The sequence below is a fragment of the Canis lupus genome, chromosome 30 (genome assembly GCF_003254725.2).
Source record: "Canis lupus dingo isolate Sandy chromosome 30, ASM325472v2, whole genome shotgun sequence".
In the NCBI taxonomy this organism is placed as follows: Eukaryota; Metazoa; Chordata; class Mammalia; order Carnivora; family Canidae; genus Canis; species Canis lupus.
The window spans coordinates 7,768,274-7,827,597 of NC_064272.1; the positions used below are offsets into that span (position 1 = coordinate 7,768,274).

Consider the following 59,324-nt stretch of genomic DNA (forward strand, 5'->3'; position numbering starts at 1 on the left):
CATCAGCCCACAAGGCCGACTAGGACAGCGAGAAGGGACATTTTGGGAGGGGGGGATAGGACTGGCCTGGTGGTGGCAGGGGAACTGCTAGGAATCTTTGTCCTGGGAGGCTCAGGGAGGGGAGGAACCTTTTAGTGTCCTACTTTTATAGGTTTGGGGAATTTGCTTTCCCTAAGGGTGGGAGGTAGGAGAAGTAAGGGCACTTGTCTTAGGAGAAGCTGGCCCTTTGAGAAGTTTCCATGCCACACGGTCTTAGCTTTCAGCTTTCATTCACACACTTCCCCTGTGGGGTGACCAGGTTCTTTAAACGTGTTTCCAAACACAGCTTGGACTGTCTGGGCCCCCTTGACAGCTCTGGAGGCAGATGGGGAAACCATCTTTTAGAGTTCTATTTCCCCTCCGCCGCAGAGGCTAGCAGCCCTGATAGTCTTAAAGGCTGCCTTTCTGAGTGCTGGAGTCTCAAGGTCCAGGAACGGCTAGGCAGCATGTGTGGTGCAGGAGGAGCCCCTCAGCCACACCGGGAGGCTGGCTTTCTCTACCCGCTCAAACAGCCTCAGCACTCAGGGTGCTTCTCTCTGCCAGAGGCAGTCCTCGGCCCAGCCCCTCCCCGGGCTGCTCCCAGCGCTCTGGTGACTTGACACTACCCTTTTTGCTGCTGCTCCTTTTACCTCCCAAAGCTCCCCTCCCCCGCCTGAATTGGGAATGAGGCTTTGTTCTGGGGTGGACTCAGCATTTCTCAAGAACCTACTATGTGCACAGCCAGTGCTTATTGAAGTGAAGCCCTCTGCCGACTGAGGCGACACAAGCTGCCCAAGACGCGGCCCCTTCCCGCACCTCCCAGGGACCTCCCACACCTCCGTGTGACCTCAGCCCGTTGTGCCCACCCACCCCGCTGACCCCGCGAGCGTGCTTGGGCTTGGAAAGGCACGTCTGTGGGTGTGAGACGGAGCCACAGCATTCGGTGACTCGGAGGAAGCCAGGTAAGTGTCCACGCTTGGTCCCATCCTGGCTTGGGGACGCCAGGGAGGGAGTCCAGCCGGGGCTGTCAGGCTGCCCGCCCCTTCCCCCCTCCCCCGGAGAGCTCAGATGTTGCCCGCGGTGGTGGAAGAGGGTGTGTGGGTGTCAAGGACTCACAGACCAGGCTCTGCTGTCAGCTGGGAATGGATGAGGGTTCCACACTCTGCTTCGGAGAAAGGTGAATTAGGAGCTGGAGTGGGGGGCGGTAGGTGAAGGGGAGAAAGAGGAAAAAGAGATGCGGGTGAGGGGTTACCGAGCTAGGACCGACCTTGCTTGAAAGGAAAGGAGACGTGGCAGGCAGGGAAGTCGGAAAGATGAGGCAAGGGCGGGAGGGGCTTCTCAGCAGTCGGGGCCCTTTCGCTGGAGTCTGGGGCCCTTTCTGCAGGAAAGGGGGGTTGTCCTCGCTTGATTTTTTTCGGCTGGTCTTCCCGAGGCTTTGCCCTGGAGGCAGCAGCCGCTGGCGAGGGTGGGGTGTTTCTCGGCCCGCAGTTTTCTACAGTGGGTGCTAAGGAGAAGGGGGTAAGGGGATGTAGAGGGGTGACGGCCAGGGCGGGGGCGATATAAAATTTCTCGGGGGGGGGTAGCAGCTGGGGGATAGGGGCTCCAGGGTCGGGTCACCATGGGATATCGGCTCGGGCTCTGCAACCGAAGAGAAAATCCAAGAAGCCGGCAAAGAAAACCACCCCCCGCCACCACCCTTGGCACCGTACCCCTCCCCCCAGGCCCCACCACTCCCCGCACCGCCTCCCCCGGCCGCCTCGTGCTGCCCCCTGCGTTGGGACGACCGACCCACGGTTCTGATTGGTCGGAGACCGGGAGGGGGAGCCGAGGGCCGGATTGGCTGGCGGGGCCAGCGCAGGGCGGGGCGGCTGATTGGCGGAGCTGGCCGAGGGGCGCGCCGCTGATTGGCTGGGGACGAGGAAGCAGGAAGGAGGGCGGCGGAGGCTCCGCTCTCGGGGAGTTTGTGGGGGAACCGCGAGCGGCGTAGCGGATCCCGGAGCCCGGCCCCCGCCGCCCGCCCGTCCGGCTGCCTGCCCCGCCCGTCCGGCCCCCGCCGTCCGCCCGCCCCGGCCAGGCGCTCCCGCCCCCCCGACGGCCCCGCCCGGCCGCGGCCCCCGCTCCGCCCGCCCGGCCCCGGCCCCCAGGAGGAGGCGCTGACGCAGCAGCGTGGAGCCCGGGAATTGAGCGCCCCCGGGGGGTTCCAGCCGCCGGATTCCAGCCCGGCCGGGGCCTGCGGGCGCCCAGAGCCGCGCCGTCCGCGCCGCTGTCCGGGTGAGCTAGGGGCCGGGGTCGAGGAGGGGGGGCGGAAAGGGACAAGCAGGCGCGAGGGAGCGAGCAAGGGAGGCAGACGAGTGGAGGGGAGAGGACCGGCCGCCCGTCAGCGCGCCCCACCGAGCGCGCCGCGCCGCCGCCCCCGCCAGCCCGGGAAGGGACGGACGGACGGACGACGCGAAGCAGGTGCGGCCGCTCGCTTGCTCGCGCCGCCTCCCTCCCCCGGGTCCGGCGCCACGGTCCCGCCATCGGGGAGCGCCGCGCGCCTCGAGGTGACAGCCCCCGGGGGCCGCTCGCCTCTTAGGCTGGGGGCGGGGTGGGTGGCGGCCGCAGGGTGGCAGCTCGGCCGGGCGGCGGCGGCGCGGGCGTCCCGGGCCGCGGAGGGCGGGAGGACGCCGGTCGTTTCCTCGCCGCGGTGGAGCGGGCTCGCCTCCGAATGCGCGGGCGGCAAGGCCCCCGCCCCCCCTCCCGCCGCGCCCCCTCCCCCATCGCGGTCCCCGAGGCAAGGGGCCGCGGCCGGGGGCGGCGCCGCGGGATCGCCCGCCCAGGGTGGGGGGCGCCCTCCCGCGCTGGGAGCTGACCGGTGATTGCTGATGGGGGGCTGGGGCCGGGGGCCACACTGGGGCCGGGGGTAGTGTAGACCCGACCCTGTCGGCCTGGGAGGAAGGGAGGCGCGGAAGACGGAAGGTAACCGGTTCGAGAAGCGAGTGTGGGCCGCGGGAGGCCCGGCGGAGACCGTGCGGAGCGGCGGCCGAGTCCGAGGTGGGGCGGGGGGATCGAAGTTGTCAGACCGCCTCCAAGTGACAGCGGGACCCCGTGTTCGCGGCCCGGCCTGGCCTGGCCCTGCCCGCCTCTCCGCCTCTCCGCCGGGGCCGGGGGCCAGGTCAGGTCGGGCCCGAGGGGCCCGCTCCGCGGTGAAGCGCCGGACAAAGGCGGCGCCTGAGCGGGCGCAGGTGGTGGCGTCGGGGAGGGGAGCAGGTCCGAGCCACCCACCCCGAGGGGCGGGCGGCAGGGCCGGACTCTGCCCCAGGGATTGCGGGGGCCAGGGTGCCCGCCGGGAGAAGCTGCGGCAGTGGTTCACGGCTCCAGCCGCGCATCGCCTGCGGGTTCTGGGAAGAGTGGGGTCGACCCGGCTGGAGCAGAGGGGCAGAGGTGGGGTTGTGCACGCGGTGGGCCTGGCCGGTGGCGACCCGGTTAGGCAACAGTCTGGTGAGACACTCTAGAGCCTGCTAGGAATGAGGGGTTTCAGCAAGCAGAGTGTGCCCATGGGCAGAGGATTAGTCCCACCTGGGACATCTAGTCGCCCATTGTCGACAGTCTCAAGAGGGCAGAAGACTGGTGGGATTTGGCTGACTGGTAGAAGATGCCCCCCTAAAACGTGCCCCAGCAACCCATCCACAACTGTTTTCAGCACTTTTCTTTAGCCAAGAAGGTACTCACAAAGGGTAATGAGAAGCTGGAGTTTATAAACCCAGGCAGGAATTTAATGATTAAATGAAAAGGTTCTTGGTCTTTTCCCTTTGTGCCATCTGAGATACTTTTTCCTACCACCCTCTCTACTCCCATGTCTTCTGAAAAAAAGGAGGAAAGGGCCCTAGAGGGAGCACATGTCCTGGAGGGACACAACTGTCCTTGGCTAGCTAGAGGACACTTGGGAACCGGTGGCGTAAGCTCTTGAGTGCCTGTCCCCACCAGTGATCGGTTCTAAGCTGGATGCTGTTTTCCATTTGTCAGAACCCACTCAGAACTAACTCTCTGGGCGCCTCATGGGACTGTATACGTATTTGAAGAGTTGGGATCGCAAAGACGGTGGGGGGGGGGGGGGGAGACAGACTGTTTCCAATGTTGACTTTTGCCAAGATTCTGGGTTCAAGTCCCACCTCCGGTAGCTGTTTGGTTGGTTAGGAGCTGCTCCTGGCTAGGGTTGGCTGTAATCCCACCCTGGGAAAGCTACATATTAGCCTTGCTTAGTAAGGGCGTGGAGTTAATTCACGGCCACACACATCCCCGACCCCATCCTCAGAAGGGTCTAGACCCCAGCCTGGGTGGAGTTGAGGCTTGTGGGAAAGGGAGGTATTATCTCATGCAGGAGACTAACGTTTGTTCTGAGAGGATTTAATTGTATGTCTAAGATTCAGAGAATGATGAAGAATTTCAGGGCCTTCTTGCCTCCTTTAGGGCTACACAGTATGTGATTTCTTTTGGAGGCAGTCAGAAGGAGGTGACCTGGTGAGCACTGGAGTATAAGGGGGAATTGCCAGAACAGTGTTGCCCACCTTGACAGGCTCTTCGTCTGTTCAGGTGCTTGGGAGGGTTTGCTCTGGAGAGTTTACTTCATTGAAGAGTTGGTCTGGTTTTCCTATCTCCTTCCTTTCTGTTGCTCTGCTGTCCCCAAGGCAGGCCTGTGTTGTCCTGGCCGCCTTTTCCCTCCTGCTTCCTCTGGCCCTTCTGATCTAGTCTGTACACAGCTGCTGGATCATTCTTCCTAAAGCACTCCGTCTCCTATGTCATTCCCTTGTCCACACACTTTCTGTGGTTCTTTTCTTCCTGCAGTCTGACCCTAGACAGATCCCCCATGGTTCTCCTCTAGCCATGCAGGCTTTCCCCCAGCCACCCCAGGCACAATTACCTCCCCGCATCTTTGCTTTTGCTGGTTTCTCCCATTGTCCCTAGTGAGGTGCCTCTTGCCTTCCTCTCTTCCCACCTGAATCCTAGTTGTCATTGTTTTGCTGTCACTCAGGCTACTCCAGGGCAACACTGCTTGCCTCTGAAATTGTGAGTCTGTACTTTTTAACATGATGTCTTCTTTTTTTCTTTTTCTTTTTTTTTCGGATTTTATTTATTTGACAGAGAGTAAGCACGAGCAGGGTGAGCAGTGGTCAGAGAGAGAGGGAGAAACAGGTCCCCCGCTCAGTGAGATGCGGGGCTCCATCCCAAGACCCTAGAATCATGACCTGAACTGAAGGCAGATGCTTAACTAACAGTTTCCCAGGCACCTCAACATGGTGTCTTCTTGAGTGGTTTTATAGGTTGGAAGTTTCTTAAAGGCAGGGACAGTATGAGTGTTAAACCTGTGTGTTGGGTGGCGGGGGGAGAATATTTTAGGACTTCTGGTATATTGCTCTGCATGTTGTTTTTGTTGAATGAATAAATGCAGTTGGCTGATTGGGAACAGGGGAAACCTTCCCTTCTTCCAAAGAAATGCTCAATATGGAGTCCTTGGTGGTTTCCAACCTTTTCTGTCAAAGGCATATAGATAGGGCATGTTTGGGGTGCCTTAGTGTGGGGAACAAATAAAACTTAGCTGTTGTTTCTGACACTCCGGCTGGTGGAGAGTCTGTCCTGTGGATTGCTCATATGACACCATATAGACGTGAATTGGAAAAGGGCTGTAATCCTGTTTTCTTCCTACCCCACCAGGCCATTCTCTCCACCCGGCTTTGCTGCTCTTATGCAATTTTCCTTGTTGTCCATGCTAAATGAATCCATATGTTTGATCTCTTCTCAATCCTGGGTGTAAATGAGGGAGAAAACACGGTTTTGAGAACAGAAAAAAAAGATTCCTGGGTCTGGCCCTTGGACCGGACTTTTCCGACTGGCGTTGGAAGAGGTGTTTATCGCTGACATCAGAGGCACTATCAGCCCCACGCCGGACCCATCAGAAGGGAAAGTCATGATCCCAGCTCTCTTGGAACTTCCGTTTTTGTTTACCATCAAACCTTGGACCATGAGGGAAATGGGAAAGAACTGGTGACTGGTTTGAGTCTAGACAGTGAAAAAAATAAATTCTGCATCCATCCCCTTTCCCCCAAACCTCCCTTTTGTGCCCCAGTTTGATGATTAATGGGCCAGCATTTCCCTTCCAAGCGGGAAGGCCACCCCTCACAGTTGCCATGGCAATGCAGACCGCTCCCGTCAATTAAAAAAAATCCCTACTACTTCTCCCTCCTTGCTTCTACCGAAGCAGGAGACTGGCTACCTCCGAATGCATCTCCTGGGCTCTCCTGGGCTCTCTCCTCAACTGCGCAGGCTGTTTTGCTGTGCGTCCTAGAACACAGTCCTTCAACACAGTTCTTCCTCTTTTCCGGGGTTTGCCTGAGTTTCATTACCCTGAGCCAGTCGTGCTCTTCTTGGATCCAACAGGCCCTGGAAGCCATCTGTGAAGCAGCAGAGAAAATGACTGTTTTATTCATCTGTAATGTAGAAGGAGCCCTCATCTTTTTTTTGGGGGGGGGGGTGTTAAAAAATCCCCTCCATACCTCTTCTCTCTGTGGTACGCAGAGGTTTAAGTTGGGGATGGTTTTGACATCCACAAAGAAAGTTTCGGTAACCCTGGAAGGAATTCAGCCTCCCAGTACACGTACTTCACATTGAAGTTGTATGGAGATTTTCAGTTTATTGATTTTCATCTCTCCCCACCTCTCTCCCAGAATTCGGGTGGCCTTGTGTGTTTTCATTTTATCTGTCCTTATTCCTCTTGGCCTTGCTTCAGCAACATCTGGCCTCAGCGCCCTGTCGCAAGGTGAGTCATTAAAGAAAAAAAAATCTTAAGGGAAAAAAAGTCTCTGGAGTTGAGAGGTAGTCTGTGTTGAACTAAGGCTGCCAGCTGAAGCTGCTGGGTTTATGGAGCATTATATGAACAGCCCCAACATTAAAGGGCCTCCTTTTTATGAATGGGTTGTGAAGAATGTAAATAAAGCAGCATCTCTCAATGGGGAAGCATTTTACATAAGCAGTGCTACCCTGGCCCAAGTATTTATGGGAATTTGCTAGCACAGTCTGGCAAGACTCACTTCCTTTGTGAACTTGCCATTATACTGGAGACTTTGGAGGGACAAGAGAGTGCTTCCACAATTGAGGGCAGCCCCATCACTCCTGCTCTGGGGGGTCCATGCCCTTGACTCGATGAGCCGGCTCATGGCTAGAGTGCTTGTTAACTTTGAAAAAGACAGAAGATCCAGAGATGGTTCAAGAGCTCATGAAAATTAGAAACCCAACCTCCTGATGCCCTGGGCCCTGACATTCTGCAGCTCCTCACCCTCTGGGCTGTGTCGACCTCCCCAGGTCAGGGGTCCAGGGAGATCCTGGTGGATGAAATCCTGCCTGGTTTTATGGGAGGCACCTAACTGGAATAAAATGGGCCGGTTTGAATTTCAGCTCCTTTATGTTTCCCCCTGCTCATGTCCTGGTACTACCACTAATGAGCAGTAAACTGGCTAATGGGTGGAGGAGGCCTGCTCCGAGTCAGCTGGCTGGACAAGCCCCCTCAGCTGCACTGAGGGCTCCAGTCTCCCCCTCGGCTTTGCCCAGCTGAGCTGAGCTCTGCAGCAGCAGGCACTGGGCTTCCAGTGGGGAGGGTGGGGGATTGGTGCCTTGTGCCTTGCCCTAGGTGATGTGCTATAGAAGCTCAGGACCAGAGGACTGTGGGTTTGGTGAGCAGGCCTCGGGATGGAGTCATATCCAGGACTTTGTATTGTGTCCTGGGAAGGATTTTCGTCCAGATTCCATTTTTCCCAGTGGGAAACACCTGCAGAGGATGGTTGGTTATCCACCTGACTCCGGGTCCTACAAAAACACAAAAACGTTGTCCTTGAGATCCTTGGCAGGCCTGATCCAACAGGAATAAAAGAATGGGTTTGTGTCGGAGGTTTTCTGAGATTTGAAATGGGAATTTTTTCCAAGGCACTGTGACCAAGTTACCTGAACGGAAAAATAAGTGACTCCTCTTAGTAAACAGGATCAATGCCAGGCAGGAACTTGGCGTCTACTTCTTTTTTTCTCATTTCCTTTTCTTTTCCAGTGGATTTGGGGGTGGCAAGGTGCTTTGACCTCCCTGCCCTTGGTTATGGTGGTAGGTAGGACCTTAAGGTATGCTTCGCTTTTTGTGACCCCAGGATCTCACCTGGAGTGGTGGGGGCCGCTCCTCCTTCCTTTCCATCTCTGCTGCCTGTTTGCTGTCCCCCCACACCATGGGGCTCTCAGTTTCCTGCCTTCAGAGGAGAGGAGTGGTGCCCACTTGGGCCCTTCTTCCAGCAGAAACCTCCCTAAGATGGGGTAGGGGGAGGGAGGGAGATTCAGTTTGTTAATCACATTCCCACCTGGCCACAGGTGAATTATTAGGGTTTGGAGGATTTTTGCAGAAATCACGGGAAAGGTGTTAGGGTGCTGTTTCATGCCAGAAGGGAAGATGGAGTCACATTCCTACCAGAGTCAGAGCTGGCAGGCCCTCCTCAAGCGAGGGGTGTCTCCTGCCCTGTGCCCAGAGGGCTTCACACAGATTGGACAAAATGTAGAAAAGAATTATAAAGTGGGTTAAATGATTAAAAGAGATGATCTTCAGAGAAAACTGAAAGGACTTAGATTTACTCAGCCCGAAGAGAGGTAGCCATGGGGCAGTTAATACATCTTTGAATGTTAAGGTGGCTGTTCAGAGTGTGCTGACCAAATTTTAATCTTTATTGCAGTTTCGGGCAGGAGGAAGATTTCATCTGGTTCAAGAGATGTGGTGAGATGCGGGGTAGTGGAGTCTATAGCCTTCTCTTTTGGATTTATTGTAAAAACCAAGACAACATATCTTCGAAGCCTTTACCCCTTTCCAGGATATGAAATGGGTTTTTCTCCAAAGCACATGTGCAAGTTGATTGGGGCCTTGGGCAGACTTTGCTGTAGGAACAATTTGTAAAATTATATGTATGTTCTCTGGCCGGCCCACCAATGCCATTTAATTGGAGTACAGCTTCAGTTCCTTTGTGGCAAAAAAATCAGGAAAAATGAATAAGATGTTAATACCAATAATTAAAACAACACAGAAAAGCGAAATGGTCTGTGCAAGTTGATCTGGAATGTTAGTCTGTGAGCCGGCAGCTGTCCCGTGTTGCAGAGGGGGTGTGGGCTTTGGGACTGACACCAGATGCCCTGCCTCTGCTGTCCACAGCACAGGAGGGTGGCCAAGTTCTTTTACCTCTCGGTACCTGTTTCTCCTCGTTGGGAGGAGATGGTAACAACCCCCTGGTGAGGCTATTGCGAGGATAAATGAGAGTGAATGTTATGTGTTCAGGGTGGTGCTGGGCACGCAGTGAGTGCTTGACAAACATTAGCCATCCTGTTAGACTAGAAGCCTCTGTGGTGAATCAGGAATTCCCTACCCTGCACACTTAAGAGATTCGGAGACTGATAATGCTAACTCTGGTTCTTTGCTGCTGAGTTCGCCTGAATATCCCTGACGTTCGTCTTGATACCAGGGTGCCTCTAAGTACCGCCCTTGCTTGCTTAATGCTTTGGGTTAAGAAGTGGAATATTTTCCTGAGATACAGCTGGGCAAGTTGGGGGAGAGAGAGAAGAGGATGGTAGTGGAAGAGGGTTGTGTTATGTAAATAGGAGAGATTTCCCCAAAGTAGCCCTATTGAACTGTTGATTACACTGAAGAGGCCACGTGGGCTCCTGGGAGTAGGGGAGCATTGGTGGTGGTGGGGGTCAGAGTTCCCAAGTGATGCCATCAGTCCAGAGTAGAAATGTTAAATGGGGTGGAGCAGGTGGGCAACCAGATCTTTGTTCATTCAACAAGCTCTTATTAAGCCCTGCGGGTGAGATTTCGTGGTAAGGCCAGCAGAGCCCACCTGTCCCCATGGAGTTTGCATCCTAATGAAGGTGGCACTAATCACTTAGTTAATTAGTTACCTATAAGGTATTTGTGTTAGGTCTCAGGAACTCTTGGAGGGTTTGCCTTGTGGTTCTGCTAGCATTGGGAAGGGCTGGTCTTGGGTCTTGTTCCTTGTAGCTGGCTCATTCAGGAGGTTAGCACTCTGTTGGGGAGTAGGAGGGCAGGGCTCCCAGGTTGGCCCAGCCAGCCAGTTACCTCTGTTCAGGACGAGAGATAGCACGTCCAGTCTTGGTGGACCATCTTAGAAATCCAAGTTGTTGGTTCCCGGAGTGTCCCAGTGGTTGAACGAACACCTGTGCTTTGCCCTTCTGAGTAGGTGCCTGGGGCAGGCTGGGGAGCTGTTGTCTTTTTTGAAAATTGTATATCAAAAGCATGACATTTTCTCTTGGTTTGCTGAGGGCCTGTTGCTGGGCTTTGGGGTGCCCCGGCTCAATTGCTGTGTTATTTCTCCCACACCGTTAACTGCCCAGAGCAGATGAGTCCTGCTTCAGGTATAGATCTGCTTCTCGCCCAATCTGGGCGCTGTAGGGTCTGGGTGGGGTAGGTCTCAGGGAGACCTAGCCTGGAATCCTCTTGTCCCTCCGGCTGGAGTGAGCCTCCACAGAGCCAAGGAAGGAGAGTCTGGGAACGGTTGTACTTATCTCCTGCCTCAGGACTTGGACTTTTTTTTTTAAAGATTTTATTTATTCATGAGAGACACAGAGAGAGAGAGGCAGAGACATAAGCAAAGGGAGAAGCAGGCTCCTCACAGGGAGCTGGATGTGGGACTCGATCCCGGGATGCCTTGAGCCAAAGACATGCTCAACCGCTGAACCACCCAGGTGTCCCAGGACTTGGACTCTTTGTTCCTTCTTCCTACATCTAAACATTTATGAAGCAAAGTTCTTGGCCCTCAGTATGTGTCCGAGAGAAGAGCTGGCTCACGTCTGCCCTCTGAAGTTGCTGTGGAGCCGCAGTGCTCCATACCAGGCTCTGGACAGGACACCCTGTTAGAGTCTGTGTCACATTGTCTCGGCTTCCTTCCTACCCATCCAAGCTCCAGTTTCCTAGTCTGTCTTAAGTTTTTTTTTCAGCATTTGGCCTAATACTTGACATATTGGAGGAGGGAGGAGAATGAGCTCCTATTGAACACCTCTTGTTACCCCGGGTATTCTGCTAGGCACTTAGGCACTTTGCACACGTTCTCGTTTAACTTGATCCTCACGACAACCCAGCTGTGTAGACGAGGATACCAAGGCTCAGAGCAGTTCAAGCTGTTAACCAAGCCCACTTAGGATTAGCAGTAGCACCAAGTGGCTTCTAGCCCCAGCAGGTCTCACATCTGCTGTGTCAGGCTGTGGTGAGAGGGCAGCAAATGTTGGCTGAATGAGCAAGGTCACAGGAGATGCTGTGTGCCTGGCAGTGAGCAGCAGGTGCTCTGGCTTAGCCGACCACCACCGGTAGATTCAGGTCTCCCTGGTGCACCAGGGCTGGGTGGGAGGACAAGGCCGGGGAAGGCAGATGACCCGGGGTAGCCACATGTGCCTTAAAGGAAACCCTCCAGAGACTAGTTTTGCATTGCATGCGATTCCCTTCTAATTTCTCAGGTTAGAGTTTCTCAAAGCAGAGCACCATGATGTGAGTAACACAGTGCCTCTGCCCGCTGTCCTAGCTCAGTGGTCCACATGTGTATGCTGACTTCTAGATCGTAGGGGTACACCTCTCTGTCAGCCCCTACCTGCAGGGGCACTGGCAGTTTCTAGGGAAGAGATTCCACTAGCTCTACTGTTACCTATATTCCTGTACTTAATTGCAATTCTCATATAAAATTGGAGAGTCCGTTCATAGTTGGACTCAAAACTCTCCTACCTCCCCCCTGAGATTTGTATTCTTTTACTGTTACAAGAGGCAGGGTGTTTGGCTTTGTGTCTGAAGCCAGAAGTAAGTGGGGGTTCTGGATATTTGGGTGCAGCTCTGGGCCTGTGTGGCCCTCCTGCCAGGATGGTCAAAGTAGACAGGTATAGCCAGGACGGGGTCCGGGTGCCGGGCTGGGTTGGCCAAGGTCCCAGACCCAACGTGAGGTGGGTGTGAACCTTCGCTGCACAGCTGCTGTGGGCTCCTGGGAGCCTTTGGTGTGAAGTGTGAGTAGCAGGTGGTCTGACAGGCCATTGATAGGCTTGGTGCCTTCCAGGGTGGACCCAGCTCCTCAGATGGCCACCAGACCCGAAGGCAATCTATATAACAAGCTGTTTCCAGATGGATCAAGCCAGTTCCCTCTGGTGGGGTGGGTGTTTCCTGCCCAAGTGTCCCAGGATCCCAGCCTGACTGCACAGTGAGTCGGGTGCCCGCAGCAGATGGGGCTGAACAGGCATGGGCGGGGGGGCACGGTGGGGCCAGCGGCCCAGGCCACCGCTTTCTCTTCGGGTCAGCACCTGGGGGGCTTGGGTGCTCTGCTCTCTCTGGGTGCTCGTATGAAGCAGCAGTCAGATGGCAGGAGCTGGCAAAACTTGCCACCTGGCCGCATCCCCTGGGCCTTTCACCATCCAGTTGAGTATTTCCCAGAGGCCTGGAGCCTTGTTTAGGGTTTGCTGGGACAGTTTCTGCCCCTGTCTCCTCACTGCTGTAAGGAGGAGCTCCCCCCACCCAGTGTCTCCATCTTTCACTGGGGTTGACACTTGGGTGTCTTTGGCAGAATAGAAGCAGAGCAGAGTTCAGGTGCAGGCTGGGTTTTCAGATTTCTCACGGCCTCGATAGCTTCGGCTCCTGGTGTGGGGAACTCCCCAAGCCAAGGGCAGACTGCTCTCTGTCCGTGGGTCTGGAAGGCGGGGTTGGGGGATACGCTGGCCTGCCTGCTTCCTACCCCACTGGGCTCCTGCACAGAGACTAATGTCATCCTCACCACTACCCTTAAGGTTCCTTCTGATGTATCCATTTTATTATTTATTTATTTTTAAAAAAGATTTTATTCAATTATTCATGAGAGAGACAGAGAGAGAGGCAGAGACACAAGCAGAGGGAGAAGCAGGCTCCATGCAGGGAGCTCGACATAGGACTCGATCCCGGGTCTCCAGGATCACACCCTAGGCTGAAGGCGGTGCTAAACCGCTGAACCAGCTCGGCACCCCTGATGTATCCATTTTAGATGAGGAATCTGAAGTTCAGGGAAGTAAAGTAAGTTGCTTACCAGGGGCAGAGCTGGCATGCAAATCGAGGTCTGCCTCCCTCGAAGGTTTGCTCCTTTCCAGTTTACCAGCCATAGGGGATTCAAGAGATACCAGCGTGACTGAACCTGGATTTATCCTGAGTTTTGGCAGCTTCACTTGTTTCTTCGTGAAGTAATACCAACTGCACTTAAATGAACAGGAGCCTGCCTTTGTGCTCTTGCTGCATTTCTTCTCTTATAGGAGATTTAAGAAACTCCGTGCTCATGAAAACCTGTTATTCCTTTGGGGGAGGTTATGCCAAGAGAGAGTGCAAAGGAAGGCAGTGCTTAACTCAGTATCAGTTGTGTGACTTTGGGTATAATTTGGAGGGAAGTGGCTCGGGTCAGGGCACTTGTGGACCCTCACCCAGGTGACCACTTAGCCTACCTTTGCCTAAGACCCCCCCCTGAACACTTTCCTCCTGTGAAAAATAATCCCAAAAGCCTGAAAAGCAGAACTTAAAGCACAATGGGTAAGAGAGGTTTCAGGAAGGGTAGTGGGGCAGAGTCCTGGGTCCTGACTGGGTGTACCGCCTACAGCTGAGTAAGGTGTGTGTGTGGGGGGGAACTGTGGCCGGTGACTTCCTGTCCTGGGCCAGGCCGTCTCTGCTGGCAGGAGTGATCTGGGCTTGACCTGCTGGTTTTCCCTGCAGTGGTGCCCCGCAGCCCACACTCCCCAGGCCTCTGACTCTCCCTTGCACAACAGCACCTTGAGTGTGCTCAGAGAGAGAGAGAGAGAGAGAGAGAGAGAGGTGCATGAGGCCGCTGCAGCTGGAGGGCAAAAGCCAAGTCCTCCCTCCCTTTCTGCTTCTGTGAGGAGGACTCCTAGCCCTGGACAGATATGAGTTTGGGGTATTGACAATTTGACTGGGCCTTTGATGGCCTGTTTACTGTCTTTAAGGTACACTTTGTGATTTTGGTTTCAACCTGTGGTCTGCTAGGTCTTTGGCATGGAGGACACTGGCCACTCTCCTTCATGGCAGCTGGCTGTTCTCTGATCAAAGCTGGGGACAGGGATCCCTGGGTGGCGCAGCGGTTTGGCGCCTGCCTTTGGCCCAGGGCGCGATCCTGGAGACCCGGGATCGAATCCCACATCGGGCTCCCGGTGCATGGAGCCTGCTTCTCCCTCTGCCTGTGTCTCTGCCTCTCTCTCTCTCACTGTGTGCCTATCATAAATAAATTTAAAAAAAAAATTAAAAAAAAAAAAGCTGGGGACAGGGATCCCTGGGTGGCGCAGCGGTTTGGCGCCTGCCTTTGGCCTAGGGCACGATCCTGGAGACCCAGGATCGATTCCCACGTCAGGCTCCCGGTGCATGGAGCCTGCTTCTCTCTGCCTGTGTCTCTGCCTCTCTTTCTCTCTCTGTGACTATCATAAATAAATAAAAATTAAAAAAAATATTAAAAAAAAAAAGGCTGGGGACAGTCAGACTGGTTTTCTTCAGTAGTGCTAGCTTGACACAGTCTAGGTGAGCAATAATATGCCCTGGGGAGGCCCTCCTAGGAACCTTCTCTCAAGGGGACCTAGACTATCTATGCCTGGGAGGACAAGGCTACCTGAAGAGAAGGGTGGCGCTGAGAGAGCCCAGGCACCCTTGTCTCTTGGCAGTGGTTGGAAGTTCTTGGTCTAGCTGGTGGGTGGGGACGGAACAGCAGGAGGATTGGCAGAGCTGAAAGGGGAGCCACTCGTCCTGCTTTCCCAGGCTTTTCTGCCCACCCCCCCCCCAGCTGGGCCACCCCTGCAGGTTAGAGGGGAGCCCCCTCCACCCAGCCCCACCCCAGGGAAAAGCTGCAGCTGAAGTTCTCACAAGTCCGGCTTCAAAGCATGACTCATACCCGCTCTCCTCAGATGGGAGTGCAGCGAGGCAGGCGGCAGACCCCAGCCTCTCCTCAGGATGGTGAGTGACATTGCTGCCTTAGGCACCACATGAAAGCTAAGAGTTCCTTTGCTGGTGACAAGGGATTTGGTGGATTCAAGAGAAACTAGCAGGAGGCTCTTATGCTTGATTTGGAAATATGACTTGCACCCTGTGATTTAGAGGCTTCCTGGGATCCGAGGACAGTAGGTGTCCTTGAGGGACTGCAGAGCTGAATGGGAGGTGACAGGATAAGACACCATAAGGAACATATCCCTGAGTTCTGGGGACAGGCTCCCCTCCCAACCTCTCCCTTCTAGGATCTTCTGACTGTTGGGGTGGGGGCGAGTATCTCAGGGTCTACCCTTGTAGCTGGTCCACCAGCAGACTCGGGGTGGGGGGGTGTTGCAGTGATGACGATGACGACGGGACCATTGGGACAGGCCAGCCATCTCTTCGCTAAGAGCTCCTTTGCTTGCCAGGCTTGTGGGCACCTCCCTGAGCTCACTCTTTCCCATCTGGCCCCTCCTTGCTCCGTACTTGGTATCCATGTCCTTAAAGGCCATAAGCCCAGGTGACCTCAGCCTTGGCCCCCAGCCATTCCCAGGCCTGACTCCTCTGGTAACTTGGGGCCTGTTGAGGGGCTTCGGTGCTCACTCAGCTGTGAGGTCTGTTCCCAAATCCTGAATCCTCTGTCTCCGACTCCAGGCTCTTCGGGGGTGGGGGAGGGCTGGGCCTCAGCTTTCCTAGGAGATGCAGATGTGCCTTTTGTTGGGGCTTGTCCAGCACAGAGGTGCCCCGCGTTTGAGAAGGGGGTCTGTGGATTGCAAGCAGCCAGGATGCTTTGGAGAGTGAGAGGAGGCATCGCTAATAAGCCTGCTGAGCTACCAGGGTTGGAGCAGCCACCCTGATTGGAAGCGGAGGTGGGGGTGTTAGGGAGCCTGGCAGACTCCTGGGGTTCTTTAGGACCCTCCCGGCTGTGCTTCGGCTTCCGGGGGGAGGAATGGGTTTGCTTCCTGGGCCTCTGTCTCGCCCCAGCCCGCTCTCTGGGCAGCAGCAGGGCCCCGCACGTGGTCAGAGCAACGCCTGGCACCCTGCCTCCCTTTTCCAGTTTTCCGAGTCCTTTCTGGGCCTGACACCCACGATGCCCTCAGCCTGGTTTTCCGAGCACTCTTTCTCAACTAGTACAGCATGTGTGTGGAGAGAAGGTACCCAGTGACCCCGGCCACTGGCTCAAGGCCACGGGAGCTAGCTAGGGAGGGCTCAGGAATGCCTGGGAGCCTTCAGGCTTGGGGCTTTCAGGGTTAAATCCTGGCCCAGCGGGGACTGCTCCCAGCCTCTGGGAGAGGGAGGATGAATAACAATAGCGGTGGGGAAATCTCACTGGAAAGCCTGGGCCTGCGGGGTGGGGAGGGGTTGCAGGGTGCCTGGGAGGGCAGAGCCTTGTCTGGCACCTTATTTGGCAGCACCTTGCTTTGGGTTGGGGAGTGAACAGCTCGGTTGGTCGTCCCTGACCACTGACACTGACACTGACACCCCCCACCCCCAACCCCGCCAGTTCTTCACTGCCTTGCCCATGCCAGCCTCCAGGACACAGCCCAGCTCTGGCCTCTCATTCGGGAAGGGGCCTACGCTGCCCCAGGTATGTTGGGGGCAGGGGAGTATTTGCCGAGCAAAGTGAGGGGATGCCACTTTGCCGGTCTGGTCATGGGCATTTTCTCTCCAGGGTTTTGGGCTTTCTGCCGCTCCCACCCCCGACCCTGTCCTCCTCTCTTCCTGGCATCTTGCCTACCAGGAGGGAGACCAGAGAAATAGGGCAGGACTAGTAAGGCAGCCCCAGTTTGGTTTGCCTCTTAGTTCTTCTCTTTAATACTTGATTTCCCTAACTCATAGAGGCCGGAGCGGGGGGGGGGGGGGGGGGGGGGGGGGTCATATGTGTGTTGTCATGTGGGGCTCCTACCCAGGAATGCTCACCCTTGCCTTAGGGACATCCTTCTCTAGGCACAGACACAGATTGGGCCGCCCTTCCCCAGGATCTGAACCAAAGTGGGGCTGGCTCGTGGGGCTGCCTGAGACCTCTCCTGACCGTGGACTCCTCAAAGCCAGGCCTTCCGTTCAGGGGACTTTTTCAGCAAGATCCCGGTTATGGCCATCCTGCTCTACATGCCTGGGGGGTGTCCCCACCGGCTGGACTTTGCTTTCCTCCACAGCCCAGCAGGCAGGTTCCTCACCTTAGCTCCTGTCCATGTCCTTATCTTCCTGTGGCCAATCTCAGAAGCCCCAAGGTGGGGGAAGGTTTGATAATATTTTTGAAGGAACAGATGGGCTCCCACACCCAAGCCCCGTCCTGGCTTAATGTCTTTCAGAGCTTCTTGCTTTTTTTTTTTTTTTTTTTTAAGGTTTTATTTATTTATTCATGAGAAAAACCAGGCAGACACAGGCAGAGGGATAAGCATGCTCCCTGTGGGGAGCTTGATGTGGGACTTGATCCCAGGACCCCAGGATCATGACCTGAGCTGAAGGCAGATGCTCAACCACTGAGCCACCCAGGTGCCCCTCAGAGCCTTTTCCTGACCTGCGATAAGTAGTAGGACAAGGACAGGTAGAGAGAACTGACAACTTTGCCCCCAGTGCCTTCTGTCTTCTGATCCTGGAGTCTGCAGCCTTCCATAGGCACTAGAAGGGCTTACTTAGTTCAAAGCAGGACCCTAGGCTAAAAAGAAGAGTGGGCAGCCAGTCCTCACACAGCTGTTGGTAGACTGACCCCACTGGACCTTTGCACTCTGGAAGAGGGGTCTTGGGAGAATCCGGGCTGTGGATGGGATGAGTGAGGCAAGGCCAAAGTGACTGAAGGGGGCGGTGACAGTGGATGGGCTGCAGAAGAGCAGAGAGCAGGCAGGGCAGGTCACGGTGGGCTTCTCTCATTGCCTGCCTTCTGCCCCGCAGATTGGGAGTACTCCATGACACACACACGGAGGAAGTCCCTTCCCATGCTGAGTTCGGGCCCCACTGGCCGCCGGGAGCCCCTGCAGATGGAAGGAAGCAATATGGAGCAGGGGGCAGAGAGTGTGGAAGCAGGCATGCCCGAGAGCCCAGGACACCTCACAGGGCGCCGCAAGAACTACCCGCTGCGGAAGCGCCCCCTGGTTCCTGAGAAGCCCAAGGCCTGCAAAGTGCTGCTGACCCGCCTGGAGAATGTGGCTGGCCCACGGAGTGCAGATGAGGCTGATGAGCTGCCCCCTGACCTGCCCAAGCCCCCGAGCCCAGCCCCATCTGGTGAGGACACTGGCCTTACCCAGCCCCGCAAGAGGCGCCTGGCCTCCCTCAATGCAGAGGCCCTCAATAACCTGCTGCTGGAGCGGGAGGATGCCAGCAGCCTGGTGGGCACCCGTCGCAGTCGGGGCGACCCTCACCGCAGCCGGGACCGTGACCGAGCCGCTGGGGGCTGGTCCTCCTCCAAGAAACGGCCCCGGCTAGGGGACCTTGGAGGGGGAAGTCGGGACCTGTCCCCAGAGCCAGCACCTGATGATGGTGCCCGTCGAGACGGTGACCCAGCGCCCAAGAGACTGGCCAGCCTGAATGCAGCTGCCTTCCTGAAGCTGAGCCAGGAGCGGGAGCTACCCTTGAGGCCACCTCGTGCCCACCCAGAAGCAGATGGGCGTTCTGCAGAACCACCAGCGCTGAGGGCTCCGAGGCCAAAGTGGGCTAATAATAAGGTCCATGGGAAGAACTATCCCAAGGCCCGGCAGGGGCCTGGCTCTGGGGAGGCGGTGGGCCCACTTGGCTGGCAGAGGCACCCTGAGGAGCCATGGCCATCTGCCACCCCTCGTGGGCCAGCCAGCCAGCCACCTTACCAGCCACTGAGCAAGGCTCTGGAAAGCCCCTTAGGGCTCCGCCCCCACCTGCCCCTGCTGATGGGTGGGCAGGCAGCCTTGAAGCCAGAGCCTGGGCGCCCAGGCGAGGAGTCACCTGCCCCCAAGCAGGAACTGCACCAGCCTTCTTTCCCTGCACCCCAGCTGTCCCCGCTGCCGATGCCTGGCAACCCTGCCCACTACAGTGGCCTGTGTGGTCGGCCTGAGCTCACTGCACTGGGCAGCTTCTACGTGTATTGCAGCCAAGATGGGCTGCAGTGTGGAGGCTATGCCCCCTGCCCCATGCTTCCCGAGGGCAAGTTGTCCTCAGTGGCTGCACCTAACGAGGGGCTCCTCTTGGCACCAAGCTCAGTGCCTGCAGGCACCCCTTTCCAGCACCCTCCCTGGGGCTCTCGCTACTGCTCTAGCGAGGACACTGGAGTGAATGGATACAGCATCTGTGAAATGTTGCCCCCATCTCTTACCCACATTGGCACTACCTGTGGCGGCTGCCCCTACAAAATGCCTTTTGCAGCAGGTAAATGTTCCTAGGTGTGGGATCTCCCAGGGAGTCAGCTGTGGTGTCCCAGGAGGCTGGGCCATGGATTGGGGTGGGGTTCCTTGAGGTCTAGCTACTATGTGGGAGGTAGGGGGCTCCAAGAAGGGAGGACTCCCCCTGGTTTCATGCTGTGTCCAGCTCTTAACTCTGCTCTGTCTCCACCATGTATGGAGGTTTCTTGGCCTGGCACTTAGGTAACATTGTGACAGTGGCCAGGGCAGGGGAACCACCCCTCCCTTCCCATCGGGATACCCGTTCTCATACTCTTGAGTAGGAAGTTAGATATTGAAAATAGGGCTTTTGCCAAGTTACTCCTATAATTCTCTGCCTTCCTCAAGGAGAGCTAGAATTCTGCTTTCCAGGAGCCCATTTCATCTGCACTCTGGCATAGTTCAGTGGTCCTGGGAAGGGTGGTGGGTACCAGGCCCTGTAGGTGGTGCCAGCTGCAGTAGGACTGCTTCACCCTCCCCATACATGCCTTGAAAGAGAGGTAGTACCCAGATGTAGCATCATCTGCTAGGGGCAAACAGTGGGCACACACTAAGAACAGACAGAGTACCCTGGCACAGACAGGATGCTAACAGGGCCTGTGGCTTTGGTGTCTACCTTCCTAGCAAGGCCCAGACACCTGAGAGGCTTGCACTGCAGCCCATGAGACACCCCCATGATGATCTCTTCCCCCTAAACTGTTAGGAGTGTCCTCTCATGCCTCTCCAGCCTCCATCCCTGGTGCCTGGGTAGAAATGAGGTGATCAGAGCCATCCTGTCTGGCAGGTCTGCCCTGCTGCTGATGAAGTGAGAGGCTAGGCCTTACCAGAGCTCTCCCTGCCACCACCCCACAACCTCCTTGTAGGGGTCTATAAAACAACTTTATAGACCAGTTGACTGGCCAGACTGGTTGTTTCAGGTTTGGGCATGAGTTGGAGCTCTAAGAAATGAGATCAGGCTTTTGCTTGGGCTTTTCCTTCTTTTTTGTACCACTCTCCCACATCTGGACACCTAATCCAGAGGACCCAAGACCCTAACCCCTTGCCCTGGAACACCAGTAAGCACCATGTGCCAGGTATTATTCTGAGTGCTTTACATATGGGAGGCCACATGGCATGTAATTGAGTACAGATTCTGGAGCCAGACTGCCTGGAGTGAAGTGTTCTCCCCCACTTCCTTAGACATGTGACCATGGGATAAGCCGGTAACTGCTCTGTGTCTCGGTTTTCTTGATTACAGAATGGTGGTAATGGTACTTACCACATAGGGTTGATGTAGGGATGAAATGAGTTAATACATTGATAAAAACATCTAGGACACCATATGTGCTATTTGCCTCTCCTCCTCCTATTGCAAGGCCCTAGGAGGCAGCGTGACTTGCCTGAGGTCCCACAGCCAGTGAGTGGCAGGTCTGGGATCCATATCATGGGCTGACTCTGGCTCCCCTTGTTCCTAAGCATTGTGGAAGCCCTGGAGAAGATTAAGTCAGAGCTAGAGAGACTGTTCCCGTTACCTCCCCTTCTTTCAGGCTAGAAGGGGGAGATGGAGAGGGCTGTGGCCAGTCTCCAGGGTCAAGAAACACCCCTAGCCAGTCAACCTGACAATCCACCTTAAAGGCCTCTGACTCCACTTGCTCAGGAACCTTTGGGTTGACACTCAGAATTAAGACAGGAGTGGGCTCTGAAAGCAGGGAGCCCAGCGGGGTTACTGCTTGTCCTTACCTGCCCTAATCCCCTCTCTCCTTTTTCCCAGAAGGCTGCAGGTCCCTAGGCCAGCTGGAATTTCCTCTCCCAGAAGCTGGCCACCCTGCCTCACCTGCCCACCCCCTCCTGGGATGCCCTGTGCCCAGCGTGCCACCTGCAGCAGAGCCTGTCCCCCATCTTCAGACACCCACCTCGGAGCCCCAGACCGTAGCCCGCGCATGCCCTCAGAGCGCCAAGCCTCCTAGCGGCTCCAAGTCAGGTCTACGCACAGGCTCCAGCTGTAGGCACACCGCGAGGAGCAAGGCCGCCTGCAGGCCCAGCCACCCCAAGCAGCCACGTGTCCAGCGCCCGCGCCCACGCCGCCGTCGCCGTCGCCGCACTAATGGCTGGGTGCCCGTCGGTGCTGCATGTGAGAAGGCGGTCTATGTCTTGGTGAGTGCTAGCTGATGGGAGAAGGGAGGGATGGCACTGGGGACATAGGACTTGCTGTGAGGGAATCCCAGGAACCCTTGGCTCTAGCCTGAGAGGTGACAAGGGGTCCCGCTCACTTAGACTCCGGGAACTGATCGTGCTGGCCCAGCCTGCTCCCCCAGCTCCCGCTGCCGATCCTGTATCGCGTGTCTCGGGGAGGGGAGGGGTACACAGTCTGTCACACCTGCTGGCCCCCATCTCTGTCGGTGACTCTCAGGGAAGCCATCTGAAGTGTCTTTATCCCTCCTCCCCGATCATATGGTCTCTTGTTCTAGATTATAAAATGGTGGGCTTTCATGAAGGTTTTTTGGATAAGCATGTATAGGGAAAATTGGGATAGGCAGAGAAAATGAGCGATACAGGAACATCTGGGTTGATGAAACAAGTATTGACTAAACTTTATCAAGCACTTCTAAGGTGCTTTGATCCTCACTGCTACCCTGTGAGGTGCATATCCCATGTTCTATACTCATTTCACAGATGGGGAAACTGAGGCATAGTAGTAGATTAAGTAATTTGCCCAGGGCCGTACCACTTAGCAGTGGAGGTTTAAGGGTCAAATCCAAACTGCCCCAATAGGAAGTTTGAGAACCTTCTAGATGCTGGGGCTTGGAGCAAGAGAACCGGCTGTTGGGGTCTGGTGGTCATTGCACAGCCCCAGGGGCTTTAGGCCACTTTCCCACCTGTATTCCGATTTTTTTGTCTTTTCTCCAACCATGGGGAGCTCCCGTTCCTATCCTGCCCTTGAAAGCCAGGATGAGGGAGAAGAGGCCACAATGGAAACTACTTTTGCAATTTCCCATCCTCAGTAGTTCATCTGCCCTGAGGAGAGCACAGAGAGAATGTCTTTTGCTCCCTCCCTCCTTCCTCCCCTCCTCACTCTGAACCTGGCCCCCATCAGCCTGTCTGCATCATTGGTTTGTTAGGATGAACCAGAACCAGCCATCCGAAAGAGCTACCAGGCGGTGGAGCGGCATGGAGAGACGATCCGAGTCCGGGACACCGTCCTCCTCAAGTCAGGCCCACGAAAGACGTCCACACCTTATGTGGCCAAGATCTCTGCCCTCTGGGAGAACCCTGAATCAGGTACCCCCCGCCCAGAGTCTGACCTGGCACTAGTCTCTTCCTGCTGTTGGCACAGAGTCTGCTTTCCACTCAGCCGGCATCTGTCTACTGCTTAGGGCTGCAGATGGCCCTGTGGTTTGGGTTGGATCAGCTCTTTAACCTTTCCAGCCACCAGCACCTGGGCACCTGTCCTCCTACCTCACCTGTCAGTACCGTTTCCCCTTTCTGCCTCCATACCTGAGAGCATTTCAGACTCCGGCTTGGTCTGAGGCAGGGGATGTGAGTGGCTGGAGCCTGGAGGATTGGCCCAAGTATGGAAGTTGGATGATACTCCACGGCAGGTAGCCCAGCCTTCCTGCCTGTCTAAGTAACTCCGAGGTCGCCAGCTCAAGCCTTGACTGCTTCTCTTGTTGCCCTAGGAGAACTGATGATGAGCCTCTTGTGGTATTACAGACCAGAGCACTTACAGGGAGGCCGCAGTCCCAGCATGCACGAGGTGAGTTGCCTGGCAAGTGTGTCCAGGAGAGAGAAGTGGTGGCCCCACGAACATGGTTTGGAGAAGCAGCCATGCATGGGCAGTCAAGTCATAGTCATCTCAGATGCCACAGACCAGCCTGGGTCTTAGCCGATTTTCCCAGCACTGCCCCAATGTATGTTTCAAAGGGAATAGTAACCTTTTTCTTAAAAGGAGGGAGGAGAGAAAAGACTCCGGGCACCCCTGGGCACTCTATCAAGCAGTGTGTTAGGAGAGGTAGTATCATCCGGTGTGGTCACTCCGTCCCCAGCCGGGGCTCCCTTTTACTTTGTTTCCCTTGCTGGGCTTTCCGTCTCCTCAGGAGATGGGCACCAGTTCCCCTCTCCTCCCCTGGAATGGGTTGCTGGAGCAGGCCCTTGGCTTTTCCCAAGTAGTATGGGACTGGGTGGGGTGTCCTGGGGTGGGCACTGGGTGAGGAGCAGATAGGCTGAAATTCCTGGGATACTCCCTGGCTTTCCGGGCACTAGCTGGAGTTCTCTCAGGTCAGGACTCCCAGCAGAAGAGCTAATGTCTGCCTTGCTTCTGGAGTTATGTGCTGCCAGCCCTGGTACCAACGTTCTCCTCTCTTTCCTTGAGCCTTTGCAGAATGAAGTCTTTGCGTCAAGACATCAGGACCAGAACAGTGTGGCCTGCATTGAGGAGAAGTGCTACGTGCTGACCTTTGCTGAGTACTGCAGGTGGGTGGTGCCCTGTGCCTCTGGCTAGCCTCTCCCCTTAGACTCCCCAGGGCTGTTTAGGGGCTGCTTGAGATTCCCAAAAGGATCTCATTTGCAGGGCCTGACCTCCCAGAACATTCTTCCTCACTGCCGCCTTTCACCATTCTAATGTTTGTAGGAGAATGAATTGTCCCTCCTCTGAAGCAGAGAGGTTGGGGCAGCGTTTGGGGGTGGTCACGGTATGGATCTCAGAACCTTCGAGGAGAATCGGCAGGTGTGGGGAGGGAGGTCCCAGCAGACGTGCTCCCCCAGGACAGGTGTGGAGGCAGCAGCAGCCCCCGTAGGGGTGGGAGGGGATGCCTCAGCGCTCTGGGCAGGGTGGGGAAGGAATTGATCTTCCTGCAAAGCTGGCTGTGGTAAAAACAGCAAATGGTGTTGTCCCTGCAGATTCTGTGCCATGGCCAAGCGCCGAGGCGAGGGCCTCCCGAGCCGAAAGACAGCACTGGTGCCCCCCTCTGCAGACTACTCTACCCCGCCACACCGCACGGTGCCCGAGGACACGGACCCTGAGCTGGTGTTTCTTTGCCGCCATGTCTATGACTTCCGCCATGGCCGCATCCTCAAGAACCCTCAGTAGCCTCCTCAGGCCCGCCCGGGGGCGGGGGAGGGGGGGATTGGGGCAGGGGTACTGCTTGAAGCACAGCACTTGGTTAAGGGGCCACAGGGGTTGAGGCTGCTGGCCTGTGGTTCTCTTGGGGGGAGGGCAGGGACCCCTCTGGGGACTGGGCCCCTGGGGAGGGAAGGGGAGGCCAGGGTATAAGGAAAGTGTCGCAGCAGCGCTCAGCTTGGCCTGGGTGCCTCTCTCTGGTGGCCCTGGTGGAGACTTGAAGAAGCAGTCTTCCCTGAGGCTGGGCCTGGCCTGAGGAGGATGGGGCCCAGGGGTGGGGTGGGGGGGGAGTCCTTCAGGAATAAGGCCCACCAGGCTCCTCTTTAGCCTCCCCTGGGCCCTTCGAGGGGGGAGTGGGAGCCAGCTTTACCTCACCCACTGTGACCCGCTGCTTCCCCATCAGCCTGGGACCAGGCTCTCCCGGATTCTAGCACAGCTCCGAGCTCCTTCCTTTGAGGAATAGAGAGCCCAGAGTCTGGCTTCCAGAGCATAGACTCTCTTTCTAGACTCGGGGCCTTTCCCTGGCTTCCTCCTCTGCCCCTGTAGTAGCCCCTAGTGCTGGGACAAGTTACCCAGTGCTGACAGTCATGGGTGTGGCCCGCTTGTGGGAGTCAGCTTCCTGTCGGCCTTCTGGTGAGGGCCATCCAGCAGGTCTGGCTTCACAGAAGCTAACTGGTCAACAGGGGGTTAGTTGGGTCTGGGAGGGCAGAAGGGAGCTGGGAGGGGGTGGGGGGCAGGGGGCAAGGAAAATTTGCTACCTGATTTATTGAAGACTTTTCCTCTTGCCTTACACTTGGAGGTTCTAGGAAACCTCTTGCAGAACTTCATACATGACTCTTCAAGCCACACCCACCTGAAATCAAACCAAAGGAGTGCTGTGGCTCCCCTGGCCCTGCCACCCCTTACCCTAGTCTTTTGTAGATTGCACTAATTTACATCCCTGGGAGAATCAACACTGTATCAGTCCACAGACCTGCTGAGCTGCAGCCACTCACTCTAGGAGCTAAGGACCTGCATTTTCTGTTTGTTCCTGTTGCCCAGGGGCCCTGTTCTCACTAATGCTGCTCCCCAGAGTAGGTTAGGAGGCTGGGCCCCCTGTTGTCCTTGCTGGGGGACCAGGCCCTAACCTCCCCCCCAGGGGGCCCTCTGTGAGGGGGCTGGAGCAGCCTGGTTCTTTCCTATTTGTACCAAAGAGGAGCACGGTGGGGATGGGGAGAGGAGCACAGTGTGGTTTGGGCCCTACTATGAGCACCTCCACAGGGGAGGGGGGGGGCAGGAGCCTAGGAGGGCAGCACTCCTCCTCCTCCTCCCCCACCTAGGAAGGGGCAGGCACAGACCCAGCTCCAGCTAAGGAGGTGACAACCGGGTGAGGACAGTTGGGCTGGGTCTGGAGGTGGAGGTGAAAGCATCCTGAGCATTTGATGCATTTCCAGCATCCCCAGGCCCTGTGGGATCCCTGAGAAGACGGGGCTGCTCCGGATTGGTCATTGGGCTTGGGGGAGGCCTGGAGGCTTCAGAGGTGAATTTACACGTGGAAAGCCCAATCCCAAACCGGAGGGGAAAGGGCTGGGGTGCCCTTGTATTGAATAAGCTGTTTGGAGGAAGGCGTGGGGCAGTAAAAGAGGTTGGCAGAGTGGCCGTGGGGGCTCTGAAGAGCCAGCCTGGGAGCCTGCTTATTCCCAGGGTGCTGGGCCCTGGCTGCCAAGGAGCCCAGCCTCACTCAGCAGGAGAGGAGATGAAGGCCCCTCCTCCCCGGAGGCGGGGTCTGCTGCCCAGTACTTACATGCTTTTGGAATCTCTTAGATGTGGAAATATTTTTTCGAACCTGAAAATGCAGCTGGTAGAATTTCAATGGAAGCATAATTCATGTAAAATATATTTTAGTTGATATTTTGTAAAATGCACTTTTTGTGTGTGTCGACCCTGGTTTCTCAGATCTGTATTTCAGTGTTTACAAGGGAGGGAGGACCTTTCCTCACCTCCCTTTTGACAGAGATTAGTACTTCTTTAAGAAAAAAATAAATTTGAAAAATTGTATTGATTTAGAAAAGGATTGTTTCCTGTGTGTCCTGTCATCTTTGTGGGGGGGTTGGGGTGTGTGCAGAGGGGTCACTATTTATTTTGGAGATCCCTCTTAACCCTTGTAGTGGAGGGGCTGGCTGAGGCCAATAAACAAAGTGGGCAGGAAAACAGGGAGAGCGCAAACGGAGGAAAGGAGACAGAGCAGATGAGAACTTGGGGTGGACTTCTTGGCATCATGGTGGCCAGAGTTACCTGCTTGTACAATGTGAAATCCCTGGTTTGCCAGCCTTCACCTCAGGTAGGTGTGTGGTGAAGATAGCACCTCTTCACCTTGGGTCATGTCCTCGGGGAGTAGGCCAGCAGAAACTGTCCCAGGGCCTTTGTGTCTTGTGTCACTCCTTGCCAAGGGACTGAAAGTCCTCATGGGCCAAGGGTTTGTGACTGCCTGGATCTTGGTTCAGCCCAGTCTCAGGGTTGACCATACTCAGTGTAGAGCAAGCGTTATGGCCATGGGGGTTCGTGGGAGGCAGGATGGAGCTGCCCCACCCTCTTCATTTTGGTATGGACATCTGGGCTGGTGCATTTCAGTAGAGGATATTAGTGGCACAGACACTGCCACAGACTTAACTATAGCCCTGCCATTACAAGAGTCCCATGAGGTGGATGGTGCCCTATCATTTTTTTTTTTTTTAAAGATTGCTTCAGTGTTTTGTTTTTTAAGGATTTTATTTTATTTACTCACAAGAGATACAGAGCGAGAGAGAGAGAGAGAGAGAGAGAGAGAGGCAGAGGCACAGGCAGAGGGGGAAGCAGGCTCCATGCAGGGAGCCCCACATGGGACTCGATCCTGGGTCTCCAGGATCACGCCCTGGGCTGCAGGCGGTGCTAAACCGCTGCGCCATCGGGGCTGCCCGGTGCCCTATCATTTTACAGATAGGAAACTGGTGTGGAGACAAGCACCTCGCCCAGGGACTCCCCACAAACCAAGTGGCCATTCCTGTACTCAGACTACTTTGCTGTGACTGCTATCACAGAAGACTCTTCAGAGGAATGAGCGTCAGCCCAAATTATCAAAAAGTTTTCAAAGGTTTTTTTCCCCCCTCTTCTAGTATAAAAAACATTTATTGTTTTAAAAAACTGATTCCAGTAAAAAATAATCCCAATGCCAGAAATCTACATTCGGTGCTATTGGAAACAAGGAAGCACTTCAGTGAAGGCTGAACCTGAGGCCAACTTAGAAATCAGTGGATGAAAAAAAATTTTTTTAAATCCGTGGGTGGTGCATCCTCAGATGCACCCCAGCAATCAGGCAGTGAGCTGTTGGGAGCCTACTGAGAAGCGAAGCCACCAGTGCACTCACAACGCTAAGGATTGGGGGCCATCCGGCAAGCTTCATCTCATTCCCCTGGACCCTTCATGCTTCTGAAATCATCTGATCAGCGGCACCTCCGTTCTCCCATTGAACTCCGAGCCTCTGGCATCTACTCAGCCCATTCCATTCAGCCCTTCAATACTATAACCTGGGATCAGCTGCTTCCTCCCAACCATTTCACGTTTGTCCATTAATCTCCAAGAGGCGGTGATTAGGAGTGTGGGTTTTAAAATCAGACTGACCCATATAGAGTCTCAGCTTCGCAGAGCCTCTCCATTTCCTCAGCTGTGCCTTGGGAACGCCTGTAGTACTTGCCTCCCCAGGGCAACTCTGACAACTGAAAGAGAATACCAAACACTGAGCAGGCACCTGCCTGGTAAATGTGGAGCCTGATCGCATCACTACTCCCCACACATCCGTAACAGGATGAAATCTGGAGCCTTTGCCAGTGCCCAGTTCAGGTGGGGAAAGGCTGGCCACTGCTGTCCTAGGCGTTCCCCGATCCGCCCGGTGCCATTGACTGCGCGTTTGGCTCCAGGCAGGCAGATTCTGCGGCTCTGTGCCGCTCCTCACCCTTCGGGATGTGTCCTGATCACTCTTGTGACCACCAGGCACCCACTCGCCATAGGCCCCTCACCAGAGTGTCCCAGTCATCCCACCTCTCCAGGCCTAGGGGAAGAAAGACAGGAGGGGAGAAGACTCCACTCCCAGGCATTGAAGCATTACCCAGCCGACCAACAGGGCATCCGGCAGGTACTGCTAAACCCAACGGTCACCATGGAGATGAGCCACTGGTCAATGCTTGACAGCCTCGCTCCTCTCGACGGGAGTGGCCGGGGGCGCACACTGGGGACTCCGCTTCCTGCGAGGGGCAAGGAAGGCTTCCCCGAAAGCCTGGACTCGGCGCCGCGCTGCGGGGCCCTCAGCCTGCGGACCCGCGGCTGGAGGAAGGTCTCAGGCCAGAGCGCAGGTCCCGCGTCCGACTCCCCGAGGGCACGCGCCCCCCGCCTTCCGGGCCTCGGCAGCTTTTGTCTCCGCAGCCCGGAGCACCAGGGCGGCCCTCGCTCCGGCGCCCTCTCCCGGGGGGGTCCGCACGCGCCCTCCCTCGCCCGCCCGGGGCAGGGGCGCCGGCCTCTCTCCCCGCCCCCGGCCTGGGCCCGCCCCCGCGCCTGTGTCACGGCGGGGCCGGGGGCGGGGAGCGCCGGGCGGGACATCCGGCCACCGTCCCTCGCCGCCCGCCGCCCGCCGCCCGCCCGCCGCCCGCCGCCCGCCCGCTCCGGCGCCGCAGCCCGGGAGCTGGCCGCCTCCGCGCGCGCCGGGGCCTCCCGCCTCCCGCCCCCCTCCCCGGGGCCGTCCCCGCCGCTGCGGGCCCCAGCCCCCCGCCCCCGCCCCCGCCCCCAGCACGGGGCCCGCCTCCCGGGCGGCCCGCAGGTCGGCAGGGCCGGCGCAGGCCCCCGCCCCGGGAGCACCATGTTCCCCCGCCCGCTGGCCCCCCTGGCGGCCCCAAATGGCGCCGAGCCCCTGGGCCGCGCGCTGAGGCGGGCCCCGCTGGGCAGGGCCCGCGCCGGGCTGGGGGCGCCGCCGCTGCTGCTGCCGTCCATGCTGATGTTCGCGGTGATCGTGGCCTCCAGCGGGCTGCTGCTCATGATCGAGAGGGGCATCCTGGCCGAGGTGAAGCCGCTCCCCCTGCACCCCCCCAGCCGCGAGGCCGCGGCCTGGCGCCGGGCCCTCCCCAGGCCCGGGCCGCTGCCCCTGGAGCCCGGGGACTCGGACTGGCAGGTGAGGCAGGACGTCCGGAACCGCACCTTGCGGGCGGTGTGCGGCCAGCCGGGCATGCCCCGGGACCCGTGGGACCTGCCGGTGGGGCAGCGGCGCACCTTGCTGCGCCACATCCTCGTGAGCGACCGCTACCGCTTTCTGTACTGCTACGTCCCCAAGGTGGCCTGCTCCAACTGGAAGCGGGTGCTGAAGGTGCTGGCGGGCGCCCTGGACAGCGTGGACGTCCGCCTCAAGATGGACCACCGCAGCGACCTGGTGTTCCTGGCCGACCTGCGGCCCGAGGAGATCCGCCACCGCCTACAGCACTACTTCAAGTTCCTGTTCGTGCGCGAGCCCCTGGAGCGCCTCCTCTCCGCCTACCGCAACAAGTTCGGCGAAATCCGAGAGTACCAGCAGCGCTACGGGGCTGAGATCGTGAGGCGGTACCGGGCGGGAGCAGGGCCCAGCCCCGCGGGGGACGATGTCACCTTCCCCGAGTTCCTGAGGTACCTGGCGGACGAGGACCCCGAGCGGATGAATGAGCATTGGATGCCCGTGTACCACCTGTGCCAGCCTTGTGCGGTGCACTATGACTTTGTAGGCTCCTACGAGCGGCTGGAGGCCGACGCCAACCAGGTGCTGGAGTGGGTGCGGGCGCCGCCCCAGGTCCGGTTCCCAGCTCGCCAGGCCTGGTACCGGCCGGCCAGCCCGGAAAGTCTGCACTACCACCTGTGCAGTGCCCCACGGGCCCTCCTGCAGGATGTGCTGCCTAAGTATATCCTAGATTTCTCCCTCTTTGCCTACCCGCTGCCTAATGTTACCAGGGAGGCCTGTCACCAGTGACCGTGGTATGGGCCAGCAGCTGTTGGGGACTGATTTCGACAATGCCAGCTGCCTCCCATTTAGAGAAACCCTGGCTCTGGGGACTTGGGGCTTCTCCAGATGCCTGGATGGCAAGGACTGCCCTCGGAAGTTTCTGGTCCAGGGTGAGTGCCCACAGTGGCTCGGAGTGCAGGGTTGGACAGGAGGCCTGGTGCTCCCCACTGATGGGATTTCTTAGGGGCCATGTGACCCTTCTTGCCCTGCCAGGGGCCAGACACCAGTTTGCCAGTAAAGTAACACATCTGTTCCAAAGACTGGCTCCAGGTCCCTGGCTGCCGGGACTGTGCCGTCCACCACTTGGTCTACCTTAACCTGTGGCCAAACCTACAGGTCACACCAGTCAGAAGAATGACCAGAGCCCGGGTCCTGGGCTCTGATCACCCATTCATCCACTCCCTGTGCCTCAGGGCTGGAGTCAGCATTTGTGCCTTACAAATGGCTTTTGTGCCTTTTTGCTTCAGACTCAAAATTTCCTTTGCTTTCCAGGCTCTTTCCGTTTTTCCAAGGAAAGGAAAACTGAGGGCCCTTGCCTGGTAGCTCCAGGACCTGGCCCTGCACGCATCCAAAGACCCCATGTGCCCAGCTTTTTGGGGGCTCTGGGCACCTCCTCCCTTCCCCCAAGGCCAGGACTGTGGCTGGTGTATCTGGCTGCCTCTTTTCTGACTCATTTATTTAAAATTTGTACTTTCTGATGGAATCCTTGTGAAGGCTTTGTTTTCCAAATTGCAGAATTTTTAATAAAATTGTTTTGTATACAAAGCCAGCATCTGAAATTCTCCCTCTGAGCTCCTGTGTGTCCAGTTTCTCCATGATGCCTATGTCCCCAGGTCAGGAAAGGGAGCTTGCAGGTAGAGAAAGTCACACCAAGTGTAAGTTGCTTGGCCCAGTCTAGTGGGCCATTTCCAGGGAGCCTTTGAGGGCCTCCCATAGGCCATACCAGATCACAAACTCAGCTTCTGGGGTGCCACCGAAGGACAAGTCCCATTAGGACAAACCCCATATATTGAGCACCACCCCTACATGGATTATTCCCGGAAGAAGGGGGTAGGTATGAGACATTGGCTTCTCCTCTTAGGCAGGAATACTTCTTGACTCAGGAAGCCCCAGATGAAAAAGGGGATTGAGGCGAGAGCCAGGGGAGGTTATTCTTGGCACTGAGAATTACACAGAAGGCAAGGAGTTGAGCGAGGGGCAGGGCTTACTGACTTAGGTCCAGAGGAGGTTGTGGACGATGTAGGAGGAATACAGTCTGAGCAGTAGAGGACAGGCCTCCATGTGACCTGTTCTCCAGTGCTGTCCAGGACAAGGGCCCGGGACCACCGGGGCATGGAGAATAGGTGGCTGGGCCCGCCCTGCCCATGTGAGAGCTGCAAGGCCAGAGCTGGCCCTTCCTTGTTAGTCCTATTTCATAACCCCCGGTGGGAACTGGTATACCTCAGGGACCTGAGGCAGTGGTGAGAAGTGCCAGGGGGAGGGAGGAAGGTAGGGAGGTGAGGAGGGTCCCTTTGCAGGTATCCCTTATATCTAGCCTTGCAATTGGCCCGACTGTAGAGGAGAAATCAGGGGATGGCGATTCTATGGGCTCTCATAGTTCTCTGCCATGACTCACCGGGAGGCCTTTACTTGATTCCCTGGCTAGATGAGATGCCCCTCTTTGGAGGCCCCTTGGCTCTGGGACTTCACCTCTGATAGCATTTACTTGCTCTGTTGTAACTGCCTGGTTACTTACCAGTCTCCCCCACTGAGAATGTGATTGTGTGAATTTGAGACTGTGTCTCATTCCTTTGACATTCCCCGAACCTCGCCCAGGGGGCTGGCATGCAGTAGGCATGTAGATGGCCAGGCAGAACCAAGGTGTACGTCTTGCTGCAGGCCAGAGAACGCTGTGCTTGGAGTCATCCAGACCCGTCAAGTGCCAGCTCCACTCCCCCAGTGCCTGCCCACCTCGCTGAGCCTCCCCATGCTCCACTGGATCACTGCAACAATAGCAGAGGCCTGTGAGGATGAATGAAGACAAAATGAGTAAGAGGACCCATCCTATGGCCAAATGGATGTTCTTTGAAATGCTAATTGAATACCCAATCCCCCAGAGGCCTGTGGGAACAGGGGAGAAGCCAGGATACGGTGTCCATTCAGCCCTGGAGACTGGAGCTGTCTCTGGGCAGAGCCCCTCTGACCTGTGGGTTCATGTCCCCTGCCAACTGGTCAGTCCTGGTGGATCCTTCTCTGAGCTTCCAGCCTGTCAGGAGCCCCCTTCTCTCCCTAGCTGCTTCCCCCATCGGCTTGGAACTGCCACTCCAGACCTACAGCAGCTACTCAGTCCCCTAACCAGGGCCTGTGGTGGAGCAGGTGGGTGGGTGGGGGCAACAGAGACCCAGAGAATGCCCCGCCCCCCAACTGTTGTGCGCACCTTATTTAAATCTCACCGGAGACCAATAGCAGAGGGGTCATCCTGCTGTTATACAGACAGGGAAACTGGGACAGAGAGAGTAAGTATCTTGCCCAAAGTCCAACCGAGGTCTGTGCTTCCCACATTCCAGGAGAGAGAGGTTGCAGATGGTGGGAATGGGGAGAAGAGGGAATAGGAAGGTTAAGAAAGATGAAGGGTGGATCGGGTTGTATTTGGGGGCATTTGCACACATTCTCCCTCCACAGTTCTTTCATCCCCTCATTTTCAGAGAATCCAATTCAGTCCAGCTGACATTTACTGGGCCCTGCCCCAGAGGAGTGGGGGTCAAAGGAAGCCCTTGATGTGGTTAACTTACTGGCGACTCTCCTCCCAGGCAGAAAAGGGTGTCAGGCCACAGAGCATCCTGACGGCCAGAACTGGACCCCCGTGGTGTGGGCCAGAGGGTCTGAGGTGAAAGGGGAAGGGCCTGCTAAGGACAAATTGTCACCTGCCACCCTTTTTCCCTGGAGACAGCCCTGAGGGACTTAATTTGTCATCTACCCTTCTTTTCGGAGGAAAGAGGACTTCTTTTTTTATTTTTTATTTATTTTTAAAGATTTTATTTATTCATGAGAGACAGAGAGAGAGAGAAGCAGGCTCTGTGCAGGGAGCCCGACATGGGACTCCATCCCAGGACACCAGGATCACGCTCTGGGTTGAAGGCAGGCGCCAAACCGCTGAGCCACCCAGGGATCACCACCCCCCCTTTTAAGATTTTATTTATTTATTCGTGAGAGATAGAGAGATACAGAGACACAGCCAGAGGGAGGAGAAGCAGGTCCTCCATGTCCGATGCAGAACCCTACCCCAGGAATCCGGGGTCACACCCTGAGCCAAAAGCAGATGCTCAACAGCTGAGCCACCCAGGCGTAAGAAAGAGGACTTCTTAAAAGGAGGTGCCAGAGAATTGTAGGTGGTCCAAGTGGCCTGCCTTGTACTAGGCACCCAGACTGGTGCAAGGGGTACATGGCAAGCTCTAGGCCACCAGGGGTGGGGCAGAGGCATCCGCAGAACTGGACACCTGGACTGTGTCTTCTTGAAGTCCCTCATGTCTTTGGGCCCTGCCCTCATCCCCACACAGAGCTACTGCCACTGCCTGGCGCCTGTGAGGACAGGGTCCCCTTTCAGACTGGCTCCAACCTGTGCAATCTAGTTCTCCTGGGCACAGTGGATGAGACTGGCAGTTTAACTCCTCTCCCTGGCCAAGGGCCAAACAGAGGGAAGGGGAGGAGCCCACAGGGGCTGGCCTTCCAGGCTTGGGCACTGACTCCACCCCAGGCTCCAGTTCTGGTCCCTTTGTCATTCAATCTCATGCTACTGCCCAGAAATCACCTTAATTTCTGCAGTCCCCTCCCCTTCTCTTCCTCTCACCCCCTTCCCCTCCCTCCAGGAGAGTCCCACCACACAGACCACCCTGCAGGAGCCACACGGTCCCAATGGAGCAGCTGACCCTCCCCTAACCCTGCCCCACCCCCAACACAGAACCCTCACCTTTTCCCAGGGTCGCAGGGAGGGGGTCAAACCTGCAGGCCCCTTCCCAGGGTGGATCCAGTAATTTTTTCCCCTGAACCAGTCCCTGCCTGCTTTCAAGCAACAGAGGAGGCCTGCTTTCTCTTCCTAAAGGAAAATACAAATAGTTAACAAAGCTACTCTGATTTGAAGCACCTGTGTCAGGACTTCATCCTTAAAAACCCAGCAAGGTAAGTCTAATTATTCTCATTTTATAGATCAGGAAACTCTCCCAAAGTGATAGTGGGGTCAGGATTAAAAACAGCTCCATGTAGCGTGTGCCCCTCCAAAAGCGAACATCAATCGGAAGTTCTCTGGCTTGTTGCATCTGCTATGAACATTGTGTTCATTTTCTTGGATATTTTGGATTGGATTTTTTGGATTTCTTCTCCAACCTTCTTTCCCAGTGTTCTACAAGTGATTCTACCCATAGGTCCCTCTGGCTGTTATAAAATTCTCAAGATTTGCCCACCCTGAGAATCAGCTTTTGAGTGTTGCTGGACCCAGACTGCAATATACTAGACTTTCTGTTCAGGGTTCAGGTCCTCTGAGCAGCAGGTGTCAAGACAGAAATAGACATGCAAGAGATTTCTAGGAGAAAAATAGCTGTGCAGGATAAAGGGGGAAGGAGCAAGAGGAAGCAGGAAGAACCTGGCACCTGTGAAAGGAGAGAGGGAAGGAAGATTGGGTGGGGGGTCTCCAATTACAGTGAAGCTCTAAGGAAGTCCCCACAAGGCCAGTGGGGAATCCTGAAAGATGCAGCAGCTGGTGGTTTTACACTTCTCACAGCAGGTTCCCTGGAAGGGAGATGTGAGCGGGGCACCTCTGTGGCTGCCACATGGCCCAACTTGGCTACTCTGACCTATGGGTATTGTTCCCCTTTGGTTCTGTGATGACCTTTTCAACAACCAGAAAATAGCTGTTGGCCTAGCAAGAGCCTGTAGATGGCTGGAGGATCCTGGACTGAAGCTCCACCCCGTGGCCTTTCCCTGGCTTTGGAGCAGGACCACTGCCACTGCTTTTCATTTGGGCTTTGGAAGATGTGTACCATCAGCACGCCCAAACGCCCATGTGGTCCTTTTCAGGATATTTTCTCTGCAGTTTACCCAATTCGCTTCAGGCTCTGATTGTCTTTGGTCTGTGTCATTGTCATTAACTGGGTGGATATTGATACTCACCCTCACCTAGCTTCCATCTTGCACAGGCTCGCAACCTTTCAGCTAAGAACAGATTCACCCACACGCTGAGTCTGCATGCTGGCACCCTATTCTAGGCTTCCTCCCAGTGTGATCATCCAACTGGGCTTGAACTCAAGGGGCAAAGTTGCCCTACAGGGAGCTTCCAGGGATCCACATGCCCAGCAGTATCACGTCTTCTGTAACATCCCCCAACTGAGTGCTTTAGCTTATTACTTACTGCCTGGTTCTGGACCCAACCACATAGAGTATCCAGCTTCAGTCCTGATTGTGCCATGGTGAGGGGACAAGAAGGGCCAAGGTCAGGCCAGGTCATCCCCTGCTCCTCAACCCTCCAGCAGAAAAGTTGTGCCAGTCTCAGCCTTTGGGTGGGGTTTTATGGGGCAGAAAGACCTGAGGGGCTTCAGGAGCTGGGAAAGGAGGAGCCTGTTACATCACTTCTGTCCCTGGCCCAGCAGTGCCCCCAGACCTGCTAGGCTGCCACCTTGTAGTGTTTGCAGAGAGAGGGAACCAGGTACTTACCCTCCCCACGGAGAGGGAAGTTATCAAGCCTCCACTGGATCGTTTCTCTGTCCTCAGCCCTGGAGAGACTGAGCTGCCCCTGGGACCCCCACCAGAACCCCAGGGGTAGCAGAGTCCCAAGAGTCCAAGCACTGTGGCCAGAGAGGCCATGAGAGCAGAGGAGTCCATGGGAGCTGGACATCTGGCTGGCCCCTGAGGCAAAGGGCCACAGATTGCCTCAAGGAAAGCACTTGAGGCAGGCCCAGAAACAGTAGATTTGGCTGGGCAGGGATGTGGGAGATGGGGCAAGGCCTTCTGGTTGAGTAGCTAAGTCAAATTGGGGTCAGCTGACCCCTGACAATTCTGGCATGCTTCCTCATCCCACAATGAGAAGCTGTAATGAGAGTCTCCCACAGAAGCTGCTAGATGCAGTGGAAGGCCAGTCCCCTGCAAGGGGGGGTGTCTCCTGCTACCTGGGTACAAGTACTGCGTACAGTAATAAAAAGAGAGCTGTTCTGATCGATGAAAGAGAGAGGTGGCCTAACTAAAGCAGGAAAGGCAGGAAGTGGGCAACCCGGGTGGCCCAGCGGTTTAGCGCCGCCTTTAGCCCAGGGCGTGATCTTGGAGTCCCGGTATCCAGTCCCACAGAGGGCTCTCTGCAGGGGGCCTGCTTCTCCCTCTGCCTGTCTCTGCCTCTCTCTGTGTCTCTCTCATGAATAAATAAATAAAATCTTAAAAAGAAAAAGAAAGGCAGGAGGGAAGAGCCAGCCCCCAGGCAACTTCTAGTGAAGAGTCTTTGATTTTTGTGCCCCTTGACTACCCTCAGCCCAAGCACCCACAGAGAAAAAAATGAAAAGATGGGGAGCTGGGGAAGCGATGGTCACAGAGGAGAAGCGCAACAAGGAGGGACTCATAGTCCCACCTCGGGTGACTGGTGCTCCCTGAGGCTTTTCACAGCTACCGACCAGGTAGCCTCCACCACCATCTCTGAAGTCCCATGGTCCCTAGTACACCCTCCTAGCACTTTTCAACCCATGGTGTTGTCTATCCCTGCCTTGTAGACTGGGGGTTTCCCAAAGGCAAAGGCCAGGACTTGTTTTGCTTTGTATGTGGTATATCATAGGTACTCAAAAAAGGTTGAATTAGTGAAAAATCAGATGATTGGATGGATGATTACAGGGATGGGTAGATGGATGGAATGATGGATGGATGGATAGGTGTATGTGTGGGTGAGTGCTTGTGTGCTTATGTGTGAATGGAAGGATGGATGGCTAGATAGATAAGTAGTCGGATGGATAGATGGATGTAGGTGTGTGTCAGTGAATTTGCATGTGTATGTATGTGAATGGAAGGACAGATGGAGGTACAAAGTTGGATAGATGGACAGATGAATGGACTGACATGTAGGTGGGTGGATTGGTGGATGACTGAGTGCGTGGATGGATGGATAGGAGTGAGTGTGTGTGTGTACATATGTGAATGGAAGGATGAATAAGTAGGTGGATATGTGGGTGGATGGATGGATGGATGGATGGTTGGGTAGATGGTTGGATGGGTGGATCAGTGAATGAGAGAGTACATGGACAGATAGATGGGTAAATGGTAGTAAGGGGAATAAAGGAAAAGGAACTTCTGCAGAAAAAGAAATCAGAAATCACAATGGACATCTGGCAGTTAGCAAATTGCTTCTTAAAAAGGAGGAGCCTGGAGGGAAGGAGAGATATTCCACAAAGGAAGTTAAGAGCAGGGGTTTGGGAAGTGGAGGAAGTGTCCCAGACAGAGCTGGAATGTCTGCTAGTGCGGAGCAGGAGAGAAGGGGTGTCACCTGGACTGGTGGTAACACAGCCAGGTAAGAGAGAGATGTCCTGAAAGGTGGAACCAAGAGAGGGGCCAGGCGGTGAGGAGTGGGAATCCCACAAAAGGCAGACTTCCAACAATCAAATGCCTTCACTAAAGCAGAGCTAGAAGGGGGCTGCATTCCTGTGTACTAACCCATCCAGGCTGCCTAGGGGAAGCGGCTCTCAGCCGCCAGTGGTTATTGGGAAGGGAGTCCTTGAGGTATTAAGGATGATGAAGAACCCAATTCCTGCATTCCAGTCCAGGCTCTGCCACAAGCCTCTGATGACCTTGCTAAGTCCCTTCTCTGAGTCTCAGTTTTTTCACCTGTCACCTTCACTACCCTAAAAGGACTTTCCATGGCATCAAACTCTGCACAGACAGAACGCTGGAGAACAGCAGGGGGTGAGAGCTTGGAAGTCAGGAAGCCCTACATTCAGAAACTTGCTCTCTTGCCCAGACACTTACTAGTTGGGCCAACCCAACAAGTCTCTATGCCTTTCTGAGCCTGTTTCCCCACAAATGAAAGGAGCAAAATAACAACTATCCCGAAGAGTTGTAGTGAGGTTTCAAAATTAGTCACAGAACATGGCTGGCACTCAATCAATGGAAGCTAATATTACATAGAAGGGCTTCATCGGGCTGCTGATGCAATCGGGCAGCCAGGGCCAGGACGTAGGCTGGGTCTCCCAGAGGAAGGAGCACCTCCTTTTCATTCTCACAAAACTACCATCTGCTTTTCAAGGTCTATCCCTGGAAGGCAGCCTCCAGCAAGCCTGGGATTAAAAGTATCATTTCTGGCTCTAATCTCTTACCTTCCACAGAGAAGACCTCTGCAGGCCCGGCTCTGAATATGGCCCATCACCCAGGCTGGGTGGGCCCAGACATCCTCCTCCCAGAGTGTGAGCGAAGGAGCGCCCTCTCTGTGTCGGGAACACTGTCATTGGCCCCTGAGGGACCAAGCAGAGCCTGGGAGGCTCCAGCAAGGCCCCAGCATCATCTTGTGCCAGTCATTCCACTGTGCTATAGCCACACTCTGGTTTGAGAAATCATCCCCACGTAGATGTAAAAGTTAGGTAATAAGAAGCTATCATTCATGAACTGCTCTTTCTGCCAGACCATGTAGGAAGAGATGTCTAAATACCTTCTCCCCTATTTTTTAGTTTGAAAATGTTCAAACCTACATAAAAGTTGTGAACATGGTACATTGAACACCCATAGACACAGATTCATCAGTTGGTATTTTGCCACATTTGTTTTATGTCTCTGTGTATGTATGTTCTACTGAACCATTCCAGAATGGATTACAGACACCCCAATGCTTCACCCCCAAAATATGTTATCATTGGTCTTCTAAGGAAAAGAACATCCTGCTATGAAACCCAATATATAATCAAATCGAAGACATTTTACAGTAATATGACAGTATAGGGCTCCTGGGTAGCTCAATCAGGTAAGAATCTATCTTAAGCTCAGGTCCTGATCCCAGGGTCCTGGATCGAACCCCACATCAGGCTCTCTACTTGGCAGGGAATCCGCTTCTCCCTCTCCCTCTGTCCTCTTCACTCATACTCTCTCTCTCTCTCAAATAAATAAATAAATAAATAAAATCATTTAAAAAAATACAACAGTATAGGTCTATGTTCAAATTTTCCAGTTGTTCAGATAATTTCATGACTCTTAATTTTTTAAATCCAATCAAGGATCATGCCTGTCTTTAGTTGTCATGACTCTTTAGTCAGTCCTTAGTCTCCTTTCATCAAAAACAGTTTCTGGGATCCCTGGGTGCCTCAGCAGTTTAGCGCCTGCCTTCGGCCCAGGATGTGATCCTGGGGTCCCAGGATCGAGTCCCACAATGGGCTCCCTACATGGAGCCTGTTTCTCCCTCTGCCTGTGTCTCTGCCTCTCTCTCTCTCTGTGACTCTCATGAATAAATAAATAAAATCTTAAAAAAAAAAAAACAAAAAACAGTTTCTCACCTTTTTTTCCTCTGGTCTTCCAAGCCTTTGACATTTTGAAGCATTCAAAACAGTGGTTTGCAGAATGTCCCTCAATTTGGATTTTTTTTTTTTTTCAATTTGGATTTTCTGATGGTTTCCTTGTGGTTAGGTTCAGGTTGACCTGCATGTTTGACCTTTTTCTTGGCTCTCTGATGGATTTTACTACTCTATTTTCCAGAAATGGAGTCTGAGGCTCAGAGAGGGCTGTCACACAGCTACTGAGGCTGACCCAGACTGATGCAGAGTGCTCAGGGCTCGGTCTGGGCTCACACTCCACACTGCCAGGAGTAGCTGTGAAGTCTTCTCGGGTGGGTTCTTTTTTTTTTTTTTTTTTAAGATTTTAAACTATTATTTATCTATTTATTCATGAGAAACACAGAGACGTAGAGACGCAGAGACAGGCAGAGGGAAAGGCAGGTTCCCCACGGGGAGCCTGATGCAGGGCTCATTCCCAGGACCCAACATCATAACCTGAGCTGAAGGCAGACGCTCAACCACTGAGCCATCCAGGCACCCCCTCAGGTGGATTCTTAGGATAGATTTGTTCTCAGTTCCCTTTTGCACCTTGGCCATGAATAGACAGCAGATTTTGACAGGAGTTGGTAAAGGGAGAAGTATAGCCCAGAGAAGGGGGCATCTCCAACAGATTCTGCAGTGAGCTCTGGCCTCCGAGTCAGCCATGGTGAGAACCTTCCAAAGTTCCTTTAGGCTGGTTATTTTTTCCCTTAGGCTCTTAGAAATTTGACTTTTTCTGCCTCCTTCTAGACCTCCAGGGGAAGTAATGCATCACATCTCTCTCTCTCTCTCTCTCTCTCTCTCATGCACCACATGCCACATACACCAAGGGTGTAACAATCTTCTGGAGACCATCATCAGTGAATTCTGTCCTGTTGCCTAGCAACCAACCCTAGGGCATTTCAACCCTTCCCAGCCAGAGGGTAGGTAGAGAGGGCAATCATGGGACTGGCTGGGTATCTCTTACTCTGGAGGTCTCCTGGCCCTGCTTCCTTATGCCTAGTTGCCTAACAACCAAAAGGGTTCTGGTGCTCTGGGGAGTCCCCCACCCCCCGGCACATACCCCCCCATAGAGGATGAGTAGACTGTCTTTAGGGCCTTCCCTCCTGGCTTGAGAGCCACACAGGTACACTACAGAATGCAGGACTCTTCCCCGGGAGGGGTTCCCAGGTTCCAGAGAACTAAGAGGAGGACACCTACCTCACCCTGCAGTGAGTCTTTGAAGGGAAAAGGGTATCAGGTAAAGATCCAGGTAAGAGCGTCACTCTGCCAGGACAGTTCAGCTTCTTGTGGCACAGTGTTACAGAGGTACAGAGACCTACTGACCCTACAGTTTTGGGTTTGGGTCCTGACTGTGTGCCTCTGTGGAAGGAGACAGATGGATGATGCATGTACTGCAGCAGCTCCTTAAACATCCAAGCCCACAGTTAATCTTGAATATGTGTGCATAACTTTGATAGTTTGATTTGAGTAAGATTTAGGTCAAGGGTCCTTGCCTGAGGTCCTCAGGACCCCTTAGGGGTCTGTGAGGAAAAGTTACATATTTATTTTCATAAACCTCTTCTGAAATGCATGAAATATTTTATGAGATATTGTAAATTCATCATTTTATGAAGTGGTAAAATCGGTGACTTTGTCATAGAAATCATAGATATTTTCATATCACTTCACAGTCATTGAAGATATTACAACCCATCGATTATACTCATCACTACTTAGAAATTACAAGTTATTAGACCTGCCATTAGATCCTTAATGTGTTCATGAAGAAGGATAAATCATGATCACAGTTCTATTTTTTAATATTTTGATAACTAAATGTCAACATAATTGGTTTCCTCTGCAATCCTTTCCATTTTTTAAATACAAAACCTTGTTCTGTGGCTTCACCAGCTCCAAAGGGAGCTGCAGTACAAAAAAAAGTTAAAAGCCAAAGGTTTAGGCTGTGGAAGTTTTGTCAAACTAAGACCCAAGGAAATATTCTAGGGAGTCTTCTCATTTTGAATGTTCAATGTTGATGGTAACGTAAACAAATTATTGTATAGTATCCCTAAGAGTTTGAACAACTTGCTTTAGAATCGAGTACTGCCACACCAACCATATCAGCTTCTGAGTTTGCATTTATAGCAGAGATGATGCCAAGCAGCTCCACCCAAATTGTTCATTCTGATTAGAAAAGAACAGAGATGGGCTCTGTCGGTGGAGCAGGCCTCTCCTGACCTTGGGGATGAGTTCAAGCCCCATTTTCGGTGTAGAGCTTACATTTTAAAAAGGAGCGCCTGGGTGGCTCAGTCAGTTGAGCATCCAACTGTTGATCTCAGCTTGGGTCTTGATCTCGGGGTCGTGAGTTCAAGCCCCTTATTGGGCTCCACACCTAGTGCTTTAAAACATAATAATAATAAAAAAAAACAGAGACAGATGAAATGTGGAAATGGTGACAACACCAAAAAGAAGAGAAGAAAAGTGGCAGGGACATTAGTAGGACAAAGAGTCCTGAACTAAAGAACCTGCACCCCAGAAGTCAGCAGCAAAATCAGGTGGACAGAATTGGGCCACAGCAACACAGTATCATTTATCCCATAAAATTAATGCTTTCAGTTTGGATTGTTTGATGATTTTGTTTGAACTTGTAATTTTGTTTTGGTTTTTGCAGTAGGATAATAATTATTAGCGGAAGTGTCATTAGCTTCATGTTGAGTAGTAAGTTGCCATCAAAGATCTGGGCATTTTTTCTTCTCCTTTAACTGGGGTCCATTTCTCAAGGGTATGAAATACCAGGCTCCGGCATTCACTGATAGCTCTTCATGTTTCCTTCTCTATTTTACCTTTCTTTTGAAGAATGACTGAGTTGGGGTCTTAAGCTTAGAATGACTCTGTTCCAGAGGCTTCCCAGATACAGGTTGATATAGCAAATTACCTAGTAATTTCTGCAGCGTCAAGCACACGTAATGATTCCTTGATTTGTCGAAAGTCACTTTCCCACATTGTGAGGACTGAAGCAGTTGGGCAGTTTTATTCCATGAGCATTTTTGACCGTGTTTGACTTTCTCAAGGTAGAGTTTCCTTGTGATGTAAGCACTGATCATGAAGTGGGGGACCCGACTGTCATGAAGTCAAGGGGAGAGGCCAGGCTGAACATATGGTGGGCAATAAAAGATTCGTCCTTTCCTAATCTACTCTGGAAAGCATTTAATCATGTTTTCTACAGTTCTATTGATCAATTGAAAGATATTCTAAATATGCTATATTTTTTTCCTTGTAGCAGGGCCTGAAAATTAGAAAACCTACAAAGTTTCATGGGATCCAACTTTTAAATATTTTTATTTATTTATTTATTCATGAGAGACACACAGAGAGGGGCAGAGACATAGGCAGAGGGAGAAGCAGACTCCTTGTAGGGAGCCTGATGCGGGACTCCGTCTCAAGATCCCGGGATCATGCCCTGAGCTGAAGGCAGATGCTCAACTGCTGAGCCACCTAGGTGTCCCACATAGGATCCAACTTTAAAGTCTGTCTCAAAAGAGCCAAAAGTAGTGATTAACTTCAACCCTCTCGAGGATCAAATATTAAGCAATTTACCAGTAATGCTGTTTTATTTTATTTTATTATTATTACTTTAAAATATTTATTTATTTGACAGAGAGAGTGAGCCTGAGCAGCGTTGGGGGAAGAGCAGAGGGAGAGGGAGAAGCCCAATCCCCACTGAGCAAGGAGTCCAATACCAGGCTACATCCCAGGACCCCAGGACCTCAGGACCCCAGGGCCACGACCCAAGCCAAAGGCAGATGCTTAACTGAGCTACCCAGACACCCCAGTGTTGGTGTTTTAAAATAGTGTGCATCTATCGTTAGAGTCCCATTCAATGTGGCAAACATCATTCCCAGAACTAAAGGCCCCTTCTCCATTTGAGAGTCCCAGCTGCTCACATTGTCCCTCCACTGCTGTGGGGGCTTTTCCAGTTGTCCTGGTGACCTCACTCTGTGTTTCCAGGCTACTCAACAGCTTGTGGAGTGGCAGCCGGCCTTGGACAGTGAGTGCCCTTGCCCTCAGCTGTGCCCTTCCTCGGGGCAGCTTCCCTTGGCCCTGCCTCTCCCACCCTCTGGGTGAGTACTCAACACTGCTGTGACCTTACTCGCAAATCGGCTCCCTGGTCACCACACCTGACCCCTCGAATGTGGAATAGTTTATTTTCCAGCATTCAGCCCCTGAAGTGTGCAGAACGCTCAGTTTTACATTCCTTTTCTAGAAAGAACTTGGAAAATTAGTGTCTTAGGGCCTGGCTGGGGAATACTGCTTGAGGAACGTCACTGAGAACAGCATCAGAAGAGATTCCTAGGAGCATCTGGGTGGCTCGATGGTTGAGCATCTGCCTTTGGCTCCTGTCATGATCCCAGGGTTCTGGGATCAAGTCCCATACTGAGCTTCCTACGGGGAGCCTGCTTCTCCCTCTGCCTATGTCTCTGCCTCTCTTTCTGTGTCTCTCATGAATAAATAAATAAAACCTTAAAAAAAAAAAAAGGAAAAGATTCCTAGACAAGGAGTGCTTTTTGTGTCTCTGTGTGGTAAAAGACACATGACATAAATTTACCATCTTTTTAACAATTTTTTAAGTGTACTATACGATGCTGTTAACTAGATGCACATTGTTGTCCAACAGATCTCAAAAACTTTTTTATCTTGCCTGACTGCAACCAAACCCATTAAACTATAACTCCCTATTTCCCTTTCCTCAACTTCTGGCAAACACTATTCTACTTTCTGTTTCTAGGAGTTTGACTACTTTAGATACTTCATATAAGTGCAGTCATGCAGTAGTTGTCTTTTTGTGGCTGGCTTATTTACTTAGTATAATGTTCTCAAGGTTCACCCATGTTGCAGCACATGCCAGGATTTCCTTCTTTTTTAAAGCCAAATAATAGTGCATTGTATGTATATACCACACTTTGTTTATCTATTCATCCCTGCATACAGTTGCTTCCACATTTTGGCTATTGTGAGTAATGCTACAATGGACATGGATGTGCAAATATCTCTTCAAGATTCTGTTTTAAATTATTTTTGGATATATACCTAGAAGTAGGATTGCTAAATCATATGGTGGTTCTATTTATTTTTTTATTTTTTATTTTTTTAAGATTTTATTTATTCATGAGAGACACACAGAGAGACAGGCAGAGACATGGGCAGAGGGGGAGAAGCAGACTCCCTTTGGGGAGCCTGATGCAGGACTTCAACCTGGACCCCAGGATCACAACCTGACCCAAAGGCAGACACTCAACCACTGAGCCACCCAGGCACACCATTTTTATTTTATTTTATTTTATTTTATTTTATTTTATTTTATTTTATTTTATTTTATTATTTTTTAAAAGATTTTATTTATTCATTTATGAGATACACAGAGAGAGGGAGAGAGAGGCAGAGACACAGGCAGAGGGAGAAGCAGGCTCCATTCAGGAAGCCCGAAGTGGGACTCGATCCCAGGTCTCTAGGATCACGCCCTGGGCCGAAGGCAGACGCCAAACCCCTGAGCCACCCAGAGATCCCCCCATTTTTATTTTTTGAGGAACATCTACACTGTTTCCGATCATCATTTTACCATCCCACCAACAGTGTGCAAGGGCTCCAACATCTCCATATGCTCACCAACACTTGTTTTCTGTTTCGTTTTTGTTTTATTTTTTTATAGTGGCCATCCTAATGGGTATGAGGTTACATTCTCATTGTGGTTTTGATTTGCACTTCTTGGATGATTAATGATGTTGAGCATCTTTGCATATGCTTGTTGGCCATTTATATATCATCTTTGGAGAAATGTCTATGCAAGTCCTTTATTCATTTTTAAATTGGGTTATTTATTTTTTTGTTGTTGAATTGTAGAAATTCCTTATGTATTCTGAATATTAACCCCTTGTCAGATATATGCTTTGCAAATATTTTCTCCCCTTCCATAGGTTGCCTTTTTCCTCTGTTGATTGTTTCCTTTGTTGCACAGAAGTTTTTAAATTGATATAGTCCCATTTGTCTATTTTTTCTTTTTGTTTCATTTCGTTTTACTTTGCCTGTGCTTTTGGTGTTGTATCCAAGAAATTATGGCCTGTCCAGTATCATGAAGTTTTCCCCTTATGTTTCCTTCTAGATGTATAGCTTCAGGTCTTATATTAGGTCTCTAATCCATTTTGAGTTCATTCTTGTAGATGGTATAAAGTAAGAACCCATTCATTTTCCATGTGGTTATCCAGTTTTTCCAACAGTTGAAAGAATATCCTTTATCCACTGTGTTGTCTTGGCACCCTTGTTAAAAATCAGTTAAGCGTAGATGTGAGGGTTTATTTTTGGGCTTTTGATTCTGCTCCATTGGTCTATAATATGTCTTTTTGTCCATACCATATCATTTTCATTACTGTTATTTTGTAACAGGTTTGGAAATCAGGAAGTGTGAGGCCTCCAAGCTTTGTTATTCTTTGTCAAGACTGTTTTGGTTGTTTAGGGTCCTTTGAGATTCCACATCAATTTTAGGATTTTTTTTTTCTATTCCTGCAAAAAAAAAAAAATGCCATTTCTAGAACAGAGATTCTTAACCTGTGGTTTCAAAATCTCTGGATGGCACTTGGGGTTCTGGAACTGTGTGTGACTGCCTCTGAGCATTTTTTGTCTGGTCTCTGCTCAGACATCTGAGGGTTTTCAGGAGCATGCAGATTGGGCTCCTCATCACTTGTTCCACAAAAGTCAAGAGTGATCTCTATGCAGTCGATTTGTCATGATACAAGGAGAAACCACACAGAGGCATAAAATCCAAAGGAACTCATGGAATACAAATCTGGCCTTCCTGGGGACTCCTGGGTGGCTCAGCGGTTAGTGCCTGCCTTCTGCCCAGGGTGTGATTCTGGAGTCCCAGGATCAAGTCCCACATCGGGCTCCCTGCGTGGAGCCTGCTTCTCCCTTTGCCTGTGTCTCTGCCTCTCTCTCTTTCATGAATAAATAAATAAAATCTTAAACAAACTAGCAAATCTAGCCTTATTTGTTAATTAATATTGTTACTGATTTTTTAGTTACCCATGACTGACACTTTGGGGAAGATAATTGCCGTCCCAGTCTATACTTTGAAGGCTTTGTTACAAAGAGCCACATTCCATTAACTGATTATAGCTATAAGAGGGTTTTTTTTTTTTTTTTTGCCCTAAAATGGATGTCTGCTTTTCTCAGAACCTGGACTCTTTTTCTGTTTGGGTCTCTGCTGACCTATCTTCTCAGACTTCAAGCGTGCAGTGCTTAAAGGACAAATGTTATTTTTTATTTTCTCTGCCTCATTGTATTAGGTATGGAAGTTTGGTGATGAAGTTGTTACTGTGCAAGTTTCCTGCAGGTGTGCAAGCAAGTTGGAGGGCACCTTCACAATGCGTAGACACATTGTGTTCAGCAGTTTGTATTCTTCTTTTTTTTTTTTTTTAAGATTTTATTTATTTATTCATGAGAGACACAGGGAAAGAGAGAGAGGCAGAGACAGGCAGAGGGAGAAGCAGGCTCGTTGCAGAAAGCCAGATGTGGGACTCTATCCCAGGTCTCCAGGATCATGCCCTGGGCTGAAGACGGTGCTAAGCCGCTGAGCCACCAGGATTGTTCTTTTTAAGACTTTATTTTTAAGTAATCTCTACACCCAACCTAGGGCTCGAACTCATGACCATGCTCACAACCCCAAGATCAAGAGTCATACCCTTTACCAGCTGAGCCAGCTAGGTGCCCTAGCAGCTTGTATTCGTAAGCATAATGGGACAACACATTTTCACAATAATTGTTAATGTAATTAATGTTAATGAGACTGCTATGGGCTGAATATTTGTATCCTCTCAAATTCATTTGTTGAAACTTTAATCCCCAATGTAACAGTATTAGTAAGGGGGAGGGGGACTCTGGGAGGTAATTAGGTTCAGTTGACTTTTTTTTTTTTTCAGATGACATTTTGAGGGTGGAGCCCCCAGAATGGTATTTAGCGTCTTATAAGAAGAGGAAGAGACTAGAGCTCGCTCTCTCTCTCCATGTGCCCACACAGTGAGAAGGCAGCCATGTGCAAACCAGGAACTGCCAGCAGACACTGGATCTCCCAGCATCTTGACCTTGGACTTCCCAGCCTCCAGAACTGTGAGAAATGAAAGCTTGTTGTTTAAGCCACCAGTCTATGGTTTTCTATTATTGAAGCCGGAACCGACAAAGACAGAGACTCTTACTAATAAAAACACAAGTCAAATAGCAAGATCTTATACTTTATTTTTCATAATTCAAGGCATCCCTTTTGTCCTGGAATCTACCATCTGAATTACAAACTTGAAGGTTCTGTTTTGATCCAGCAGGGTAAATCTGCCCTCTTTTGAAGACTCCCTCCTCTGCCTTTCCCCCCTTTGACTAGAATGGGTATGACTTTGTCCACATTCCCCTGCTCTCTTGAACCTCCCTTTTACTCAGGCGTCTGAGGTATTTGGCCGTACAGAGTGGGCTGTCACTATTATCTCTGGTCAGGAAAGCATCCATTTGTGCCCTGCTCATGAGTGAGCACCTACCTGGGGCCAGGACCATGCTGCCATTTCCCCAGCGGAATACCAGTCACATTTAGGTGTGATAACAAGACTCATGAAAAGTTTTGGTGGTCAAATACGGTCGGGAAATCCAGAGTTACACTGAATTTTTTTTATTTAAAAAATTTTTTTAAAGATTTTATTTATTTATTCATGAGAGACATACAGAGAGAAGCAGAGACATAGGCAGAGGGAGAAGCAGGCTCCCCACAGAGAGCCCGATGTGGGACTTGATCCCTGGACTCCAGGATCATGCCCCAGGCCGAAGGCAGATGCTCAACTACTGAGCCACCCAGGCATCCTGTACACTGAGTTTTAAAGATCACTGTGGGACTTTTTTTCCTGATATTTAATGTGTCCGGTAGATTTGAATGGAAGGTGGAGATAGTGGAACTGCTCTTCCAAACTCATTTGACTCCATAATCCCTTTTTTTCCCCCACAGATATGAGTCCACTTTGGGAAAGACAAATCTGTAGGAGGCTCAAACCAGCTCCTAAATCAGCTTTGCTATTTTGACTGTCTCCTGTAGATAAACACATGTACTAAATGTTCCCATCTACTTCTAATTTCTAGAAATAGCAGAAATTAGTAGGTATAATTCAGGTAGAAAGATGGGTGGTGGGTATGTGAGTATCTTATTCCTCTTTGAACTATACGTATATTTTATGTATACTCTTTTATATATACATTTTGTCAAAAATTATTTTTCTCTTGCTTTCATACTAAGTGTCATAGCTTTTATAATCCTCTTACCATTGTTTGTTGACTCTAGAAATGGGGAAATGAGCTTCCTGACATTTTAAATTACAGTAAGCAAGTCTAAAAATTGGTCAGAACAGGTTTATTCTTTTCTCACTTATCTACTATTTTAAATCTGTTTTCTTCAAAGCACACAGAGAGGGAATGTGAAGCTTGGAATGACTGTAAATATCACTTGGTTGAACTATGTGCCACAGAGTGGAAAATGTCACTTTTTAAGGGTCACTGTGTAAGCCCCTGTTCTTCCCCAAATATCCAGCATAGTGTTTTAGGGCACAGGTTGGAAATCAAGGAGCTCTGTATTAAAATTCCCATTTAAAAAAAATAAATAAAAAAAATAAAATTCCCATTTCATTACTCATCTCTATGACAGTGGGTAACTGAGTTGCTTTGAGAAACTTCAGTTTCCAGATCTGTAGAATGGAATTTGCTTGAAGATTTAGATGGGGTAATGCATGTAATGCTCTATAAATTGCAGCCATACATATGAAGTACAAACCAGTACCATTTCTGGGTCCAGCCTTGTGAACTAGCAGACAGAAAGGGGGCAGCAAAAAGTCTTCCTTCTCTCTACCTTTGGGATGGCTAATTTTATGTGTCAACTTACCTGGGCCCTGCGGTATCCAGATATTTCATCAAACATTGTTCTGAGTGTTTGGGGATGAGAATAACAATCAAATCAGTAGACAGAGTAAAGCAGATTGCTCTCACTAATGTGAGGGTCTCATCAAATCAGTTAAGTCCTGAACAGGAAAAAAAAAAAGGTCAACTCTCCTGAGAGTAAGGGGGAACTCCTCCTTCCTGACTACCTTGATCTGGCACATTGGTCTTTTCCTGCCTTTGGACTTGAACTAAAACATTGGCTCTTCTTGAGTCTGGAGCCTGCTAGCTTTGAACTGAAACTACACCTATCAGCTCTCCTGGGTCCCCAGCTTGCCAACTGTACATCTTGGGGCTTCTCAGGTTCCATAATTGCTTGAGCCAATTCCTTCTAATAAACACACACACACACACACACACACACCCTGTTGGTTCTATTTCTCTGGAGAACTGTGACAAATATAATTTTGGTAGCTATTCATAAAAATTCACAATTAAGGCAATCAAAATGACCAGAAAACATCAAAATAAAAGCTGGTGTGAGAATTTTATTTTTTAAAAGATTTTATTTATTTATTCATGAGAGACACAGAGACAGAGACAGAGAGAGTCAGAGACACAGGCAGATGGAGAAGCAGGCTCCATGCAGGTAGTCTGATGTGGGACTCAATCCCGGGACTCCAGGATCAATGCCCTGGGCCGAAGGCAGGCACTAAATCGCTGAGCCACCCAGGGATCCCCCTGGTGTGAGAATTAAATACACAGTTCCTCCTAGAGCTAAGATAGAAGGTTCTAAGTGTAAAAATAGAGAAAATATAGAGTGCAAAGACCACATGCTTGTATAACGTAGCTATAGCACAATTATAAAAATGGGGAGAGAATGAGAATAGCAAATGCAAAAAATATTTTAACTGTCCTCAGCAATTGTATCAGCGGTGGCAGTATTAATATTATTCTGAAACTATTGTGTGTGTGTGTGTGTGTGTGTGTGTGTGTGGAAGGGGGTTAAAGCTGATTATTAATAATGTGATATTCTAATTTTGTCCTGCCCTGTGTCTTTGAGAGCCAGGCTTCTTGGAGTGGAAGAAAACAGATACAGATGTAATGTAGAAGAGGTTAAGTGAAAATCCTGTAGTCTTGCATTCTTTTCAGCTGACTTTCCTTATACCTGTAGCCTTTATGTTCTCACACCCAGCAGGGCAAGGACTTCTAGAAGTTTCCTCTTGCCTGGAATGGCTCTTCCTTCTTCCTCCTCAGTCTTCACCTCCAACAGCCCATGTTTGTAACACATGAAAATACCCACTGGCTAGAAGTGTTTGAACACCTTTTACTAACCACTGTATGATGAAGTAGAGAAAACAGATCTGGAGAAAGAAAAGCAAGAAGCTGCCCCATAGAGAAGGGGTACCTCTGATCTCTGATAACTTTCTTATCCTTGGCTCCACTTCCCTCCTGAGGCCTGCCTGCAGTTCTGTCCTGGGCTCTGTGTATCCTTCTATATTTCCCTTTCCTGCTTAAGCGTGAGAACTTGTTTTCACCTGTCAATTTGGAAAGAGTCTGCCTAATTCTTTCTAAAGTATACACAGTAATGAAGTTCCCTAAGATTAAAACAAACAGGGCAGCCCCAGTGGTCCAGCGTTTTGGCGCCATCTGAAGCTCGGGGTGTGATCCTGGCGACCCAGGATCGAGTCCCACATCCGGCTTCCTGTATGGAGCCTGCTTCCCCCTCTGCCTATGTCTCTGCCTCTCTCTCTCTCTCTGTCTCTCATGAATAAATAAATAAAATCTTAAAAAATAAAACATTAAAAAAATAAAACAAACAAAAAAGCCCCTTAGTCCTGAATTTGAATTGGAAGTATCACTAGGAATTCATGAGGTATTTTATATTTATCTGTTCATTGTTCTCTTGATTGAACTAGCCATCCTAGCTCTGTCAACTGAAGAGGGCTAGAAATAATGACTAACCCCGTAGCAATGAGTATCTGTAGTATCTAGATTCCAGTCTTGAAATGGCATCTTCTACGAAAAGAAACCAGGGCTTCAGGATGCCTGGGTGGCTCAGCGGTTGATCATCTTGCCTTCAGTTCAGGGCGTAATCCTAGGGTCCAGGATTGAGTCCTGCATCAGGCTTCCTGCAGGGAGCCTGCTTTTCCTCTGCCTATGTCTCTGCCTCTCTCTGTGTCTCTCATGAATAAACAAATAAAATCTTAAAAAAAAAAAAAAAGAAAGACAGAAAGAAAGAAAGAAAGAAAGAAAGAAAGAAAGAAAGAAAGGAAAGAAAGAAAAGAAACTCAGGCTTCTTGGCTAAATGGTTGATTACAGATGTGGGCTAGGCAATGTACAATATGAGTCTGGACATTTTGCTTTACTTGATAGCAAGGAAGTAATCAAGGATTACTGATAATGAGGTCAAAAGATTCAGGAGCCAACTTAAAAAAGTTTTTATTTCAAAAAGGGTAATAATTGTAACTGATTAAAACCATTAGCTGTGTTCAAATTTATGAATTCACCCTGCTACTCAAGAGCCAGTCATCTTCAGAAAAAGATAGCCATTATCTTCAAAATTGGTAAATAAAAAGAAAGAATCAAGCATTGATTTTTGCCTTTCTATTGAACTTTTCCACTGGCTAATCAAATAGTAGACGAAATGAAGCATTTTTAAAAATAAAGTGCTTCAATTAATAAAAAAAAAAAACATAGAATATCATCATTTTGCAACCCCCAGTGAAAATAGATCTAGGCACTGATCCTCAACAGATGCAAACATCACAAAACCTGACATGACCAGCTCCCAATTTGCGAGAAATAGAGAGGAGATAGGAACATCTTGAACTTCGGCTTGGGGAGTTGGGAGGATATGCAAGCAAAGCCCTAAAACCCCAACAAAAGTGGCTGACATTTATTAGATGCTACTACATGCCAGGTGCTGCCCTGGCTTTCCACCTATGATCTCGCTCAAATTTCGTAACAGCCCACAGAGCAGATACACTTATCACGCTTAATTTATAGATAAGGAAAGTGAGACATGGAGAGGTTTAGTAATTTGCCCACGGTCACACAGCTAGCAAACATGAGCTGGAATTTGAACTCTGGCCATCTGGCTCCAACATAAACACTAGGTTATGTTGCCTCTTATTTTTTTTAATATTACTTATTTATTCAAGATAGACAGAGAGAGAGAGAGAGAGAGACAGGCAGAGAGAGAAGCAGGCTCCATGCAGGGAGCCCGATGCAGGACTCGATCCCGGGACTCCAGGATCACGCCCCCGGCCAAAGGCAGGCGCTAAACCACTGAGCCACCCAGGGATCCCCTATGTTGCCTCTTATTAAATAAACTTTTTTTTCTTAAGAAATCGAAGTTTAAGATAATAGTGGTAAGTCCATGCATACATAAACACATGGAAACTTTTAAGATTCTAAATGTTATTTAAGAAGACGTGCACATGCTAAAACCATAATATTAAACTAGGGATAGAAAAGTTCAGTGGAGGGGGTGCCTGGGTGGCTCAGCAGTTGAGCGCCTGCCTTTGGCCCAGGGCATGATTCTGGAGTCCCAGGATCCAGTCCCACCTGCACAGAGCCTGCTTCTCCCTCTGTCTGTGTGTCTGCCTCTCTCTGTGTGTCTCTCGTGAATAAATGGGTAAAACCTTATTTTTATTTATTTATTTATTTATTTATTTATTTATTTATTTATTTATTTATTTATGAGAGACAGAGGCAGAGAGAGAAGCAGGCTTCATGCAGGGAACCTGATGCGGATTTGATCCCGGGTCTCCAGGATTTATTCATGTGGAGCATGATCATGGATCAGGCCCTGGGCCGAGGGCAGGTGCTAAGCCACTGAGCCACCCAGGGATCCCAGACAAGATCTTTTAAAAAAAAAAGAAAAGTTCAGCAGAGTCCTGGTTTGGTCCCCACCAATTATCACCTTGATTCTCTCACAAAGTGAAGGCGGCAGACAGAGTTGATTCTTCTGAGCATATGCTCCAAAAAAACGTGTCTTGCAACACATTTTAAGGTCCTGTGTTGACATGGTAGTTGTCAAGATTGATGAAAAGATGTTGGAGGCACCTGTGTGCAAACAAGTGTCTAATGCCTGCAGAGGGGGCAGCCAGAAAGTGGCACCTATTTGACCTCCCACTATCTGACAACCTCAAGCATGGTGTCCAAGAGAGTAAAGAACCCTCTCCCGTCCCTGGCTGTTTCTCTCCCTTCCCTCCTGGTCAGACCTAGCCCTGAGCTAAAGCCCAGATGTGCACTCTGTCTGCCGTGCATGGACAGACAGACACCCACCCCTTCCGACAGCACCCCTTGGCTTTTGTGTTCGGGTCTTTGTCCCATTCTCCTTCAGGCCCAATCAATTTTTTTTGCAGCATCACTTACATTTGAAGGTGAATTTAAATCTCCAAATTACTGGAGATCCCTGGGTGGCTCAGAGGTTTAGCACCTGCCTTTGGCAGGGGGCGTGATCCTGGAGTCCCAGGATCAAGTCCCGCGTCGGGCTCCCTGCATGGAGCCTGCTTCTCCCCCTCTGCTTGTGTCTCTGCCTCTCTCTCTCTCTCTCTATGTCTATCATGAATAAATAAAAATTTTTTAAAAAATCTCCAAATTACCACTAACAGGACCTTATGCATTTACATTTTGTCTCCAACTCCAGTTAGAAGATTCCTGACTTGCACAGTGGGGGAATTTTGTGATTATAATTTGTCACTGTTGCCACCTTCCTCCCAGGGGTCTTTTTCCAGTCACTCTATATTCACCCAGAAGATTGCCTTCTTCCCCTGGTAATGGGTAACTCCACCAGGAGACCTGGGGTCCTCCACTTGGGTGTCCTGCCCAGGCTCACCTACCTCATTCTCCTCCTCCAAAGACATAGAGACATCAGTATTTATTAGAGTGAATTGTGGTGCCAATGAGTGAATTTGGCAGCTCTGGTGTCTTTCTTAAACCCAAGGAGGAGCTCTGGCATGAGGAGAAACAAGCACCAGATGTCTAACATAGATAACTTTCGCTGTCAAATAACTGTCTCTGAAAACTCTTCCCCCTAATATATGCACAGTCTATGAATAAATATGTTTCAAGTGTGCCCCAAGCCGTTTTTAAGCACCAACGCTCTCGGTGTATAGCATCTCTGCTGTCAATATGATGTGCTGTAGAGATACTTGCCTTACTGAATGCCAGTTTGAAAGTTTCAAACATTCTCTGTTCTCTGACATGTAGTTCAACTTTTCAGGATCTGCTTCTCTCCAGGTAAAAAGAGTAAAATAGAAAGAGGGGTACTAGCCACTGAAACGGAGCTGTTGGGTATCAGATATTAGGGGATTCAGGGCATATGCACAAAGATCCAAAAAAAATGTACTATTGCTCTTCAGCGCCAAATGAGTGTTGTTAATGTTTTTAAATGGGTCTAAATGTCTGAAGTATTGGGATCCCAAATGACTGAAATATTCCTCTGCCTTCGACTTTGGGTATCAGGATGGAGGGTGTTAGTGTGTGTTTCAGTCTCAGAGTCCCTGGTCCCTTGTAGTTTCCATTTGTGAGAGTCAGAATGAATGTTACATACCTGTGTTTCCATAGCAGACCCTTCCTCTTGGTTTTAAGGTGGCCTTGATGCTATTCGAAGTGTCAGAGGCATTGGTGGGGATATCTGGGTGCTGATACATGCCGTGAGTCAGGAATTCTGATGTGCACATCCATCACTGTGATTAGTCTCTTTCCCTGTCACTTCCTGTTTCTAGCAGATCAACAGGCTAAAAACACTCCTGTGTCGGTAATTGTTTACCAAACCATCTGCACATACAGATCATGCTGTTTAAGTTTACAGACGCATATCCAAAATGAAGAGCATTTGTCTTGTTGCTGCCATAATATATGTAGCAATCCCACCAGAATCAATGCTCCACAGATTCATTAAGGGGGGCACTAGTTTTGCTAGTATGTGGATTTCCCATTGACAAATGATGGCTCTCTTTTGATTGAAATATGGGACTTGCTTCAGAGAATCCTAATGCACAGGTTTCAACATCACAATTGCATGTTCTAACAGAATAATCAAGCTTCTAGAAAGAGTTGTGTATATTTGCTGTCTCCATTTCCTAACTTTCTACTTGTACCTCACCATCACTCCACAGAAACATCTTTCCCCTGGGTCAAGATCTAGTGACCTCTGACTCACTAGATCCAGTGGGCATCTTCAGCTTCATTCTTGACCTCCAAGAATGTATTCAATGACCTCCAAGCAGCATTCAATCCTGTGGACCACTCTCTCCTTCCTGAAACACCCTTCTCCCTTAGCTTTCTGGACAACCCCTCTACTGGTGCTCTTCTCACTCACTGATCCTACTGCTTTGGCTCATTGCGGGCTCATCTCCATTCAGCCATTGAATGTTGAGGCTCTTCAAGGTCTTTCCTGGGCCCCTTTCTGTCTTCCTGTGGCTTTCTTCCCCAGCCCAATGTCAAGTGCCATATATGGCAATGTTCTCATACATAGATCTCTAGCCCAGCTGCTAATTAACACCACCAACTCAAAATGTCCAAAACTCATGTTTTTTCCTCAAGAAAAAGGAGACGAGAGAAAAGGAAAGGAGGAGAAGAGAAGGGAAAGGAAGAGAAGGAGAAAGAAGGGGAAGTGAAGAGGGAAGGGAAAAACAAGCAAACCTAACTTTTTATGCTCTATCCCTGTCACAGTGAACGTGACCACCATTCATCCAGGTCCACAGGCCACATACCTGGAAATTTTATTTAATACCTTTTTCTCCCCAAGTCCAGATTCTACTCAATCACCAATCTGTCCCTTTTGCCTACAAAATGCCTCTACCTCTCTCTATCACTACTCCATCACTCTAGTGCCAAAGCAAGGGGACAACTATCATTATTTTGCCTAGGATGATTGCTATAGCCTCCTCTCTCCCCAAACCATCATCACTTCATTCCAAACCCACTTTGCTTACATCCTTCAATAGCTTTTCCCTGTTCTTTTTTTTTTTTAAGATTTTATTTATTTATTCATAGAGACACACAGAGAGAGAGGCAGAGATACAGGCAGAGGGAGAAGCAGGCTCCGCACAGGGAGCCTGACGTGGGACTCGTCCAGGGTCTCCAGGATCACGCCCTGGACTGCAGGCGGCGCTAAACCGCTGTGCCACTGGGGCTGCCCGCTTTTCCCTGTTCTTAAGATAAAGACCCACATCCCCAACACAGCCTTAGGTCCTGTGTGGGCCAGCTCCCGTCCTCCTCTCTGACCTCCATTTCCTAGAACACTGTCCCAGCTCCTTAATTTAATTACTCTTGCTTCCCTGCCTACCACAGGACCTCTACACATACTATTCCATCTGTCTGAAATGTTCTCCTTCTTCCACCTCCACTCTACTTTGCCTGGTTAATTCCTCTTCATCATTCAGATCTTCTCAATTGTCACTTCCTCAGGAGAGCAGCCTCCTTGACCCCCTACAGTAGATCAGTTGGCCCATCATAAGCTCCCACAATGAAAAAAAAAAAAAAAGCTCCCACAACGAGATATACCTCATCTTTATGGCTCTCTTGTCTGTGCGTGATTACATATCTATTAGTGCAATTATTTCATTAATAGCTGCTTTCCCCATTAGCCAGTGAATTTCATGAGGATAGGGACTGTGTCTCATTCTACTTACTTTTCTACCCTCGGTTTAGCCTTGGAGTCTTACCTATTAAAAATACTGAAAATATTAAACTATTTAATCATAAGAGTGGCTTTTAAAATTTTGCTTTAAGAAAGTATTTAATGGGCTTTTATTTACATTTGCTTAAATGACCATAAGTGTAAAGGTTCCCTACTCTTGCTTCTTTGGATAGGTTTTCAGTTGCGGTAGAGCTACAAAAATGAAGGAATAGTGGGCACCCAAAGAGTCAGAGGCTATAGTAAATGATGTTTGTGATATCCCAGATCTTATTTAAACTCTGAATGTGCCAGGTGGTTATTGTATCTGTCGCTTATCAGTGCTGCTAGAAATGTCCCCTGAGAGAATACCACTTGTTTCAAGGGATCGTAAGCTGTGCTACCCACACATACCCCCCAATTGTGGACATTTTAGGGGCTTTATCATCATGTTATCACAATCCCACAATCTGGAGGTCAGCCAAGGGCATAAAAAATGCAATGATCTCCAGCAGCCAGCCCCCAACACACTGATGTCACTGGATGAGACCTAGCACCCCAAGCCCACCCTCTCCACTGGATTGATGCCACTTGCTTATGCTCAGCTGAAGCTGCCCTCTTTGTTCTTGCCTTTCCCATCTGCCACTCTCTGTAGCTGCCATTCCCTTACTGCTCCACCCATTGAGTGCTCAGAGACCAGGGCCATTACCCCAGTCATTGTGACATTCAACTGCAGCTGCCATCTCCTATCAATTCAGGGGGTGGGGTGGAGATTTCCTCCATCATCACCAAGCCTATCTCTCTCGAGTCTAGGCCAAATCCTGAACAGTCTGGCTTGTGAGTGGGATACTAGCTCATTTCCCTGGTTGCTGTCCTGTAGCTCAGCCCTCTCTAACCTGCCCACCCAGCTTGCTTCTCTCAGAAGTTTGGGGCAACATTTTTCTACCTTTCTTAGGAGCACTGATTTTGGAGCCCCCAGAGCCTAACCCTGAATCCCCATATATCTCTGCCATTTTCCCAGGATGGAGTGGGCCATCAGACAACAAAGGTTCTTTTTTTTTTTTTTTTTTTTTAGATTTATTTATTTATTCATTCAAAGAGAGCGAAGAGAGAGGCAGAGACACAGGCAGAGGGAGAAGCAGGCTCCATGCAGGGAGTCCAGTGTGGGACTCAATCCTGGGTCTCCAGGATCACACCCCGGGCTGCAGGCGGCGCCAAACCGCTGCGCCACCGGGGCTGCCCAACAACAAAGGTTCTTGATAGCCAGACCTGGCTATCTAGGTCTTATCCTAGACCCTGAGGTGACCCCAGAATAATCCTCGCTACATTTTCCCTCCTGCCAAGACACCTCCCTTACCCCTCCATCCCCTCACATAGACTGTGCCTCCTCAGCTTAGTTGTTACTTCTAAGGGCAGCCTCCTCTGACCCACAAACCAGATCAGATCTCTCGGAGGTTTGCTCCCTCTCCTCTGTAGCTCTTAACTAGAGTTTGTAATCCTATATTTGATTTGTATCTACATCCCCCTTGAGAAGATAAGGCCACAGAAGGCAGAAATTTTGCCTTTACCCACCATGGTGGTCCCCAGCACCCTGTACAACACCTGGTCCATGGTAGGGACTCAATAAATATTTGTTGAATGAGTGAATTAACTATGATTCACTTCATTATATGTCAAGCTTTTTTTTTATTTTAAAGATGTTTATTTATTTATTCATAGAGACACACAGAGAGAGGCGGAGAC

General features: G+C 51.3%; 2 protein-coding genes across 14 annotated transcripts; both read left to right on the plus strand.

The window, feature by feature from the left end:
• Positions 1-798: 798 nt before the first annotated feature.
• BAHD1 (bromo adjacent homology domain containing 1) lies at positions 799-26,531 on the plus strand. Of its 13 annotated transcripts, none has more exons than XM_025473186.3 (11): positions 2,122-2,289; positions 6,720-6,811; positions 8,754-8,794; positions 16,542-16,625; positions 16,969-17,201; positions 17,930-19,372; positions 21,134-21,516; positions 22,482-22,641; positions 23,040-23,116; positions 23,732-23,832; positions 24,259-26,531. In XM_025473186.3, the coding sequence occupies exons 5-11, from the start codon at positions 17,129-17,131 to the stop codon at positions 24,446-24,448; spliced, it is 2,427 nt and encodes an 808-aa protein (XP_025328971.1). In that variant the 5' UTR covers positions 2,122-2,289; positions 6,720-6,811; positions 8,754-8,794; positions 16,542-16,625; positions 16,969-17,128; the 3' UTR covers positions 24,449-26,531. The 13 variants fall into 13 exon arrangements, with proteins under 13 accessions (XP_025328977.1, XP_025328968.2, XP_025328971.1 ...); XM_025473187.3 differs by having other exon boundaries at positions 16,985-17,201; XM_025473188.3 differs by having other exon boundaries at positions 17,017-17,201.
• Positions 26,532-29,288: 2,757 nt separating this feature from the next.
• Positions 29,289-31,271, plus strand: CHST14 (carbohydrate sulfotransferase 14). Its single transcript, XM_025473182.3, has one exon. It carries the CDS (start codon positions 29,343-29,345, stop codon positions 30,471-30,473), a length of 1,131 nt encoding a protein of 376 aa, XP_025328967.1. The 5' UTR covers positions 29,289-29,342; the 3' UTR covers positions 30,474-31,271.
• The last annotated feature ends 28,053 nt before the right edge of the window (positions 31,272-59,324 follow it).

What these genes read in the sequence shown, in the direction of transcription:
- BAHD1 (XM_025473186.3), top strand. Translation starts at nt 17,129, where the DNA reads ATGGCCATCCTGCTCTACATGCCTGGGGGGTGTCCCCACCGGCTGGAC. An exon ending in TTTCCTCCACAGCCCAGCAG is followed by an intron (nt 17,202 to 17,929) that starts GCAGGTTCCTCA and finishes TCTGCCCCGCAG; the next exon opens with ATTGGGAGTACTCCATGACA. An exon ending in GCAGTCCCAGCATGCACGAG is followed by an intron (nt 23,117 to 23,731) that starts GTGAGTTGCCTG and finishes TCTTTCCTTGAG; the next exon opens with CCTTTGCAGAATGAAGTCTT.
- CHST14 (XM_025473182.3), top strand. Translation starts at nt 29,343, where the DNA reads ATGTTCCCCCGCCCGCTGGCCCCCCTGGCGGCCCCAAATGGCGCCGAG.